Source organism: Salmo salar, chromosome 07, assembly GCF_965601325.2.
Source record: "Salmo salar chromosome 07, fSalSal1, whole genome shotgun sequence".
NCBI classification, from domain to species: Eukaryota; Metazoa; Chordata; class Actinopteri; order Salmoniformes; family Salmonidae; genus Salmo; species Salmo salar.
The window spans coordinates 35,480,651-35,552,739 of NC_138297.1; the positions used below are offsets into that span (position 1 = coordinate 35,480,651).

A 72,089-nucleotide genomic window follows, 5' to 3' on the forward strand; every position below is an offset into this window, starting at 1 on the left:
CCATCTGGTCCGTCAAGTCTACACCAATACAAAGGACTCATGTAAAAGTCAGGATGGAAATACACTTTTCATAAACCCTTAAAACATTGGAAAGAACTTAAAAAACAACTGTATTCTTTTGCGTGGGTTGTATTAACAACATAAATGATCACACACACAACAATATAACAATAATGAGCTTTAAAGAGCTCTGGTTCCTCCAGAAATGTCCTGTATCTCGGGCCTAAAAAGAGTCCAGCCCGGTAAACAAGTTCAGGGAACTCAAGTAACCTTAGTCACGCAATGTTTGTCCGTTCATACCAGTGTCGCGTAAACCCAGTGTCAATCATACAATCAAAATAACAAATATTTTACCACACAACTATAAAGCATTTCACATCTTAATAAGTCCTCAACTACAACTAACTACATAAATCATCACGGTATACATCACACCAAAATAAATGAAATACCGTATACAAAAAAGGGTGTAGTCAGTCGGTCAGTCAGACAAGCTAATCCGCTGACAGATCTCCAGCGGAGAAAGGCCACAAAGAATAATGGAGAGGTGTAGTCCACGGATGCAAGAGTGGATCCGATCCTGGGTAAACTTGCTATTAGGCTACAAAGCACACTTTTAAAGCAACACAACAAACGGAAGAGAGAAGCTTCGGAACTGAGGGTTGACCACATCCTCATTCACGTCTCTATCACAACCCCACTTTTACGCAGCTAATGCTGGCTATTTAATTGGGAATTAAAGGGAATGTGCCCTATTGGAAGGAGAAGCACTATTTAATTGAGAATTAAAGGGAAAGCGCCCTATTGGAAGGAGAAGCACTGAGACGGTTCAGAAACATTCAGGGCCATCACAGTACTCTCCTAACATAATCTAATGTTTTGCTTTCACTGTAAAGCCTTTTTGAAATCGGACAATGTGGTTACATCAAGGAAAAGTATATCTTTAAAATGGTGTAAAATAGTTGTATGTTTGAGAAAGTTGAATTATGACATTTTGTTGTTTTTGAATTTGCCGCCCTGATATTTCACTGGCTAGCGCTAGCGTCCCACGTAGCCCATAGAAGTTAAAAAGGTAAGATTTAAAGTGGGCTTATTTTTTTTAAATAGATCTTGCCTCTCCCTAAACAGCAGGAAGACTATGAACTGTCCTGCCAGTTCTTTACTATGGTGACACAATTTACCAGAATACAGCAGCCACTACTCTTAAACCTTTGAATGCCATCTACCATAGTGCCCTTCGCTTTATCACAGGTGACAGTTTTCATACTCATCACTGCATCCCTTATCAAAAAGTTGGCTGATCCTCATTAATATCTTATAGATAAAATCACTATTCCCTTTTTGTTTACAAATCTCTACTACACAAGCTTCAACTTACATAACTTCGTTGTTGAAGTATAAAAACATGAGTTACAAAACCCGTTCACAGGGTTATTTAAATCTTAAGGTTCTTCGGGTCTCCACCGAATGAGGTAAATCCACTTTTAGTTTTATTGTTAACACTGCTGGAACAATTTGCAGAACTCATAACAATTAGATGTTCTGGTGTCACTCGGGCAGTTTAGGGTGTTGATTGTGGATCTAGTTGCTGAGGAAATGTAAGTTTTTCATAAATGTTGTGTTTTGTATTGATTGCTATTTTCTTTTACATTGCATTGGTTGTTGTATTGTTGTGATCAGCGCACCCTTGAGAATGAGACCATGGTCTCAATGGGTTTTTCCTGAATAAATACAAATAATAAATAAAAAAAATCTTCCTTTACAGATTTCTCAAGCTCTGTTATGATGGGGAGCAGTGGTGAACATGAGTCATAGATTTTCAATGGGAAATTGAAGTCTGGGTCTGGGCTTTCCAGTGTTGCTTTGGCTGTATGTTTGTGGTCATTGTCCGGTTGGAACGTAAATCTTCGCCCCCAGTCTAAGGTCGTTTGCACTCTGAAGCAGGTTCTCATCAACTGTATTTGGCTCCATTCATTGTTCCCTCTGGCCTTACCAGTCTCCCAGTCCCTGCAGCTTTAAAGCATCCCCATAGCATGATACTGGCAAAACCATGCTTTATGGATGGTATTAGACCAGTGATGAACTGTGCCTGGTTTTCTCCTGACATAGCGTTTTGCATTCAAGCCTTTTTCTCAGGAGTTGCTTCCGTCTGGCCACTCTCCCATAAAGCCCAGATTGGTGAAGTGCTGTAGAGACTGTTGTCCTTCTGGCAGGTTCGCCCATCTCAGCCAAGGAACTCTGTAGTTCTGTCAGAGTGGCCATTTGGTTCTTGGTCACCTCCCTGACCAAGGTCCTTCTTGCCTGGTTGCTCAATTTGGTCAGACGGTCAGCTCTAGGTAGAGTATTGAGTAGGTGTGTCCCCAAAATAAGTTTGAACACACCTACTCGTTCAAGGGTTTTTCTTTATTTTTACTATTTTCTACATTGTAGAATAAACAATAAACAGTGTTAAACATATCAAAATATATTTGAGATATTTTAGATTTTAAAGTAGCCACCCTTCGCCTTGATGACAGCTTTATACACTCTTGGCATTCATGAGGTAGTCACCTGAAATGCATTTACATTAACAGGTGTGTCTTGTTAAAAGTTAATTTGTGGAATTTCTTTCCTTCTTAATGTGTTTTAGCCAATCGGCTGTGTTGTAACAATGTAGGGGTGGTATAGAGAAGATAGCCCTATTTGGTAAAATACCAAGTCCATATTATGACAAGAACAGCTCAAATAAGCAAAGAGCAAAGACAGTCAATACGGAACATTTCAAGAGCTTTGAAAGTTTCTTAAAGTGCAATCGCAAAAACCATCAAGCGCTATGATGAAACTGGCTCTCATGAGGACCGCCACAGTAAAGGAAAACCCAGAGTTAACCTTTGCTGCAGAGGATAAGTTCATTAGAGTTACCAGACTCAGAAATTTCAGGCCAAATAAATGCTTCACAAGTAACAGACACATGTCAACATCATCTGTCCAGAGGAGACTGGATGAATCAGGCCTTCTAAAGGACACTAATAAGAAGAGACTTGCTTGGGCCAAGAAACACAAGCAATGGACATTAGACTGGTGGAAATCTGTCCTGTGGTCTGATGAATCCAACTTTGAGATTTTTGGTTCCAATTGCTGTGTCTTTGTGAGATGCAGAGTAGGTGAGCGGATGATCTCCGCATGTGTAGTTCCCACCGTGAAGCATGGAGGAGGAGGTGTGACGGTGTGGGGATGCTTTGCTGGTGACACTGTCAGTGATATATTAGATTTCAAGGCACACTTAACCAGCATAGCTACCGCAGCATTCTGCTGCTATATGCCATCCCATCTGGTTTGCACTTAATGGGACTATCATGTGTTCTTCAACAGGACAATGACCCAGGCTGTGCTGCATCAGATGACCTGGCCTCCACAATCACCCGACCTCAACCCAATTGAGATGGTTTGGGATGAGTTGGACCACAGATTGAAGGAAAAGCAGCCAACGAGTGCTCAGCTCATGTGGGAACTCCTTCAAGACTGTTGGAAAAGCATTCCAGGTGAAGCAAGTTGAGAGAATGGCAAGCGTGTGCAAAGCTGTCATCAAGGCAATATAAAATATATTTTGATTTGTTAAACACTTTTTTGGTTACTACATGATTCCATATGTTTTATTTCATAGTTTTGATGTCTTCACTTTTATTCCACAATGTAGAAAATAGTTAAAATAAAGAAAAACCCTTGAATGAGTAGGTGTGTCCAAACTTTTGACTGGTACTGTATAGCTTACCGAATTGTGAAAGACAAGAATTGTACTTTTGAATTCCGTGAACTGAGTTTGGAAGAGGTGAAAAAAGAATTGTATATCAACAATGACAAGCCACCGGGGTCAGACAACTTGGATGGAAAATTACTCAGGATAATAATAGCGGACGATATTGCCACTCCTATTTGCCATATCTTCAATCTAAGCCTACTAGAATGTGTGTGCGCTCAGGCCTGGAGGGAAGCAAAAGTAATTCCACTACTCAAGAATAGTAAAGCCCCCTTTACTGACTCAAATAACTAACCAATCAGCCTGTTACCAACCCTTAGTAAACTTTTGGAAATGCTATTTTACTGTAAACAATTTGACAGACTTTCAGCAAGCTTATAGGGAAGGACATTCAACAAGCACGGCACTTACACAAATGACAGATGATTGGCTGAGAGAAATTGATGATAAAAAGATTGTAGGTGTAACGAAGATGTAGGGAGTCAGGTGGAGTTGGTGAGTTTAATAAGAACAAACAGAGTGGATATAGGAAGAAGCGTAGCTTCTGAACATAAAACAGAAACAATACTGACTGATAAGTGACAAAAATGGAGTGCTATATATAAATGAGGAGTAATCAGGGAGGTGATGAAGTCCAGGTGTGCCTAATGATGAGGCGCAGGTGTGCGTAATGAAGGTTTGCAGGACCGGTGGTTAGTAAACCAGCGATGTCCCTGGATTTACAGGGGAGGCAGAGGGGTGTCGTCGGGGACAGCATCAGCCAGGAAACTAGGAACCACCGACCTGAGGAGGGAAAAGTGAAGAGAGGGTGACATCCAGTAGTTAGTGGGTAGCTGGAATCGGTAAGTTACCTCATTGACCCTCCGGAGGACTTTGAATGGTCCCACAAATCAGGGGCTCAGCTTCCGGGAGGGCAGGCGCAGTGGGAGCCAGACACGATCACCAGGATGGAAAATGTTGCCTCACTGTGGTGGCGGTCCGCCTGCTCCTTCTGATGGCGGACATCGCGTTGGATCCTCACGTGAGCAGCGTCCCAACCTCATCTGCGTGCCGGAACCACTCAGGGCCATCAGGGGCTTCGATCTGGCTTGGGGTCCATGGTGTCAGGGCCAGCTGGTATCTCAGGACACACTGGAAGGGAGACAAGCCAGTGGAGGAGTGACGAGTTCTGGGCTTACTCCGCCCAGGGAAGACACTGGGCCCACTCCCTTTGCCGGTCCTGACAGCGACTGCTCAGGAACTTCCCCAGCTCCTGGCTTGTCCTCTCTACCTGCCCATTGGACTAAGGCTGGTACCCAGATTTGAGGCTGACCGATACCTGCAGCTTCTCCATGATGGCTTTCCATAGTCGCAACGTGAATTGGGGACCACAGTCGGAGATGATGTCCTCCGGAAGGCCATAGTGCTGGAAGACCTGCTGGAACAATGCCTCAGCAACTTGGAGAGCGGTAGGGAGACCAGAGAGAGGGATAAAATGGCAAGATTTTGAGAATCTGTCCACAACAACCATAACAGCGGTGAAACCATCAAACAGGGGACATTCAGTAACAAAATCTATAGACAGATGAGACCAAGGCCACTGAGGCACGAAGAAGGGAAGGAGTTTCCCTGCTGGAGCGTGCCGTGGAGACTTTGTTTGAGCACATACAGAGCGAGAATTTACGTAGCGGCGACATCCTGTGCCAAGGTGGGCCACCAGTACTTAACCTGTTTAGGATAGGGGGCAGTATTGACACGGCTGGATAAAAAACATACCCGATTTAATCTGGTTACCACTCCTACCCAGTAACTAGAATATGCATATACTTATTACATATGGATAGAAAACACCCTAAATTTTCTAAAACTGTTTGAATGGTGTCTGTGAGTATAACAGAACTCAAATGGCAGGTCAAAACCTGAGAGATTCCTTTACAGGAAGTGGCCTGTCTGACCATTTCTTGAACTTGTTTTCCATCTCTATCATTTACTAAGGATCTCTGCTCTAACGTGACACTTCCCACGTCGTCCATAGGCGCTCAGAGCCCGGGAAAAAACAGAATGTCGTCATTCCAGCCCCAGGCTGAAACACATTATCGCCTTTCTCAAGTGGCCGATCAAGGGACACTGGCTTATGCGCGTGACCCCGACCGCCCCCGCCTTTGGGATTTTTTCCTCTGTTTGCCGAAAAGGAGATTCCCTGTCGGAATATTATCGCTTTTCTACGAGAAAAATGTCGTAAAAATTGATTTTAAACAGCGGTTGACATGCTTCGAAGTACGGTAATGGAATACTTAGAATTTTATTGTCACGAATTGCGCCATGCGCGCGACACTTCTTTACTATTTCGGATAGTGTCTGGAACGCACGAACAAAACGCCGCTATTCGGATATAACGATGGATTATTTTGGACCAAACCAACATTTGTTATTGAAGTAGCAGTCCTGGGTGTGTATTCTGACGAAGACAACAAAAGGTAATCAAACTTTTATAATAGTAAATATGATTATGGTGAGTGCTAAACTTGCCGGGTGTCTAAATAGCGAGCCCGTGATGCCTGGGCTATGTACTTAGAATATTGCAAAATGTGCTTTCACCAAAAAGCTATTTTAAAATCGGACATATCGAGTGCATAGAGGAGGTCTGTATCTATAATTCTTAAAATAATTGTTATGCTTTTTGTGAACGTTTATCGTGAGTAATTTAGTAAAATGTTAGCGAATTCCCCGGAAGTTTGCGGGGGGTATGCTAGTTCTGAACGTCACATGCTAATGTAAAAAGCGGGTTTTTGATATAAATATGAACTTGATTGAACAAAACATGCATGTATTGTATAACATAATGTCCTAGGGTTGTCATCTGATGAAGATCATCAAAGGTGAGTGCTGCATTTAGCTGTCTTCTGGGTTTTGGTGACATTATATGCTGGCTTGAAAAATGGGTGTCTGATTATTTCTGGCTTGGTACTCTGCTGACATAATCTAATGTTTTGCTTTCGTTGTAAAGCCTTTTTGAAATCGGACAGTGTGGTTAGATTAACGAGAGTCTTGTCTTTAAATGGCTGTAAAATAGTCATATGTTTGAGATATTGAAGTAATAGGATTTTTAAGGTTTTGAAAATCGCGCCACAGGATAGCAGTGGCTGTTACGTAGGTGGGACGAATTCGTCCCGCCTAGCCTAGAGAGGTTAATTACATCTAGATGTTCCGCTAGCGGAACGCCTCACCAATATCCAATGGTAGAGGGTGGCGCGAATTACAAATACCTCAAAATGGCAAAAACTTAATAAATCCATGAAGAAGTTACTTCAAGGAATAGAAAAATAGACTAGAGACATGTCTATCCTTCTCGTGGTCCGAATCACACATATTAAGACATTGGCTAATCCATAAGGCATCACTCAGACATTGGGCTGAAGGCTGTCTTCATCCCCCTCCCGGATGCGAGTCCTCAGGTCCAGCTTGGTAAAAAAATAACAACAAAAAACAGGCACTGCAGAGCTGTTCAATGGAGGCTGGCACAAATGGGAGAGGGTAGCGGTATTGAGGGTCCCGTGTGGCTCAGTTGGTAGAGTATGGTGTTTGCAACGCCAGGGTTGTGGGTTCGATTCCCACGGGGGACAAGTACGGAGAAAAATGTATGAAAAAATGTATGCATTCACTACTGTAAGTCTCTCTGGATAAGAGTGTTTTTCCTAGCCACCGTGCTTCTACATCTGCGTTGCTTGCTGTTTGAGGTTTTAGGCTAGGTTTCTGTATGGCACTTTATGACATCTGCTGATGTAAAAAGGGCTTTATAAATAAATCATTGATTCTTGGAGAGCCTCCTGGATGTACTCCTCCATAGCCTTGGTTTCAGCCACCAACAGGGGGTAGAGTCTGTTAGCAGGTTGATGGCACAGTCCCAGAGATGATGAGGAGCGAGACAGGTGGCACAGGTCTTGGTCTTGGAGAAAACCTCCCAGAGATCCTGGTAAATCTCAGGGAAGTCGGCCTGGAGGACAACCACAGGACTTTCAACTGACATGGAAGCACAGGGTAAGGGAAAGCAGGTCTTCCAACATCCGGGTGCCCAGGCTGTGATCTCCATCCTCGACCAGGAGATGGTGGGGTCATGGTGTTGGAGCCACGGGAGGCCAACTTTGTGTACAGGTGCCTGGATGATGAGGAAGGGGAGGTTATTTTGGTGCAGGGTTCCCTCGGTGATGGTGAGTGGTGCTGTGAGATTGTCCCAGATCCCAGTGGTCGGTAGTCCAGTGCTTGAACCGGAAATGGAGAGGAGAGCAGGTATGATGTTATATCCATACATGTCATCCTGCTAACTCCTCGGAAAGGGACACCCATGTTCTGGAAAAGACCCAAGAGGTGTAACCATTGCAACAGTACATAGTAGGCCATAACACAGTTACAGGAATAACCAGTTGTGTCCAACCCCAGACAGTGCATGTCTAATGGTGTCTAATGACCCAGAGCACATATAGAGTGCACTAGTTTTGCTGGCTCCTTCTGAAATAAATAATTGCCACATATGTGCTGGAAAATTCACAACAGGACAAACTGGCATCGCTGATCTAGGCAGACTGCTGAATGGGCTGGGGTGCTGGCTCGCTGTGTTGACTCATGGTAGAAGACCCTCCGCTCTTTGGGAGTGACACCCTTTGAGGAAGATCTAGACATTGAAGATCACGGAGGACCTCATCCTTAACCGTCCCCAGTTGAGCCAGCTGGTCGTGGTGTTGGCGAAATAGGTCCAACTGTTCGCCGACCATCTTGGAGATGTCTCGGTTGGCTTCTGCTTCCATTCTCCGAGGCAGTATTCTGTAACGAACATGCAGGGAGTGAGGAAGCAGGTGCAGTCGGTGAGTTTAATAAGAACAAACAGAGCACATACATGCACAAGCGTAGCGTCTGAACATAAAACAGAAGCAATATTGCCTAATGAGTGACAACAACGGGCTGCTAGATAACCTCTCTGGTTCATATTTATATCAAAAAACAGCTTTTTACATTAGCATGTGACGTTCAGAACTAGCATACCCCCCGCAAACTTCTGGGGAATTTACTAACAATTTACTAAATTACTCACGATAAACGTTCACAAAAAGCATAACAATTATTTTAAGAATTATAGATACAGAACTCCTCTATGCACTCGATATGTCCGATTTTAAAATAGCTTTTTGGTGAAAGCACATTTTGCAATATTCTAAGTACATAGCCCAGCCATCACGGGCTAGCTATTTAGACACCCAGCAAGTTTAGCCTTCACCAAAATCAGATTTACTATTACAAAAGTTTGATTACCTTTGATGTTCTTCGTCAGAATGCACTCCCAGGACTTCTACTTCAATAACAAATGTTGGTTTGGTCCCAAATAATCCATCGTTATATCCAAACAGTGCCGTTTTGTTCGTGCGTTCAAGAAACTATCCGAAATGGTAAATCAGGGTTACGAGCATGGCGCATTTCGTGACAAAAAAATTCTAAATATTCCATTACCGTACTTCGAAGCATGTCAACCGCTGTTTAAAATCAATTTTTATGCAATTTATCTCGTAAAAAAGCGATAATATTCTGACCGGGAATCTGCGTTTCAGTAAATAGAGGAAAAAAAAGAAAGACGGGGGCGACCAGTGCACACGCCTAAGCCCACTGTCCCTTGATCGGCCACTTGACAAAGGCGATAATGTGTTTCAGCCTGGGGCTGGAATGACGACATTCAGCTTTTTCCCGGGCTCTGAGAGCCTATGGGAGCCGTGGGAAGTGTCACGTTACCGCAGAGATCCTTTGTTTTGGAAAGAGATGTCAAAGAAAGCCAATAAATGGTCAGACAGGCCACTTCCTGTAAAGGAATCTCTCAGGTTTTTGCCTGCCATATGAGTTCTGTTATACTCACAGACACCATTAAAACAGTTTTAGAAACTGTAGGGTGTTTTCTATCCATATCTAATAAGTATATGCATATTCTAGTTACTGGGTAGGAGTAGTAACCAGATTAAATCGGGTACGTTTTTTATCCGGCCGTGTAAATACTGCCCCCTAGCCCTAAGAGGTTTTAACTGTGTTCTCCGTTGGCCTGTAGAGGGGGTACACACACTTGACAGAGGATTAATGGCAAACACATACAACAGAAATGTATCATGAATTGGAAACATGCAAATATGATGGTGAGAATGTGGAGAATGTCACTTCATTTTGTGGAACGACGCAAATAGAGAATTAAAGAATCATGATGCCAATCAGATAATTGGCATCATGAGTAGACCTGGCATTCCCACAACAATTGGTGACTGTTATAGTGGTCCTGGTTGGGTAGCTCAGTGTGTTTGGCGAAAATCTGTTCTATTCCTTCCAGTTCTATAAAGTCCTGGTACTGTAGCTCCTCCCACTCAGGAAGTAGCCCGTACATCTGTATAACCTCACACCATGTAACCCACTGGAGAGGAGGAGCAAGTACCGATACCACACACACGAGAGAGAGAGAGAGAGAGAGAGAGAGAGTTAGGCCGCTCCCATCATGAGGTAACCCACACAGACAGTTTCTCAAACTATCACACACACCTTGTCTCTCTCCAGGCTACTCTCTCTCTCTTTCTCCATCTTGCTCTCCCCCATCTCTCTCTCGCTTACATACAGACACTGTTGTGTAAATCATGTCTCAGAGGCAGACCAAGCTAACTCAGAACCCTTTAGAGAAGATTTGGATTCCCTCCATGAGTAGCAAGATGTACCGACGTAGAGGGTGTAAGTACGCACATACACACAAATATGCACATGGAAACAACAGACACACATACCGGTCGGCCTCTGTGTGGTTCATTACCTGTACAGGACAGGTTGGTGCTCGTAACCAACAGAACTTTGGTATTGTTTCAAATTGTGTGTGTGTGTGTGTGTGTGTGTGTGTGTGTGTGTGTGTGTGTGTGTGTGTGTGTGTGTGTGTGTGTGTGTGTGTGTGTGTGTGTGTGTGTGGTGTGTGTGTGTGTGTGTGTGTGTGTGTGTGTGTGTGTGTGTGTGTGTGTGTGTGGTGTGTGTGTGTTGGGGCCACGGTATGACTTGCAGTATGGAACACTGTAACTCTCTGAGAGAGACCTAAGGGCCGTTCACCCCTAAGACCAAGGCCGTGTCTATGTTTGTCGTTGTGTGTGTACGTCTGTGCGTGTGTGTTACGTGGTCTATCCATTTGTCTAAAACTGATGTGTGTGTGTTCTGTGATCTTTTTATAACTCCAATACATGTGTATGTGTGTGTCATGTCAGTTTTTAATCCATCTGTGCGTGTATGTGTGTGTGTTTTTCAGCGTCCGTCCCCCAGTTCACTAACTCTCCTACCATGATTGTGATGGTGGGGCTGCCTGCTAGAGGGAAGACCTACATCTCCAAGAAGTTAACCAGATACCTCAACTGGATAGGAGTTCCCACTAAAGGTACCACACACACACAAAATTAACCAGATACCTCAACTGGATAGGAGTTCCAACAAAAGGTGCCACAACACAAGTTAACTAGATACACATCACAACCCAATACCACACAGCACAGCACGTTAACTTGTTGGGGATAGAAGCAATATTTTCACGGCCGGATAAAAAAACGTACCCGATTTAAACTGGTTACTACTCTTACCCAGAAACAAGAATATGCATATAATTAGTAGATTTAGATAGAAAACTCTCTGAAGTTTCTAAAACTGTTTGAATGGTGTCTGTGAGTATAACAGAACTCATATGGCAGTCAAAACCCTGAGACAAATCCTAACAGGAAGTGGAAATCTGATTTGTGGAATCACTTTCAACCCTTTGCCTATGAAACACACTGTGAGTTAGGATTCATTTAGCACTTCCTAAGGCTTCCACTAGATGTCAACAGTCTTTACAAAGTGGTTTGAGTCTTCTCCGGTAAAAACTGACCGAACGAGAGGCCTGGAAAGTTTGCCATAGAGGGAGGGCCATTACTACTATGACGCGCATGCCCGTGGGTACTCTCTCATTCCAAAACATTTAGTAAGACAATGCAATCGTCCGCCTTGAATATTATTGAAGTTCTGATTGAAAAAGGCCCTAAAGATTTATGTTATACAACGTTTGACATGTTTGAACGAACGTAAATACATTTTTTTTTGCACATTCGTGAGGACAAGTCTCGCGCGCTTCGTACATTATGAGTAGCCTTCGGAACACGCTAACAATAAGGAGCTATTGGGACATAAATGATCAACTTTTTCGAACAAAACTACATTTGTTGTGGACCTGGGATTCCTGGAAGTGCCTTCTGATGAAGATAATCAAAGGTAAGTGAATATTTACAATAGTATATTTGATTTTAGATGACTCCAAGATGGCGCTAACCTGTATCGCCTAGCCTATTTTTCTGAGCATAGCACCTCGTTTATTGCAAAGTGTGATTTCCCAGTAAAGTTATTTTTAAATCTGGCAATGCGGTTGCATTCACGAGATGTTAATCTACAATTCTTTGAATGACAATATTATATTTTACCAATGTTTTCGAATAGTAATTTTGTAAATTGTAGCGCTGATCCACCGGAAGCATTTGAGGGAAAATATTTTCTGAAAGTCACGCGCCGATGTAAAATGCTGTTTTTATATATAAATATGAACTTTATCGAACAAAAAATGCATGTATTGTGTAACATGATGTCCTAGGAGTGTCATCTGATGAAGATTGTCAAAGGTTAGTGCTGCATTTAGCTGTGTTTTGGGTATTTGTGATGCATGCTAGTTGCTTTGAAAATGGCAGTGTAATTATTTTTGGCAGGGTACTCTCCTAACATAATCTAATGTTTTGCTTTTGCTGTAAAGCCTTTTTGAAATCGGACAACGTGGTTCAATTCAGGAGAGGTGTATCTATGAAATGGTGTAAAATAGTCATATGTTTGAGAAATTGAAGTTATAGCATTTATGAAGTATTTATATTTCACGCGACGCGATTCCACTGGCTGTTGACTAGCGTGGGACGCAAACGTCCCACGTTGCCCAGACAGGTTAACCAGATACCTCAACATGTTAGGAGTTCCAATTAACCTGTTAGGGCTAGGGGGCAGTATTGACACGGCCGGATAAAAAACGTACCCGATTTAATCTGGTTACTACTCCTGCCCAGTAACTAGAATATGCATAGAATTATTGGCTTTGGATAGAAAACACCCTAAAGTTTCTAAAACTGTTTGAATGGTGTCTGTGAGTATAACAGAACTCCTATGGCAGGCCAAAACCTGAGAAGATTTCAAGCAGGAAGTGGCCTGTCTGAGAAGTAGTGTTTCATCTTGGCTCTTTTTATTGAAGACTCAGGATCTGTGCAATAACGTGACACTTCCTACGTCTTCCATAGGGTCTCAGAGCCCGGGAAAACGTTGAACGATATCGAGGCAGGCTCTGGCTGAAACACTTTATCGCTTTTGGCAAGTGGCCACTCAGAGTACTATGGGCTTAGGCGCGTGCCCGCTTCGACCGAATGCTTTGTTTTCCTTTGTCTGTTTATCTAAACGCAGATTCCCGGTCGGAATATTATCGCTATTTTATGAGAAAAATTGCATAAAAATTGATTTTAAACAGCGGTTGACATGCTTCGAAGTACGGTAATGGAATATTTAGAATTCTTTTGTCACGAATTGCGCCATGCTCGTCACCCTTATTTAGCCTTTAGGATAGTGTCTAGAACGCACGAACAAAATGCCGCTGTTTGGATATAACGATGGATTATTTTGGACCAAACCAACATTTGTTATTGAAGTAGAAGTCCTGGGAGTGCATTCTGACGAAGACAACAAAGGTAAGAACATTTTTCTTATAGTAAATCTGACTTTGATGAGTGCTAAACCTGCTGGGTGTCTAAATAGCTAGCCCTGTGATGCCGGGCTATCTACTGAGAATATTGCAAAATGTGCTTTCACCGAAAAGCTATTTTAAAATCGGACATATCGAGTGCATAGAGGAGTTCTGTATCTATAATTCTTAAAATAATTGTTATGCTTTTTGTGAACGTTTATCGTGAGTAATTTAGTAAATTCACCGGCAGTGTTCGGTGGGAATGCTAGTCACATGCTAGTCACATGCTAATGTAAAAAGCTGGTTTTTGATATAAATATGAACTTGATTGAACAAAACATGCATGTATTGTATAACATAATGTCCTAGGGTTGTCATCTGATGAAGATCATCAAAGGTTAGTGCTACATTTAGCTGTGGTTTGGGTTTATGTGACATTATATGCTAGCTTGAAAAATGGGTGTCTGATTTTTTCTGGCTGGGCACTCTGCTGACATAATCTAATGTTTTGCTTTCGTTGTAAAGCCTTTTTGAAATCAGACAGTGTGGTTAGATTAACGAGAGTCTTATCTTTAAAATGGTGTAAAATTGAAGTTTTGGGATTTTTGAGGAATTTGTAATTCGCGCCACGCCTATCATTGGATATTGGAGCAGGTGTTCCGCTAGCGGAACGGCTAGATGTAATTAACAGAAGACGCTGTGATTTTTGGGCCGGCTCTGAAATACATGATAGTTGGCTTCTAAACAAGTTGGACAAAATGGGTTTGGTGTCAGTATGTATCAGTTTGGTGTAAGTATGACATCTTATGGATGGATGGCTGACTTAATTGTCTGACTGTCATTTTCCAATAAGTTTAAATAGTGATTTACCATCACCAAATGGACAGGCTGAAATCAACACTGAAAGTGTTGGCAAATGGCATCACCGTAGTCTCTAGGTTGTGCTGAGTTCAACAAGGTGCCCCACTTGACCGTAACTCACTCGGTCTGACCGCAGCGACCGTGCAAAAAGTAGGCCCGGAATGAAGCCTGTCTATTAGTTATTTAGACATGCTTTTGACATATTATGGTCTCTGGGTCACACAGAGACACGCCATTTTTGACTGGGATCATCGGGGGGAGGTTGGGGTGGATAAGCCACGGAGTTATTCTAGCTGCGCTCGCCGGTTCATATAGTTTGACACATGCGAGTTTCTCCCTAAGGATAACATGGGTTTACAGGTTATGCTCTAACTCTGCTTCTGATAAGGGTGTTCTCGGGAGCAGTGATCAAAAGAAAACTAATTCTCTGAGTGGTTCACCCCAACCTGCAGTAGAATGGGCTTGGTCTAATATTCCAACTGACCGGAGCCAATTGGCCATCCATCGAGGGCTTGAATCTGCAGAGGGATGGGACACTTCACACAGGGGATTTGTAATTCTCTGGTCGAAGTCCTGATCAATGAAATTATCTGCGGCCCCGGAGTCCACAAAGGCTTGAATCTGGTGCTGACGGTTATGCCAGTGGAGGTTAGCAGGTAGTGACAGACAGTGACTGGGTAGCCGGGAGGTAACTGCACAGCTCGTCAGGGTCTCCCTTTGTCTTGGCGAGCACTGGTGTTTCCCGTCAGCTCTGGACATGTAGCATGGAGATGGCCAAGACCTCTGCTGTAGAGGCAGCAGCCTTCGCACATGCGCCTGTCATGCACCTGTGGGCTCAGACGTGTGTGTCCCAGCTGCATGGGCTCCTCAATGCTGGGTTCGGGGGGCTTGTGGTGCTCAGAAAACCGGGATACTAGGGTGGTGTCAAAAAGGCGCTGTCTCGCGTTCTTGGAGGTGGTTGTCGATCCTGATTGCCACCCTGGTGGAAGGCGGTGACCAGGGCCTCCATATTCCACCCACTCTCGGTGGCGAGGGTGCGGAACTCAATGGCGAAGTCAGCCACTGGTCTGGCCCCTTTGTGGAAGTTGAACAGTCGGCTGGTCACTTCTCGTCCGCCGACTGGGTGGTCGAAGACTCGTCGCAGCTTGGCAATGAAGGCTAATATGGTGCTGCAGGATGGTGGTTGCTGTTCCCACATTGCCGTTGCCCACGCCAGGGCCTTCCCCCGAGAGTAGAGAGATGTTGTAGGCGATCATGGCCCGGTCGGAGTGGGACGAGGAGGACTGTTGCTCGACACTAGAGAACACTAAGTGAGACACCCCTTGCATCCTCCCGGGTGGCCGTCAAACCGTTCGGGGGCTGGGATCTTTGGTTCCCGGTGCAGTTTCCCTGGAGGAACCACGGCGATGCCTGTAGCACTGAGCAATGAGACTTGGGACATTGGCTCCTCTTGGGTTGAGGTTGGACTGTGGTTGGAGAGAGTCAGTAAGTGCCTGGAGGGTCTCTGATATTTGGATTGTTCTTGCTGTCGCCCCAGCAGTGCTCCTTGGTGGTTTACAACCTTATCTGCTGGGTCCATGTTTGGGCAGAAGCTTTCTGTGATGTTGTAAGGTTGGACCAAGGTGCAGAGAAGTTCCAGATGAGGAATCAGTGGTTAACTTCTATGGGCTAGGTGGGACGTTAGCGTCCCACTCTATTCAACAGCCAGTGGAATCGCGTGGCGCGAAATACAAATACCTCAAAAATGCAATAATTTCAATATTTCAAACATATTACTATTTTACACCATTTGAAAGATAAGACTCTCGTTAATCTAACCACATTGTCTGATTTCAAAAAGGCTTTACAGCGAAAGCAAAACATTAGATTATGTTAGGAGAGTACATAGACACAAATAACCACAGCCATTTTTCAAGCAAGCATAAATGTCACAAAAACCCAAACCACAGCTAAATGCAGCACTAACCTTTGATGATCTTCATCAGATGACACTCCTAGGACAGTATGTTATACAATACATGCATGTTTTGTTCAATGAAGTTAATATTTATATCAAAAAACAGCTTTTTACATTAGCATGTGATGTTCAGAACTAGCATTTCCACCCAAAACTTCCGGTGAATTTACTAAATTACTCATCATAAACGTTGACAAAGTACATAACAATTATTTTAAGAATTATAGATACAGAACCCCTTTATGCAATCGCTGTGTCAGATTTTAAAATAGCTTTTCGGCGAAAGCACATTTTGCAATATTCTGAATACATAGCTCAGCCATCACGGCTAGCTAATTTGACACCCGCCAAGTTCGGGGCAACCTAAACTCAGAATTACTATTAGAAAAATTGGATTACCTTTGCTGTTCTTCGTCAGAATGCACTCCCAGGACTGCTACTTCCACAACAAATGTTGTTTTTGTTCCAAATAATCCATAGTTATATCCAAATACCCCCATTTTGTTTGTGCGTTCAGGTCACTATCCAAAGGGTAATGCGCGAGCGCATTTCGAGACAAAAAATGTCAAAATGTTCCATTACCGTACTTAGAAGCATGTCAAACGCTATTTAAAATATTTTTTTATGGCATTTTTCTCGTACAATAGCGATAATATTCCAACCGGACAATACTGTATTCATTCAAAGAGGAAAAGAAAAAATGGTGAGGTCTCGTGAAAGCGCATTTCCATTCCCTTTGTCCTCAGGCAGACCACTGACAAACTGAGTTACTATACTTTGCACAGAGACAGGAGACGCCCCAATCCGCTTTCTGGCGGCTTTAGAGAGCCAATGGAAGCCTTAAAAAGTGCAACATAACCCCACGGATACTGTAGTTTTGATAGACAAGCAAAAGGAGAACTACAAAATCGCAGACAGGCGACTTCCTACTTGGAATCATCTCAGGTTTTTGCCTGAGTTCTGTTATACTCACAGACACCATTCAAACAGTTTTAGAAACGTTAGAGTGTTTTCTATCCAAATCTACTAATTATATGCATATTCTCGTTTCTGGGCAAGAGTAGTAACCAGTTTAAATCGGGTATGTTTTTTATCCGGCCGTGAAAATACTGCCCCCTAGCCCAGACAGGTTAAGGATAAACATAATGCTTTACTGAAAAATGGTAGCCGTAGGACCAGGGTACACTTGAAAAAACAACAAACACTAAGTCTCAAACTCACTCAGGAAACAAACGCACACTGTAAACAACTAAAGCTTCAGCAAAGGACAACAGAAAACACCACTTAACAGGGAAATCATAATGAGTAAATTGGACACACCTGAGTGTCGTTAATGTCTCTAAGACTGTCTCTGCCGCCCTCCGGTCACAGGTGGAACCATGAAGTGTGTGTGTGTGTGTGTGTGTGTGTGTGTGTGTGTGTGTGTGTGTGTGTGTGTGTGTGTGTGTGTGTGTGTGTGTGTGTGTGTGTGTCCCACATCTGTTGGTAAGGATGTTAGGAACAATACAGGATGAATCACAATAATTGTTTGCTAAATACTTTGCATGAACTGTCAACATTATTATTAATTGTTAATAATGGAAATTAAGATACACAATATTGTTTAATACATATAGTTTTTAATAGCTATATATAAAGAAAATTGAGGTGAGAGCATTGGAAATGCTTTTAGCGGTAGGCATTTCCAATGCTCTCACCTCAATTTTCTTTATATATAGCTATTAAAAACTATATGTATTAAACAAGATTGTGTATCTTAATTCTGTTCTGCCCTGTTCTGCCCGAGAGGACAGGGGTGGCCTGCCGGTCACTGGGACGACAACCCAACTTGGGATGGGGAGGGGCTTTACTGGGTGGGATAGTGGAGAACGATTGGGGGGTTACCTAGTAGCAGTGCAAATATCATGGTACAGCTACAGCTACAGTACTCTTGGCATTCTCTCAACCAGCTTCAAGCTTCATGAGGTAGTCACCTGGAATGCATTTCAGTTAACAGGTGTGACTTGTTAAAAGTTCATTTGTGGAATTTCTTTCCTTCTGAATGTTTTTGAGCCAATCAGTTGTGTTGTGACAAGGTAGGGATGGTCTACAGAAGATTGTCCTATTTGGTAAAAGACCAAGTCCATATTATGGCAAGAACAGCTCAAATAAACAAAGAGGAACGACAGTCCTTAAAGACACGACACAAAAACCATCAAGCGCTATGATGAAACTGGGTCTCATGAGGTCTGCCACAGGAAAGGAAGACCCAGAGTTACCGCTGCTGCATAGGATCAGTTCATTAGAATAACTACACCTCAGATTGCAGCCCAAATAACAGAGTTCAAATAAATTCAAATAACAGACACATCTCAACATCAACTGTTCAAGGGAGACTGCATGAATCAGGCCTTCATGGTTGAATTGCTGCAAATAAAACACTACTAAAGGACACCAATAAGAAGAAGAGACTTGCTTGGGCCAAGAAACACAAGCAATAGACATTAGATTGGTGGAAATCTGTCCTTTGGTCTGATGATTCCAAATTTGAGATTTTTGGTTCCAACCACAGTGTCTTTATGAGACGCAGAGTAGGTTAATGGATGATCTCCGCATGTGTGGTTCCCACCGTGAAGCATGGAGGAGGAGGTGTGATGGTGCGGGGGTGCTTTTCTGGTGACACTGTCTGTGATTTTATTTAGAATTCAAGGCACGCTTAGCCAGCATGTCTACCACAGCATTCTGTAGTGATACGCCATCCATCTGGTTTGCACTTAGTGGGACTATCATTTGTTTTTTAACAGTTACAATGACCCAACGCACCTCCAGGCTGTGTAAGGGCTATTTGACCAAGAAGATGAGTGATGGAGTGCTGCATCAGATGACCTGGCCTCCACAATCACCCAACCTGGACCCACTTGAGATGGTTTGGGACGAGTTGAACCGCAGCGTGAAGGAAAAGCAGCCAACAAGTGCTCAGCGCATGTGGGAACTCCTTCAAGACTGTTGGAAAAGCATTCCTCGTGAAGCTGGTTGAGAGAATGCTAAGAGTGTGCAAAGCTGTCATCAAGGCAAAGGGTGGCTACTTTGAAGAATTTAAATATATCATATATTTTGATTTGTTGAACACTTTTTTGGTTACTACATGATTCTCTATGTTTAGAAAAACCCTTGAATGATTAGGTGTGTCCAAACTTTTGACTGGTACTCTATATAAACAAATTCAATAAATAAATAAAAACAGCTACCTCCACTGAAAAGAAATTCCAACTAATGGTACCACAACACAACACACCCCAATACCACACAACACAACACAATGTCACACAACACGATAACCAAATACCTCAATTGGATAGGAGTTCCAACTAAAGGTAACACAACACAACTCAACACAATACCACACAACACACCACAAGACAAAACAGCACAACATAGGATAACACAACATAACACAACACAAGAAGGTAACCAGATACATCAGCTAGATAGGAGTTCCAACTAAAGGTACCACAACACAACAAAATACAACACAAGACAACATAACGTATCACAACACCAGACAACACAACCGAACACTCCACAACACAATAAAACACAAGACAACCCTACACAACAAGTACAACACTACACAACAAACCACAACACAATACCACACAAGACAGCAAAAGATAACACAACACAATAAGTTAACCAGATACATCAGCTAGAGTTACAACTAAAGATAATAGAATACAAGACAACACACCACAGCAAAACAGAAGACAAGACAACACATCACAAAACAACACTAGACAATACAACTGAACACAACCGAAAACAATACAACACAAGACCACACCACAACACAACTGAATACAACACAATATCAGAAAACATTACAAGACCACACACCACAACTCAAGACAACACAACACACCACAGCAGCACAACACAGCACAGGACAACACACCACAATACAATACGTTGACCAGATACCTCAACTGGATAAGAGTTCCAACTAAAGGTACCACAACACATGACAAGACAACACAACACACCACCAGACTAGACAACACACCACAACACAATACAATACAACACAAGACAACACAACAAAACAGAAGACAACACAAACATTTAACCAGATACCTCAACTATATTGGAGTTCCAACTAAAGGTACAACAACACAATACAACACTACACAACACAAGACAAAACAACACAATACCACACAACAACAAAATACCACACAACACAATACAACACAAGACAGCACAACAGAAGTGCCAAGTCTAGGTCCAAAAGGCTTCTTAACAGCTTCTACCCCCAAGCCATAAGACTCCTGAACAGCTACTCAAATGGCTACCCAGACTATTTGCATTGCCCCCCCCCCCCCCCCCTCCCTTTTACTCTGCTACTACTCTCTGTTTATCATATATACATAGTCACTCTAACTCCACCACACTCTAACTCCACCACACAAGGTTAGTCGAGGTATTACCTCAATTACCTCGACTAACCTGTGCCCCCGCACATTGACTCTGTACCGGTACCCCCTGTATATAGCCTCGCTACTGTTATTTAACTGCTGCTCTCTTTATTTTTTACTTATCTATTTTTTACTTAACATTTATTTTTCTTCAAACTGCATTGTTGGTTAAGGACTTGTAAGTAACCATTTCACTTTAAGGTCCACACTTATTGTATTCGGAGCATTTGACAAATACGATTTGATTTGACAAGACCACACAACACAACACAGCACAGGACAACACAACACAAAACAACACAACACAGCAGACCACAATACAACACACCACTATACAACACAATACAACACAAGATGTTAACCAGATATCTCAACTGGATAAGAGTTCCAACTAAAGGTACCACAACACATCACAAAACAATACAAGACAAAACAATACAAGACAAGACAAAACAACACAAGACAAAACAACACAAGACAACACAATACCACACAACACAATACAACACCAGACAAGACAAGACAACACAACACAAGACAACACAAGACAAGACCACACACCACAAGACAAAACAACACAGCACAGCACATGACAACAGAACACAACACGTTAACTAAATGCCTCAACTGGATAGGAGTTCCATCTAAAGGTACCACAACACATCACAACAAACCACCACAGCAGCATACCAGCAGCACACCACCCTGCATCCCACTTGCCTCTGTCGCTAAGCAGGGTTGGCCGGTCCCTGGATGGAAGGAGCTACTCTTTCCTCTGGTCCCCAAAAAATATTCCAATGCCCCAGGGCAGTGATTGGGGACATTACTGTGTGTAGGGTGCAGTCTTTCAGATGGGATGTTAAATGGTGTCCTGACTCTCTGTGGTCCCTAAAGATCCCATGTCACATATCATAGGGGTGTTAACCCTGGTGTCCTGGCTAAAAACCCAATCTAGCCCTTATACCATCATAGCCACCTAATTATCCCCAGCTTCCAATTGGCTCATTCATCCCCCCACCTCTCCCCTGTAGGTATTCTCCAAGTCATTGCTGAAAATGAGAATGTGTCCTCAGTCAACCTACCTGATAAAATAATGGTACAAAAAAAACACAACACAAAATGTTCACGTGTGTGTGTGTGTGTGTGTGTGTGTGTGTGTGTGTGTGTGTGTGTGTGTGTGTGTGTGTGTGTGTGTGTGTGTGTGTGTGTGTGCGTGCGTACATGTGGTCCTGTCCTCTCCAGTCTTTAATGTAGGTCAGTACCGGCGGGATGCGACCCAGTCCTATAAGAGCTATGAGTTCTTTAGACCTGACAACCAAGAGGCCATGAAGATACGCAAGTATGAACCAATCACAAAGCCTGTTATCAGAGTATAAACTAATGAGAGCCTGTTATGAGTATGAACCGACCAGACAGCCTGTTAGAATATGAATTAGTCTGTCCTAAGAGTATGATGCAAGCTCACTGTGTGTGTTTGTGTCTGCGCGCATGCGTGCGTGTGTGTAGGGCCTGTGCCATTGCGGCTTTGAAGGATGTGTGTGCCTACTTCATGCAGGAACAAGGACAGGTGGCAGTGAGTAACCACCATGGAATCCTATGAAGCAATATGGGATCTTCATGAACCTACAATGGGGTCCAAAATGATTGACCCCCTTGATAAGGATGAGCAAAAATTACTTTATAAAATATATTATTAAAATACTGAGCTATATTGTATACACAACAAAATGGGGAAACTATATTGTTTTATGCTGATACAATCCCTCAGAGACAGAGATATGGTTTAACAAGTAATGTATATTTTATCAAAAAGGTAGGGGTTAAAATGATTGGAACCCCTGTTTTCAATACCTTTTAATACCTGACCTTGCGAGGATAACGGCACTGAGCCTTTTTCTAAAATGTTTTATGAGAATGGAGAACACATTAGGAGAGATCTTAGACCAACATTATTTGATTTTATACAGTAATTTTTGCTCATCTTTATCAAGGGTTTCAATAATTCCAAACTCCAATGTATATGAACCTATACGAATACATACTGTATGATCTAGTATAAAGCAATATTAATCTATATCAGGGATGGGCAACTTTGATGGGGGTGGGGGTCACAAAAACTCTGAACTCATCATGAGGGGCCACAGTGGCTAGCGGGTCTGCGTACCGACATCCATACCCACACATGCAGTGTGCACATTGCTTGTGTGGATCCCCAAAAGTCTAGGGTCCTAAGTGAAATTTTGTTGGGGGTCCCACCCCACCTTGCAAGCAAAACATTTCAACGGCCCCCTTCTTGACAGCGGAGATAAGATTTAGCAATTTTATAAAACATTTCATGCAATTCTACAAATTTTTACATTGGGCAGAGAGAAGAATTAGCAGTTTTACAACACATTTTCTGCAATTCCACACATTTTGCCCTAGGCTGGAAAGAAAATGTTTTCCGTTTTTAATTTTACGTTCAGTAATTCGACCATGATTACTTCAAGTTTAGATAGCTGGCTAGACTAATTTACCAATCCCAAAAAAATGTGCTGACTAATTGAGTGACTGTCAGTCATTGAGAAAAAATGCTGATGCACAACCAAATTTGGAAATTGCACCTATTCTAATGCTATTCTAAGTTGAGACCCCGACTGAAGAAAAATAAATTGTGATCGGGGGGATTATCCGCAGGCCTACAAAATGCCAGTTGCCCATCCCTGATATATATTAAGCACTATGATGTATATGAACCTACAATATACTGTACAAACCAATATGGTGTATATCAGGGGTGCCAAACTCATTCCATGGAGGGCTTAAAGGAAGGAGTTTAAGACCTGTGATCTATTTGAACCCGTTTGAATTTAGATGAACTAGTATGAAGCAGTATGATGTACATGCCCTCAGGTGTTTGATGCCACCAACACCACTATAGAACGTAGAGAAGTCATTCTCAGCTTCGCCAAGGAGAACGGATACAAGGTCAGATGGAGTGTGAAAGCTGTGTGTGTATTTAGCTGTGTGTGCATCGCTTTCTGTGAGGCTGTGTGTGTAGCTGTGTTTGTGTAGCTGTGAACATTTTTTATTTTATTTTTATTTAACTTTTGTTTAACGAGGGAGACACATTGAGACCTAGGTCTCTTTCACAAACATGCCCTGGGAACAACAGTCACATCAGCACACACACAATTATATACAAAATATACACAATATACATACAATATACACATTAGCCATTATAATAAAATAAAACAAACAGATTCACCACTATAAAAATCCTTAACCAATTTCCTAAATTGACTCAGAGACACCAAATCATTCAAACAAAGTGCCAACTGGAGACTATTCCACACATATGGTGCCTGATATGAAAAAGCAGATCTCCCGAACTCTGTGGTTACCAAGGAAGTCATCCTCATAAATCAAGTCTGTGACCTTCTATTATAACCTAAAATTCTAAATTTCAGCAAAGATGTTAAGTATGTTGGAAGCTTGTGGAGTACGTGCTTTATAAATAAAAATAGAGTAATAAAGTGATCTACGTGTCTTTTAAAGAGGTCCAGCAAACTTTTTGGTAAAGGATGCAGTGATGAGTATTAAAAATGTCAGATGTAATAAAATGAAGTGTGCTATGTTAAACAGAATCAACATATTATAGAGTACAACTCAGTTTTACTTCGGTAGATGGCATCACCATAGTCAAGAACAGGTAGAAAAATGTATTCAACAATTCGCTTCCTGCTAGCCAGAGAACAACAAGCTTTATTTCTACGTAAGAAACCCACTTTACATTTACAAGTTTAACAAGCTCATTTTTATGTTTCTTGAACGATAGATCATTGTGTATCCAAATACTAAGATATTTGTATGCAGGGACTTGTTCAATTACAGAACCATTCAAGGAGTGCATAGGAGATGTTGTACCCACTGTGAATATTGAAACCTACCCCAACCAGAAACCGTGGATAGATGGGAGCATTCACACAAAACTGAAAGTGTGAAACACCGCATGTAACCAGGGCAAGAAGACTGGGAATATGGATGAATACAAACAGTGTAGTAATTCCCTCGGCAAAGCAATCAAGCAGGCTAAGCATCGGTATAGGGACAAAGTTGAGTCCAAGTTCAATGGCTCAGACACCAGACTTATGTGGCAGGGTCTACAGACAATCACGGATTCTAAAAGAAAAACCAGCAAAGTCGCGGACACCGGCGTCTTGCATCCGGACAGGCTGAACACCTTTTTCGCTCGCTTTGAGGATAATACAGTGCCAACGACGTGGCCAGCTATCAAGGACTGTGGGCTCTTCTTCTCCGTGGCTGATGTGAGTAAGACGTTTAACCTGTTGGGTCTAGGGGGCAGCATTTGCACGTCTGGATAAAAAAAATGTACCCGATTTAATCTGGTTACTAATCCTACCCAGTAACTAGAATATGCATATACTTATTATATATGGATAGAAAACACTCTAAAGTTTCCAAAACTGTTTGAATGGTGTCTGTGAGTATAACAGAACTCATTTGGCAGGCAAAACCCTGAGACATTTTCTGACAGGAAGTGGATACCTGATGTGTTGTATTGACTTTAAACCTATCCCATTGAAAAACACAGGGGTTTAGGAATATTTTGGCACTTCCTATTGCTTCCACTAGATGTCACCAGCCTTTACAAAGTGTTTTGAGTCTTCTGGAGGGAGATCTGACCGAACAAGAGCCATGGAACGGTGATGTCCCATTAGACACCTGGCGCGCTAGTTCATGTTGGGTACCCTCGTTCCAATACGTTATAAAAGAGTATGCATTCGTCCACCTTGAATATTATTCATGTTCTGGTTAAAAAAGGCCCTAATGATTTATGCTATACAACGTTTGACATGTTTGAACGAACGGAAATATATTTTTTCCCCTCGTTCATGACGAGAAGTCCGGCTGGCTTACATCATGTGCTAACGAGACGGAGATTTTTGGACATAAATGATGAGCTTTTTTGAACAAAACTACATTCGTTATGGACCTGTGATACCTGGAAGTGACATCTGATGAAGAGAATCAAAGGTAATGGATTATTTACATAGTATTTTCGATTTTAGATCTCCCCAACATGACGTCTAGTCTGTATCGCAACGCGTATTTTTCTGGCCGCAGTGCTCAGATTATTGCAAAGTGTGATTTCCCAGTAAGGTTATTTTTAAATCTGGCAAGTTGATTGCGTTCAAGAGATGTAAATCTATAATTCTTTAAATGACAATATAATATTTTACCAATGTTTTCTAATTTTAATTATTTAATTTCTGACGCTGACTTGACTGCCGGTTATTGGAGGGAAACGATTTCCTCAACATCAATGCCATAGTAAAACGCTGTTTTTGTATATAAATATGAACTTGATAGAACTAAAAATGCATGCATTGTCTAACATAATGTCCTAGGAGTGTCATCTGATGGAGATTGTAAAAGGTTAGTGCATCATTTTAGCTGGTTTTATGGTTTTGGTGACCCTGTCTTTGACTTGACAAAACATTACACACAACTCTTGTAAATGTACTGTCCTAACATACTCTAAATTTATGCTTTCGCCGTAAAACCTTTTTGAAATCGTAAAACGTGGTTAGATTAAGGAGATGTTTATCTTTCAAATGGTGTAACATAGTTGTATTTTTGAAAAATTTGAATTTTGACATTTATTTGGATTCAAATTTGCCGCTCTTGAAATGCACCTGTTGTTGATGGAGTGCACCACGGGTGGCACGCTAGCGTCCCACCTAGCCCCAAGAGGTTAAGCGTGTTAAGCATCGCAAGGCTGCTGGCCCAGATGGTATCCCTAGCCGCGTCCTCAGAGCATGTGCAGACCAGATATATTCAATCTCTCCCTTTCCCAGTCTGTTGTTGCCACATGCTTCAAGATGGCCACCGTTGTCCCTGTACCCAAGAAAGCAAAGTTAATTGAACTAAATGACTATCGCCCCATAGCACTCACCTCTGTCATCATGAAGTGCTTTGAGAGACTACACAAGGATCATATCACCTCCACCTTACCTGCCACCCTAGACCCACTTCAATTTGCTTACTGCCCCAATAGATCCACAGACGATGCAATCGCCACCACACTGCACACTGCCCTGTCCCATCTGGACAAGAGGCCTACCTATGTAAGAATGCTGTTCATTGACTATAGCTCAGCATTCAACACCACTCCAAGCTCAACATCAAACTCGAGGCCCTGGGTCTGAACACCGCTCGGTGCAACTTTGTCCTGGACTTCCAGATGGGTCGCCCCCATAAGGGTGCACGCTCAGACCCCTCCTGTACTCCCTGTTTACCCATGACTGAGTGGCCAAGCATGCCTCCAACTCAATAATTAAGTTTGCAGACGACACAACAGTAGTACGCTTGATTACCAACAATGATGAGACAGCCTACAGGGAGGAGGTGAGGGCTCTGGGAGTGTGGTGCCAGGTAAATAACCTCTCACTCAACAAAACTAAGGAGATGATCATGGACTTCAGGAAATAGCAGGTACCGCAGTGGAAAAGGTGGAAAGCTTCAAGTTCCTCGGCGTACACGTCACTGACAAACTGAAATGGTCCACCCACACAGACAGTGGGGTGAAGAAGGTGCAACAGCGCCTCTTCAATCTCAGGAGGCTAAAGAAATTTGGCTTAACACTTAAAACCCTCACAAACTTTTACAGATGCACAATTGAGAGCATCCTGTCGGGCTGTGTCACCGCCTGGTACGGCAACTGCACCACCCACAACCGCAAAGCTCTCCAGAGGGTGGTGCGGCCTGCCCAACGCATTACCGGGGGAAAACTGCCTGCCCTTTCACCCCGCTATCATCCAGACGGCGAGGTCAGTACAGGTGCATCAAATCTGGGACAGAGAGATTGAAAAACAGCTTCTATCTCAAGTCCATCAGACTGCTAAACAGCCATCGCTAGCACATCAGAGGCCTGTAGACATAGCTTAGGAATCACTGGCCATTTTTAGAAATGAATCACTTGCCACTTTAACAATTTCCGTATCTTGCGTTCCTCATCTCATGTGTATAAACTGCACTCTACACTATTCTATGGTATCTTAGTCACTTTTAAATTGTGTTTACTTATTGCATCACCAATTTCGTATGTACAGTATAGAGTACAGTACTAGTCTACGGTATCTTAGTCACTGATAATTGTGTGTAAATATTGCATCACCCATCTAAATATGCATATACTGTACTCTATACTGTGCCACTGTATCTTAGTCCAATGCCGCTCTGACATATATGTATATATATTCTTAATCCATACCTTACTTAGATTTACATGCATTTTGGGTATATTTTGTGAAACTGTTAGATATTGTTAGATATTACTGCACTGTCAGAGCTGGAAGCACAAGCATTTCGCTACACCCGCAATAACATCTGCTAAACACGTGTATGTGACCAATACAATTTGATTTGATTTGAGTGAAGATGCAACCCAACGGATACTTTTACAAGACTTTGAAAACAGCATGTATTTAGTTTTGCCAGTATTAAGTACAAGCTTTACATTCGTAAAGGCTTCCTGAACAGCTGCAAAATCAGACTGTAACCTTGACACAGCTAAATCAGCAGTCTGAGCAATTGCATACGTAATAGTGTCATCCGCATACAAATAAATGGAGATCACAATTTTTAACAGATTGACCATTCGCATTATGTAAATCGTAAAAAGAACAGGTTCAAATACTGATCCCTGTGGAACACATTTATGTACTTCAAGAAAATATGACTTAACTCAAAATCTGACTTAACTCAACACAATAGTTATGTCTCTAAGATAGTCACGAAACCAAGAACAGAGCCAAGGCCTATCGATGACAGTTTCTTCAACATAATACCATGATCAACAGTATCCAAGGCCTTAGACAGGTCTATAAACAAAGCAGCACAACTCATTTTAGCATACAAAGCATTGACAAGGTCATTCACAACTAATGTGGTGGCTGTAATAGTGCTATGCCCTGGTCTAAATCCTGATTGGTTCACAATGAAAATACATTTCTCAGTCAAAAAATGGTTGCCAGGTGTACTGTGTTCCCTCTGACACATTGCTGACTTCCGGATTAAACTTCTTCGGGATCGGTGTCCCTTCCACGGGACCATTGAGCTAATGTAGGCTAATGCGATTAGCATGAGGTTGTAAGTAACAAGAAAATTTCTCAGGACATAAACATATCTGACATTGGCAGAAAGCTGAAATTCTTGTTAATCTAACTGCACTGTCCAATTTACAGTAGCTATTACAGTGAAAGAATACCATGCTATTGTTTGAAGAGAGTGTACAATTTTGAACATGAAAAGTTATTAAGCGGGCATTGTGTAAAGAACCAGTGCAGCTTGGCTGGGTCATGTTTCGGAGGACTCACGGCTCTCGACCTTCGCCTCTCCCGAGTCCGTACAGGAGTTGCAGCGATGGGACAAGTCTGTAACTACCAATTGGATACCACGCAATTGGGGAGAGAAAAAAACAAAAACAAACATGGAATTGCCTGAAAGAAAATACCAGACCAACAGTTTCAGTATCTTTCAGCAAATTACCTCCATTAATATCCAGACCACACTTAAAGTGAGTTGGCTTAGAAACTGAGACAAATATATAGCCCGCAGAAATAAAATTGTGATCAAATGCATTAATTATATACATTTTATCAGTAATGGTGCCAAAGACTAGATTAATTTGATGAGGAAGAGAAGAATAGTTACAACCCTTCAGAGATTTAACACTTTTCCCAAATTTGGCCGAATTCCCTGCATAATCAGATAGGAAAGCATAATCTGATTTATTTTATTACCTAACTAGTTTTACACACAGATTTCTCAATCTCCTAAACTATTGCTAATCAGGGTTTGAGTCTGTAAATCCAGTTTTGGCCCAAACAGCATTTATATTGCATATAACTTTGGCTAGCTCCAGTGTACACCAAGGGTTAGACCTATTTTTAACTCTGGTCTAATGTTCATTGCTCGGGTTTCTTGGCCCAAGCAAGTCTCTTCTTATTATTGGTGTCTTTTAGTAGTGGTTTCTTTGCAGCAATTTGACCATGAAGGCCTGATTTGATGTTGAGATGTGAGCTGGTAACTCTAATGAACTTATCCTCTGCAGCAACGGTAACTCTGGGTCTTCCTTTCCTGTGGCAGTCGTCATGAGAGCCAGTTTCATCATAGTGCTTGATGGTTTTTGCGACTGCACTTGAAGGAACTTTAAAATTTCATATAATTTTCCGGATTGCCTGGCCATGTTTTAAAGTAATGATGGACTATCGTTTCTCTTTGCTTATTTGAGGTGTTCTTGTCATAATATGGACTTGGTCTTTTACCAAATAGGGCTATCTTCTGTATTACCACCCTTACCTTGTCACAACACAACTGATTGGCTCAAATGCATTTAGAAGGAAAGAAATTACACAAATGAACTTTTAAAAAGGCACACCTGTTAATTGAAATGCATTCCAGGTGACTACCTCATGAAGCTGGTTGAGAGAATGCCAAGAGTGTGCAAATCTGTCATCAAGGCAAAGGTTGGCTACTTTGATGAATCTAAAATCTAAAATATATTTTTATTTGTTAACACTTTTTTGGTTACTACATGATTCCATGTGTGTTATTTCATAGTTTTGATGTCTTCACAGTTATTCTACAATGTAGAAAATAGTAAAAAAAAATAAAGAAAAACCCTTGAAAGAGTAGGTGTGTTCAAACTTTTGACTGGTACTGTACATTTACATTTACATTTTAGTCATTTAGCAGACGCTCTTATCCAGAGCGACTTACAGTAGTGAATGCATACATTTCATTTCATAAATTTTTTTTTTTCTGTGCTGGCCCCCCGTGGGAATCGAACCCACAACCCTGGCGTTGCAAACACCATGCTCTACCAACTGAGCTACAGGGAAGGCCGCATCAAATGTACATGATCTTAGGGGCAATGGCAAACACAATGTAAGTCATTTAACCTAATCAACAGCAGGTGCATTTTAAGAGCGGCAAATTTGAATCCAAATAAATGTCAAAATTCAAATTTTTCAAACATACAACTATTTTACACCCTTTGAAAGATAAACATCTCCTTAACCTGTTGGGTCTAGGGGGCAGCATTTGCACGTCTGGATAAAAAAAATGTACCCGATTTAATCTGGTTACTAATCCTACCCAGTAACTAGAATATGCATATAATTATTATATATGGATAGAAAACACTGTAAAGTTTCTAAAACTGTTTGAATGGTGTCTGTGAGTATAACAGAACTCATTTGGCAGGCAAAACCCTGAGACATTTTCTGACAGGAAGTGGATACCTGATGTGTTGTATTGACTTTAAACCTATCCCATTGAAAAACACAGGGGCTTAGGAATATTTTGGCACTTCCTATTGCTTCCACTAGATGTCACCAGCCTTTACAAAGTGTTTTGAGTCTTCTGGAGGGAGATCTGACCGAACAAGAGCCATGGAACGATGATGTCCCATTAGACACCTGGCGCGCGAGTTCATGTTGGGTACCCTCGTTCCAATACGTTATAAAAGAGTATGCATTCGTCCACCTTGAATATTATTCATGTTCTGGTTAAAAAAGGCCCTAATGATTTATGCTATACAACGTTTGACATGTTTGAACGAACGGAAATATATTTTTTCCCCTCGTTCATGACGAGAAGTCCGGCTGGCTTACATCATGTGCTAACGAGACGGAGATTTTTGGACATAAATGATGAGCTTTTTTGAACAAAACTACATTCGTTATGGACCTGTGATACCTGGAAGTGACATCTGATGAAGAGAATCAAAGGTAATGGATTATTTACATAGTATTTTCGATTTTAGATCTCCCCAACATGACGTCTAGTCAGTATCGCAACGCGTATTTTTCTGGGCGCAGTGCTCAGATTATTGCAAAGTGTGATTTCCCAGTAAGGTTATTTTTAAATCTGGCAAGTTGATTGCGTTCAAGAGATGTAAATCTATAATTCTTTAAATGACAATATAATATTTTACCAATGTTTTCTAATTTTAATTATTTAATTTGTGATGCTGACTTGACTGCCGGTTATTGGAGGGAAACGATTTCCTCAACATCAATGCCATAGTAAAACGCTGTTTTTGGATATAAATATGAACTTGATAGAACTAAAAATGCATGCATTGTCTAACATAATGTCCTAGGAGTGTCATCTGATGGAGATTGTAAAAGGTTAGTGCATCATTTTAGCTGGTTTTATGGTTTTGGTGACCCTGTCTTTGACTTGACAAAACATTACACACAACTCTTGTAAATGTACTGTCCTAACATACTCTAAATTTATGCTTTCGCCGTAAAACCTTTTTGAAATCGTAAAACGTGGTTAGATTAAGGAGATGTTTATCTTTCAAATGGTGTAAAATAGTTGTATTTTTGAAAAATTTGAATTTTGACATTTATTTGGATTCAAATTTGCCGCTCTTGAAATGCACCTGCTGTTGATGGAGTGCACCACGGGTGGCACGCTAGCGTCCCACCTAGCCCCAAGAGGTTAATCTAACCACGTTTTACGATTGCAAATACTGCCCCCTAGCCCTAACAGGTTAATTTATGTACCCATAATTGCACCGAATACATCTGTTTGTCCTACATGTATTGTAAGCAGTAATCATGAGCCTATAAACCAGAGTTACACTGTTAGCACTGAGGCAGTGTGCAATAAATCAAATCAAATCTATTTGTCACATACACATGGTTAGCAGGTGTTAATGCAAGTGTAGCGAAATGCTTGTGCTTCTAGTTCCGACCGTGCAATAATATCTAACAAGTAATCTACCAATTCCACAACAACTACCTTGTACACACAAGTGTAAAGGAATGAATACGAATATGTACATAAAAAAATATAAATGACTGATGGCCGAACGGCATAGGCAAGATGTAATAGATGGTATGGAGTACAGTATATACATATGAGATGAGTATTGTAGGGTATGAAAACATATAAAGCAGCATTGTTTAAGGTGGCTAGTGATACATTACATCAGGATGGCAAGATGCAGTAGATGGTATAGAGTACAGTATATACATATGAGATGAGTAATGTAGGTTATGAAAACATTATATAAAGTGTCATTGTTTAAAGTGGCTAGTGATACATCTGATTAAATCAAGATGGCAAGATGCAGTAGATGGTAAAGCGTACAATATATACATATGAGATGAATAATGTAGGTATTGTAAACATTATCTAATATAAATAATATAAAGTGGCAAGTGATAAATTGATTACATCAATTTTCCCATTATTAAAGTGGCTTGAGTTGAGTCAGTGTGTTGGCAGCCGCAACTCAATGTTAGTGATGGCTGTTTAACAGTCTGGTGGCCTTGAGATACAAGCTGTTTTTCAGTCTCTCGGTTCCAGCTTTGATGCACCTGTATTGACCTCGCCTTCTGGATGTTAGCGGGGTGAACAGGCAGTGGCTCGGGTGGTTGCTGTCCTTGATGATCTTTTTGGCCTTCCTGTGACATCGGGTGGTGTAGGTGTCCTGCAGGGCAGGTAGTTTGCACCCGGTGATGCGTTGTGCAAGCCTCACTACCCTCTGGAGTGCCTTCCGGTTATGGGCTGAGCTGCTGCCGTACCAGGTGGTGATACAGCCCGACAGGATGCTCTCGATTGTGCATCTGTAAAAGTTTGTGAGTGTTTTTGGTGACAAGCCAAATTTCTTCAGCCTCCTGAGGTTGAAGAGGCGCTGCTGTGCCTTCTTCACCACGCTGTCTGTGTGGGTGGACCATTTCAGTTTGTCCGTGATGTGTACGCCGAGGAACTTAAAACTCTCCACCCTCTCCACTACTGTCCCGTCAATGTAGATAGGGGGCTGCTCCCTCTGCTGTTTCCTGAAGTCCACGATCATCTCTTTTGTTTTGTTGACATTGAGTGCAAGGTTATTTTCCTGACACCACACTCCGAGGGCCCTCACCTCCTCCCTGTAGTCTGTCTCATCGTTGTTCGTAATCAAACCTACCACTGTAGTGTCGTCTGCAAACTTGATGATTGAGTTGGATGCGTGCATGGCCACGCAGTCGTGGGTGTACTGGGAGTACAGGAGAGGTCTGAGAACGCACCCTTGTGGGGACCCAGTGTTGAGGATCAGCGGGGTGGAGATGTTGTTACCTACCCTCATCACCTGGGGTCGGCCCGTCAGGAAGTCCAGGACCCAGTTGCACAGGGCGGGGTTGAGACCCAGGGTCTCAAGCTTAATGACGACTTTGGAGGGTAGTACGGTGTTAAATGCTGAGCTGTAATCGATGAACAGCATTCTTACATAGGTATTCCTCTTGTCCAGATGGGTTAGGGCAGTGTGCGGTGTGATGGCGATTGCGTCGTCTGTGGACCTATTGGGTCGGTAAGCAAATTGGAGTGGGTCTAGGGTGTCAGGTAGGGTGGAGGTGATATGGTCCTTGACTAGTCTCTCAAAGCACTTCATGACGGAAGTGAGTGCTACAGGGCGGTAGTCATTTAGCTCAGTTACCTTAGCTTTCTTGGGAACAGGAACAATGGTGGCCCTCTTGAAGCATGTGGGGACGGCAGACTGGGATAAGGATTGATTGAATATGTCTGTAAACACACCAGCCAGCTGGTCTGCGCATGCTCTGTGGACGCGGCCGGGGATGCCGTTTGGGCCTGCAGCCTTGCGAGGGTTAACACGTTTAAATGTTTTACTCACGTTGGCTGCAGTGAAGGAGAGCCCTAGGTTTTGGTAGCGGGCTGTATTGTCCTCAAAGCGAGCAAAATAGTTGTTTAGTCTGTCTGGGAGCAAGGCATCGTGATACGCGACGGGGCTGATTTTTCTTTTGTAGTCCGTGATTGACTGTAGACCCGGCCACATACCTATCGTGTCTGAACCGTTGAATTGCGACTCCACTTTGTCTCTGTACTGACGCTTAGCTTGTTTGATTGCCTTGCGGAGGGAATAGCTACACTGTTTGTATTTTGTCATGTTTCCGGTCACTTTGTCCTGACTAAAAGCAGTGGTTCGCGCGTTCAGTTTTGTGCGAATGCTGCCATCAATCCACGGTTTCTGGTTGGGGAATGTTTTAATAGACACTGTTGGTACAACATCACCGATGCACTTGTTGTTCCGCTAGCGGAACGCCTCGCCAATATCCAGTGATAGGGCGAGGCGAGAATTACTAACTCGTCAAAAATCCAAAAACTTCAATTTTTCAAACATATTACTATTTTACACTGTTTTAAAGACAAGACTCTCCTTTATCTAACCACATTGTCCGATTTCAAAAAGGCTTTACAACGAAAACAAAACATTAGATTATGTCAGGAGAGTACCCAGCGAGAAATAATCACACACCCATTTTTCAAGCTAGCATATAATGTCACCAAAACCAAAACCACAGCTAAATGCAGCACTAACCTTTGATGATCTTCATTAGATGACACTCCTAGGACATTATGTTATACAATACATGCATGTTTTGTTCAATCAAGTTCATATTTATATAAAAAAACAGCTTTTTACATTAGCATGTGACGTTCAGAACGAGCATACCCCCCGCAAACTTCCGGCGAATTCACTAACAATTTACTAAATTACTCACGATAAACGTTCACAAAAAGCATAACAATTATTTTAAGAATTATAGATACAGAACTCCTCTATGCACTCGATATGTCCGATTTTAAAATAGCTTTTTGGTGAAAACACATTTTGCAATATTCTAAGTACATAGCCCAGCCATCACGGGCTAGCTATTTAGACACCCGGCAAGTTTAGCACTCACCAATATCAGATTTACTATTACAAAAGTTTGATTACCTTTTGTTGTCTTCGTCAGAATGCACTCCCAGGACTGCTACTTCAATAACAAATGTTGGTTTGGTCCAAAATAATCCATCGTTATATCCGAATAGCGGCGTTTTGTTCGTGCGTTCCAGAAACTATCCGAAATGGTAAATCAGGGTCGCGCGCATGGCGCAATTCGTGACAAAAAAAATCTAAATATTCCATTACCGTACTTCGAAGCATGTCAACCGCTGTTTAAAAATCCATTTTTATGCCATTTTTTCGTAAAAAAGCGATAATATTCCGAAGGGGAATGTCCATTTAGCTAAACAGAGGAAAGAAAACAAAGCTTTCGTTCGATGCGGGCACGAGCCTGAGTCTCACAGTACTGTAACCAGCCACTACTCAAATGCGCTACTTTGTTTCAGCCAGAGCCTGCAAAGCCACGATTCAGCATTTTGCCGCCTTCTGAGAGCCTATGGCAGCCGTAGGAAGTGTCACGGGACAGCTAAGATCCTCACTCTTCAATAAACAGAGACAAGAAGAACGACACCTTGTCAGACAGGCCACTTCCTGCATGAAATCTTCTCAGGTTTTTGCCTGCCATATGAGTTCTGTTATACTCACAGACACCATTCAAACAGTTTTAGAAACTTTAGGGTATTTTCTATCCAAAGCCAATAATTATATGCATATTCTAGTTACTGGGCAGGAGTAGTAACCAGATTAAATCGGGTACGTTTTTATCCGCCGTGTCAATACTGCCCCCTAGCCCTAACAGGCTAACTATATGCATATTCTAGCTTCTGGGCCTGAGTAACAGGCAGTTTACTCTGGGCATGCTTTTCATCCAAACTTCCCAATGCTGCCCCCGATCCCTAAGAGTTAACTAACCTCCAACTGCTCTTCAATGCAAGTAAAACAAAATGCATGCTCTTCAACCGATTGCTGCCCACACCTGCCCGGCCGCCCAGCATCACTACTCTGGACTGTTCTGACTTAGAATATGTGGACAACTACAAATACCTAGGTGTCTGGTTAGACTGTAAACTCTCCTTCCAGACTCACATTAAGCATCTCCAATCCAAAATTAAATCTAGAATCAGCTTCCTTCACTCATGCTGCCAAACATACCCTCGTAAAACTGACTATCCTACCGATCCTTGACTTCGGTGATGTCATTTACAAAATAGCCTCCAACACTCTACTCAGCAAATTGGAGGCAGTCTATTGTTTTGTCACCAAAGCCCCATATACTACCCACCATTGCGACCTGTATGCTCTCATTGGCTGGCCCTCGCTTCATATCCATCGCCAAACCCACTGGCTTCAGGTCATCTATAAGTCTTTGCTAGGTAAAGCCCCACCTTATCACAGCTCACTGGTCACCATAGCAGCACCCAACCGTAGCACCCGCTCCAGCAGGTATATTTCACTGGTCACCCCCAAAGCCAATTCTTCCTTTGGCCGCCTTTCCTTCCAGTTCTCTGCTGCCAATGACTGGAACGAACTGCATAAATCACTGAAGCTGGAGACTCATATCTCCCTCACTAGCTGCACCAGCTGTCAGAGCAGCTCACAGATCACTGCACCTGTACATAGCCCACCTGTAATTAGCCCATCCAACTACCTCATCCCCATACTGTTATCTATTTTATTGATTTTGCTCCTTTGCACCCCAGTATCTCTACTTTCTACACTCATCTTCTGCACATCTATCACTCCATTGTTTAATTGCTATATTGTAATTATTTCGGCACTATGGCCTATTTATTGCCTTACCTCCGTTAACCTACCTCATTTGCACACACTATATATATACTTTTTCTATTGTATTATTGACTGTTTATTCCATGTGTAACTCTGTGTTGTTGTTTGTGTTACACTGCTTTGCTTTATCTTGGCCAGGTCACAGTTGTAAATGAGAACTTGTTCTCAACTAGCCTACCTGGTTAAATAAAGGTGAAATAAATAACAAAAAATAAAAATAAAAAATGGTAGTGGCAGCATCATGCTGTGGGGATGATTTTCAGCGGCAGGGACTGGGAGATTAGTCAGGATCAAGGCAAAGCTGAATGGAGCAAAGTACAGAGAGATCCTTGATGAAAACCTGCTCCAGAGTGCTCAGGATCTCAGACTGGGGCGAAGGTTCACCTTCCAACAGGACAACGACCCTAAGCACACAGCCAAAACAAAGCAGGGGTGGTTTCGGGACAAGTCTCTGATTGTTCTTGATTGGCCCAGCCAGAGCCTGGACTTGAACCCCATCGAACATCTCTGGAGATGTGAAAATAGTTGTGAAGCAGTATCTACAGAGAAAAATGGGAGAAACTCTCCAAATACAGGTGTGCCTTGCTTGTAGCGTCATACCCAAGAAAACTCATGGCTGTAATCGCTGCCAAAGGTGCTTCAACAAAGTACTGAGTAAAGGGTTTGAATAGTTATGTAAATGTCTATTTCAGGTTTTGTTTTTAAGGTATTTTCAAAAATGTATAGAAACCTGTTTTTGCTTTGTCATCATGGGTATTGTGTGTAGATTCATGTGGGGAAAAACAATTTAATACATTTTAGAATTAGGCTGAAACGTAACAAAATATGGAAAAAGTCAAGGGGTCTGAATACTTTCCGAATGTACTTTACAACACCTCTATGCTTATGAGCACATGCAGTACGATAGCTAGATATAAGCCTGTTAATAGTATTGTAGGGGCTAATTACAGAGGTCTCCCTCTTGTAGCTACTGACTAACTTAGCATATCTTGGAGCTTACAGTCACTTTTTCAGAGCTGCCACATGTTGTGAAAGGCTCCAGGAACCCAAATTATTTGGATGGATCCCATCCTCCTTATAAAACATGTTTTTTTTTCCAAAAGGTATTGAAATTGTCAACAAAAGCTGCAATATTCAAGTAGCCAGCTGTGAAGAGAAAGAATTCTGCTAATGCGTCCAGTGCCACGATTCAGAGAGGGAACAGGGCCAGATATGATGGACCTTTTATTAGTCTAGCAGAGAATCAATCAGCTCTTTAAAATCCAGATTCAACTGTTCAGAGCTGCCCTTCATAATGTCATTAAAACCCACATGGACTACAATAGAATTGATTTCCATGGCCTGGCGTAGAACATTCGTGAGCAACTTAGTAGTGTAATTTACTCAAGCTCCGGGATAGCACAGTGTTTTTGCACCAGGAACAGTGAAATGCTTTTTCAAGGAGCAGCCCAAAATCAGGTCTGTAGCTGTGTGTAAATCAATAGCTTTAGCTGTGTGGAAATGTGTGTCATTGTCCATCTCTCCAATCCATTTTGTTCTCCCTCTCTCCTTCCACAGGTCTTCTTCATAGAGTCGTTGTGTGATGACCCAGAGATCATTGCTGAGAATATCAAAGTATGTTTCTGTTTCTATTAAGTGTACTGATCTCGCCTGTGAGTGTGTGTGTCTGTGTGTACTGATCTCTCGTGTGTGTGTGTGTGTGTGTGTGTGTGTGTGTGTGTGTGTGTGTGTGTGTGTGTGTGTGTGTGTGTGTGTGTGTGTGTGTGTGTGTGTGTGTGTGTGTGTGTGTGTGTGTGTGTGTGTGTGTGTGTGTGTGTGTGTGTGTGAGCACAGCAAGTGAAGCTGAGCAGTCCAGACTACGCGGGTTGTGATAAAGAGGAGGCGGTCGCTGACTTCCTCAAGAGGATTGAGTGTTACAAAGTTACATACATATCCCTGAACGATGAGAAGGACAGGTAACACACACGCATACACACACACACAGGACTCTGACACCTCTCTCCCTCTCCTCTTTCTCTCCTCTCTCTCCTCCCCTCTAGGAGTTTGTCATATATTAAGATCTTCAACATAGGCAGCAGGAATCTAGTGGATTGGGTAAAGGGATCTAACATCTCTCTCCCTACTCCTCCCCTCCCCCATGTATTTTTCTCCCTCCCCTCCCCCTCCCATCCTCTCTCCCATCTTCTAGGAGTCTGTCATATATAAAGATCTTTAATGTTGGAAGCAGGTATCTGGTGAACCGTGTGCAGGACCACATCCAGAGTCGTATTGTTTATTACCTGATGAACATACATGTAGCGCCGCGGTTCATCTACCTGACCCGCCACGGAGAGAGTGAACTCAACCTTGTGGGACGCATTGGAGGAGACTCTGGCCTGTCCCCACGTGGTAACAAGGTAGGAGAATGGTCTGTCCCCAGAAGGAACCAAGGTAGGAGGGCTGGTCTGTAAGCAAGGTAGAGTCTGGGGTCGGTCCCTAGGAGGAAACCGGGTAGAAGCCTGCTGGTCTGTCCTCAGTATGAAACAAGGCCGGAGACTCTGGTCTACCCACGAGGAAACAAGGCCGGAGACTGGTCTATCCACAGCAGGAAGCAAGATAGGAGACTGGGGTTGGTCCCCTTGATGAAAAAGGTAGGGCAGTGGTCTGTCCCTAGGAGGAAAAAAGGTAGGATACAAGTAAGGGTCTTGTCTGTCGGCCCTGCATTGAAGATCAAAATTAGCTAAAGAAAATGGTGATAAATAAAAAAGTATACCAGTTTTATTTAACTTCCAAAAAATGAACAGCTGTGCCATATAGATTGCAATATAGTTTGGAAGACATTTTCGATGTACTGATTCCATGGCACATGGTTTATGAACTGAAACACAAAACAATGCTTGATTCAAAAAGTTTTTCAATTTAAATTATTATACAAAATTCTTGCAACCAATGGCATGTTATATATATGGGGGATACCACCATCCCAGCTCTGCAGATTTTGCTGCGAAGAGACAGAAACATTAGATAATTTGTTTTGGTACTGTCCATATGTGGCTTGTTTTTGGTCAAAGGCTCAGGAATTGCTGAAGAGTTGCAACATTTACTTGGAGCGAATTCTGCAAACATCACTGGATGATTTAAAAAGTCATAGTCAATGGATCAATAATATAATAAAACATTTTCTCTTTTATTTAGAATCAGTAGAATCTTTGAGACTAGAAAGGTTCAAAACTTTTGTGCAACAGCACAGTTGAAAAATATATAGCAAATAGACATAAAAAACTGGATGGTGTTCAGAGATAGATGGGAGGGGTTGAGTGGAGCTGAAGGATGAGACTAAAATAAAACAAACGATAACTATTGTAACATATATACTGTGTCCGTAAAATGTTTATAGTATGTATATGCTGGAAGTAGAAGCCTAACACGGAACCAACCCGGCTGCGCACGTGCGCCATCGTGCGAAATGGTGCATACATGTATTTTGTCCCCCCACACCAAAACGCGATTACGACACGCAGGTTAAAATATCGAAACAAACTCTGAACCAATTATATTAATTTGGGGACAGGTTGAAAAGCATTAAAGATTTATGGAAATTTAGCTAGCTAGCTTGCACTTGCTTGCTAATTTGTCCTATTTAGCTAGATTGCTGTTGCTAGCTGTAACGCCCTGGCCATTGAGAGGGGTTTTTGTTCTTTATTTTGGTTAGGCCAGGGTGTTACATTGGGTGGGCGTTCTATGTTCTTTTTCTATGTTTTTGTATTTCTTTGTTTTGGGCGGTGTGCTCCCAATCAGGCACAGCTGAAGTTCGTTGTTGTTGATCGGGAGTCACACATAAGGAGCATGTGTTTCCTTTGGGTTTTGTGGGGGATTGTTTCTGTTTAGTGTTTTGCACCTGACAGGACTGATTGGCTGTCGGTTTCCTTGTTTTGTTTTTGTATAGTGTTCTTGCTTAATTAAATTCAAAGATGAACACTAACTCCGCTGCGTATTGGTCCACATTCTCAGACGATGACTTCTCTGTTTCGTCTGATGAAGAAGACAGCCATTACAGAATTCCCCCACCAACAACGGACCAAGCAGCGGAGGAAGGAGCAGCGCCAGGAGGAGCAAGGATCCTGGACCAGGGAGAGAATGGACTGGACATGGGAGGACATCCTGGACGGCAAGGGATCCTACACTTGGGAAGAGATCCTGGTCGGAAGGGATCGCCTCCCATGGGAACAGGTAGAGGCACTCAGAAGAGTGGAGGCAGCAGGAAAGAAGGACCAATGGTATGAGGGAACACGGCTGGCAAGGAAGCCCGAGAGGCAGCCCCCAATTTTTTTTTTTGGGGGGGGGGGCACACGGGTGTGGCAGAGTCAGGTTGGAGACCTGAGCCAGCTCCCCGTGCTTACAGGAGGCAGTGCAGTACTGGTCAGACACCGTGTTATGCGGTAAAGCGCACGGTGTCCCCAGTACGCGTGGAGAGCCCGGTGCGTTACATCCCAGCTCCTAACATCTGCCAGGGGAGGTTGGGCATCGAGCCAGGACGGGTTGTGCAGGCCGTGCGCTCTAGACCTCCAGTGCGTCTTCAGGACCCGGTCTATCCTGTGCCTGCGCCCAGGACTAGGCCTCCAGTGGGTCTCCCCATCTTGGTTAAGCCTGTGCCTCCTCCTCGGACCAGGCCTCCAGTGGGTCTCCCCATCCTGGTCTGTCCTGTGCCTGCTCCACAGACCAGGCCTCCAGTGGGTCTCCCATCCTGGTCTCTCCTGTGCCGCTTCCACGGACCAGGCCTCCAGTGGGTCTCCCCATCCTGGTCCGTCCTGTGCCACCTCCCAGGACTAGGCCTCCAGTGGGTCTCGCCAGTCCAGAGCCGCCAGAGCTGCCTGCCAGTCCAGAGCTGCCAGAGCCGCCCGCCAGTCAGGAGCTGCCAGAGCCGCCCGCCAGTCAGGAGCTGCCAGAGCCGCCCGCCAGTCAGGAGCTGCCAGAGCCGCCCGCCAGTCAGGAGCTGCCAGAGCCGCCCGCCAGTCAGGAGCTGCCAGAGCCGCCCGCCAGTCAGGAGCTGCCAGAGCCGCCCGCCAGTCAGGAGCTGCCAGAGCCGCCCGCCAGTCAGGAGCTGCCAGAGCCGCCCGCCAGTCAGGAGCTGCCAGAGCCGCCCGCCAGTCAGGAGATGCCAGAGCCGCCCGCCTGTCCGGAGCTGCCAGAACGGCCCGCCTGTCCGGAGCTGCCAGAGCGCCCCGCCTGTCCGGAGCTGCCAGAGCGGCCCGCCTGTCCGGAGCTGCCAGAGCGGCCCGCCTGTCCGGCTCTGCCAGAGCGGCCCGCCTGTCCGGATCTGCCAGAGCGGCCCGCCTGTCCGGATCTGCCAGAGCGGCCTGCCAGCCGGGCACAGCCAGGGTCGTCCGCCAGTCGGGCGCAGCCATCGCCGCCCGCCAGCCGGGCGCAGCAAGGGACACCCGCCAGCCGGGCGCAGCCAGGGTCGTCCGCCAGCCGGGCGCAACAAGGGTCGCCCGCTAGCCGGGCGAAGTCAGGGTCACCCACCAGACCTTCGGCGCGGCCAGGTGCGCCACCTAAGAGGGCGACGCCAAGGGTGGAACAGAGGCCACGTCCCGCACCTGAGCCGCCGCTGTAAGAAGGCCCACCCGGACCCTCCCCTTCAGTGTCAGGTTTTGCGGCCGGAGTCCGCACCTTGGGCGGGGGGGTTACTGTAACGCCCTGGCCATAGAGAGGGGTTTTTGTTCTTTATTTTGGTTAGGCCAGGGTGTTACATTGGGTGGGCGTTCTATGTTATTTTTCTATGATTTTGTATTTCTTTGTTTTGGGCCGTGTGTGGCTCCCAATCAGGCACAGCTGAAGTTCGTTGTTGTTGATTGGGAGTCACACATAAGGAGCATGTGTTTCCTTTGGGTTTTGTAGGGGATTGTTTCTGTTTAGTGTTTTTCACCTGACAGGACTGTTTGGCTGTCGGTTTCCTTGTTTTGTTTTTGTATAGTGTTCTTGCTTAATGAAATTCAAAGATGAACACTAACTCCGCTGCGTATTGGTCCACGTTCTCAGACGATGACTTCTCTGTTTCGTCTGACGAAGAAGACAGCCGTTACACTAGCTAATTTGTCCTGGGATATAAACATGAGTTCTTATTTTACCTGAAATGCACAAGGTCCTCTAATCCACCAATTAATATACACATAAAACAGTCAACCAAATTGTTTCTAGTCATCTCTCATCCTTCCAGGCTTTTTCTTCTCTTGACTTTATATTGTGATTGGCAACTTTCATAAATGAGGTGCATTACCGCCACTGACCTCATTCATCTTCAGTCACCCACGTGGGTAAAACCAATGAGGAGATGGCACATGGCTACCTGCTTCTATAAAACAATGAGGAGATGGGAGAGGCAGGACTTGCAGCGCGATCTGCGTCAGAAATAGAACTGACTTCTATTTTAGCCCTTGGCAACGCCGACGCTCGTTGGGGCGCACGAGCAGTGTGGGTGCTATAATTGAATAATATAGATTTCTAAAAGTATTTTGCAAAGCTCACGCACGCAACGCAAGTGGTGTAGTCAGCCTGTAAGTGTTGTTGTCCATTAGTTTACTCCAATTAGGGGAGGGATGTTGGGGTTAAGGGAAAATAATTAAGGAAAATATATATATTTTTAATTGATATAGTTTCCCCAAAAATATGGAGAATTGGAAATGATGCAAACAATTACATTGATGGAAGTGACAATCTATCTGCAATATTAAAGCTGATCTACCCCCTAAGAAAAAATATTTTAAAAAGTAGGATACTGGTCTGTCCCTAGGAGGAAACAAGGTAAGAGATTGGGGTCTGTCCCCAGGAGGAAACAAGGTAGGGTGTGTGTTTGTGTGTGTGTGTGTGTGTGTGTGTGTGTGTGTGTGTGTGTGTGTGTGTAGTTTGCCAGTGCTCTAGGAGGGTACATGCGTAGCCAGTGTCTCAAAGTCTAAGTGTGTGTGTGTGTGTGTGTGTGTGTGTGTGGTGTGTAGATTGTAAGTGGGGTTTCCCAACATGTGCTTATTTTTGTCCTGTTTCACACATGTACAAATGTGTAAACTATAAAAGTGTGTGGTGTGAAATGGAAATTTGTTTTTTGAATATCCCACTCACCCTGAGACACCCTTAGAGATTGGGGTCACAGCCAGGGATCAGCAATTGCTGGCGACTGGAGCAATTAGAGCTAAGTGCCTTGCTCAAGGGCAGATCGACAGATTTTTCATCTAGACAGATTTTTCACCTTTTAGGGTTAAAACAAAAATGTCTGGGCTGGCCAGTGTATCAGAGATCTAAAGTGTGTGTTCGTGCGTGCGTGTGTGTGTAGTTTGCCAGTGCTCTAGGAGGGTACATACGTAGCCAGTGTATCAGAGATTTGAAGGTGTGGACCAGCCACATGAAGAGAACCATCCAGACAGCTGAGGGTCTGGGAGTCCCCTACGAACAGTGGAAGGCCCTCAACGAGATAGACGCAGTAAGTGTGTGTGTGTGTGTGTGTGTGTGTGTACTGCCCACCAAGCAAAAGAGCATTAACTGCTCATAGAGTAAAACAGAAAAATTACTTAAAAGTTGTTTTATTGTCCAGCAAAATGAATTGTAGGGAGATCATTGGAGATGTGGTTATCAGTTGTCTTACTATGAGGTTATTTTTATTCATATTAACCCTGACCTCTAACATGACCTTTGACCCTAGACGGCAGTTACTGCCTTCTGGCTTGGTACACTCACTGGAAAATGTTTGCATGGTGATTTTTTTGACACAAACTTGTGTTGATATATGTCTGTCAGTGTCATAGAGTTTGATACTTGTATCAGCAAAGAACAATAAATAATACCAAGGTAAACCGTAGACACTGCAGTCCAAAGCTCAGTGAAAGCAAGGTAAAAGGCAGTAACTGATGTGAGTGGTGGCAGTTAATGTCTTTTTCCTTGGTTTCACAAACTTTTTGCCGTTACTGCAAACACGACCCCCCATTTTCTCCACAACACAATGGAGGCAGGACATTTTTCCACATGATAAAACATGTATTTAATGTATAAAAAATGTTAACTCATTTTTGACCACAGTTACTGCTCTTCTTGGTAGGGCAGAATAACCCTCTCCTCTGTCTTATCTGTCAGGTTGTGTGTGTATGTGTGTATATGTATGTGTGAGAGAGAGACCCTCTCCTCTGTCCTGTGTGTCAGGGTGTGTGTAACCTCTTTGTCGTGTGTGTGTGTGTGTGTGTGTGCCTCTTCTTTCCTGTTTGTCTGGAGGGGGTGGGGTGTAAGTGTAACCTCTCTGTCCTGCATGTCAGGGTGTGTGTGAGGAGATGACCTATGAGGAGATCCAAGACCACTACCCAGAAGAGTTTGCATTGAGAGACCAAAACAAGTACCGTTACCGCTACCCCAAGGGAGAGGTGAGGAGTGAGAGTATAATGTTTGTATACTATGTGTATGCTGTGTGTGTGTACAATGTGTATATAATGTGTATACTGTGTATAGTAATGTGTATACCATGTTTGGACATCTTGGCGTACCTGTTAAGGTGTTGGCTTGACAGTCGCTGGATCCAGGTTCGACTCCGTCGGGACTACCTCCCGAATTCGCTACAATACACTTCCATTGTTGGTTTCGTTGATACTGACTCTAATTGACAACATTTTAGCTATAACTCCTGAGTCAATTGAAAAGGATCAGCTTGAGCAAAGTAAGGTGTAGAATCACTGATCTACAAATAATATCCCCAGCAAAACATTGATTGACTGATTGAAGACAGCTTATGTCAATTAAAGAACATTTCCTAAGATATTCTACCTGCAGCAACACCAGTAGATAATGCTGGAAATAAAAGCAAAGTGCCCTAATTATGAAAGCGTTCCACAGGGATGCTTGCCCTGTGCGTCCCACAGCTGTGTAAAGTTGGCTGGATGTCCTTTAGGTGGTGGACCATTCTTGATACACACAGGAATCTGGTGACCGTGCAAAACCCAGCAACATTGCAGTTCTTGACACAAACCGGTGGCACCTACCACCATGCCCCGTTCAAAGACACGTTTTTTGTCTTTTCTATTCACCCTTTGAATGGCACACATACACATTCCATGTCTCAATTGCCTCAAGCTTAAAAATCCTTAATTATTAACCTGTTTCCTCCCCTTAATTGAGTGGATTTAACAAATAAGGGATCAAAGTTTTCACCTGGATTCACCTGGTCAGTCTATGTCATGGAAAGAGCAGGTATTCTTAATGATTTGTAGACTCAGTGTATATAATGTGTGTAAAATGTGTTTTTCAGTCCTATTTGTATTTATTATGGATCCCCAATAGCTGTTGCCAAGGCAGTGAAATGGGCTACTTTCTCATGTGAATTAATGAGGAGCACACCTCAATTGAAACTGTTGTTAGAAAATCATTTTAAATTGACAAGTTGAAACATAGCCTATTAGCGTGCCTTGGTTTGAGGCCAGCGCGCGTTAACTGTTCTATTGAGTCACAATCACATTTTGGAACTGTGAGTGCATTCTAACATCATGCACATAAAAAACTCATGCTGGGGCGACAGTTAGAGATATTTGGAACTCAAGCATGAAAAGGTTAAACACCCTCTGTGTTCTGTAAGACAGGTAACTCTTTATCCACAATATAGCTGGGGGTGCATAGCCATAAAACCTGTGTTTTTCCAGCAGCAGACTATGATTGATAATGTCAAAAGCCGCACTGAAATCTAACAAAACAGCCCCCACAGTCTTGTTATCATCAATTTCTCTCAGCCAATCATCAGTCATTTGTGTAAGCGCTGTGCTTGTTGAATGTCCTTCCCTATAGGCGTGCTAAAAGTCTGTTGTCAATTTGTTTATTGTAATATAGCATTGTATGGTCAAACACGACCAAGGGTTGGAAACAGGCTGATTAGTCGGCTATTTGAGCCAATAAAGGGGGTTTAACTATTCTTACGTAGGGGAATGACTTTTGCTTCCCTCCAACCCTGAGGGCGCACAGTTTCTAATCGGCTTAAATTGAAGATATGGCAAATAGGAGTGGCAATATTATCCTCAGTAATTTTCCAACCAAGTTGTAGGAACCCGGTGGCTTGTCATTGTTGATAGACAACAATCCTTTTTTCACCTCTTCCACACTCACTTTACGGAATTCAAAATTATAATGCTTGTCTTTCATAATTTGTTCGGATATACTTGGCTGTGTAGTGTCAGTGTTTGAGGACTTGGTGCAGTGCTTGGAAGCAGTGACCATAGGGTTACATTTACATTTTAGTCATTTAGCAGATGCTCTTATCCAGAGCAACTTACAGTAGTGAATGCATACATTTCATTTCATGCATTTTTTGTACTGGCCCCCCATGGGAATCAAACCCACAACCCTGGCGTTGCACACACCATGCTGGCGTTGCAAACACCATGCTCTACCAACTGAGCCACAGGGAAGGCTAGGGTGTATTGTGTGTAGATATAATGTCTGTATAATCAGACCACTTACAGCTAGCCGTATTCTAAAATATTTTTTGTGCAGATTTATAACAAATAAAACAGAAATACCTTATTTACATAAATATTCAGACCCTTTGCTATGTGAAATTGAGCTCAAGTGCATCCTTTTTCCATCCTTGATGTTTCTACAACTTGATTGGAGTCTACCTGTGGTAAATTCAATTGATTGGACATGATTTGGAAAGGCACACACCTGTCTATATAAGGTCCCACAGTTGATAGCGCATGTCAGCGCAAAAACCAAGCCATGAGGTCGAAGGAATTGTCCGTAGAGCTCCGAGACAGGATTGTGTCGAGGCACAGATCTGAGGAAGGGTACCAAAACATGTTTGCAGCATTGGAGGTCCCCAAGAACACAGTGGCCTCCATCATTCTTAAATGTAAGACGTTTGAAACCACCAAGACTTTTACTAGAGCTGGCCGCCCAGCCAAACTGAGCAATCGGGGGAGAAGGGCCTTGGTCAGGGTGACCAGGAACCTAACGGTCAGTCTGACAGAGCTCTAGAGTTCCTCTGTGGAGATGGGAAAACTTTAGAGAAGGACAACAATCTCTGTAGCGCTCCACAAATCAGGCCTTTATAATAGAGTGGCTTGATGGAAGCCACTCCTCAGTAAAAGGTACACGAGAGCCCACTTTGAGTTTGCCTAAAGGCACCTAAAGACTCTTAGACCATGAGAAACAAAATTCTCTGGTCTGATGAAACCAAGATTGAACTATTTTGCCTGAATGCCAAGCATCACGTCTGGAGAAAACCTGTCATCATCCCTACAGTGACGCATCGTGGTGGCAGTATCATGCTGTGGGAATGTTTTTCAGCAGCAGGGACTGGGAGACTAGTCAGGATTGAGGGAAAGATGAAAGGAGCAAAGTACAGAGAGATCCTTGATGAGAACCTGCTCAGAGCACTCAGGACCTCAGACTGGGGCGAAGGTTCACCTTACAACAGGACAACGACACTAAGCACACAGCAAAGACAATGCAGGAGTGGTTTCGGAACAAGTCTTTGAATGTCCTTGATTGGCCCAGCCAGAGCCCGGACTTGAACCCAATCAAACATCTCGGGAGAGACCTGAAAATAGCTGTGCAGCAACGCTCTTCATCCAACCTGACAGAGCTTGAGAGGATCTGCGGGGAAAAATGGGAGAAATTCCCCAAAAACAGGTGTGCCAAGCTTGTAGCGTCATTGTCACGTCTACTCCCGCTCCCCCTCTCCGGTGTTTTTTACTGACCACCGGTCCTGGCTAGCATTATTACGTGCACCTGGCATCAATCATTACGCGCACCTGCTCCTCATGATGAGGCGCACCTGTACTCCATTTCCTCACTCATTACCTCCCCTATATCTGGCACTCACTTAGGTTTATTTCTCAGGCAGTATTGATGTTGTTTCATATCCGTACGCTATTCTTGTTTCTTGCATTGTTCCATGTTTTGTTTATTTTTAAACTCACCACCTCCACTTGCTTCCCGACTCCCAGCGTCTACGTTACAGAATACTGCCTCAACAAATGGAAGCAGCAGGAAATCAGGACATCTAATCTGATGGTCGATGAACAGGGATACCTACTTTGTCAACACCATGACCAGCTGGCGCAACTGGGGAAGGCTGAGAGATTCTTCGCAGTCTTCAATGTCTCAAACATATTCGAGAGGCTGGCGGAGGATACTCTACCACCAGTCAATCTAGCAAGCCAGCACACCAGTCCATTCAGCAATCCACCCAGGTCAGCAATGACCATTTGTCCCTCCCGGATAAATATGATGGAAACCCATCTAAATGCTGTGGCCTTCCCTGTAGCTCAGTTGGTAGAGCATGGTGTTTGCAACACCAGGGTTGTGGGTTCGATTCCCACGGGGGGCCAGCACAGAAAAGAAAAAAAATGTATGAAATGTATGCATTCACTACTGTAAGTCGCTCTGGATAAGAGCGTCTGCTAAATGACTAAAATGTAAAATGTAAAACGTACTCCAGTGGTTCCTCTATTTTGCACACCAGATGGGAGTCCCCACCACTGAGAGGTCTAAGGTTGCATTGGTTATTTCTCTGCTAGCTGGATGGGCATTGGAGTGGGTTACGACCATCTGAGAGAGAGGAGAGGAGGAGCTGGATTCATATGAGGGCATTCATGGCTCTGTTAAGGGTATCTTCGATCATCCACCAGAGGGCAGAGAGGGGGGTGAGTGCCTATTCCAACTATGGCAGGATGACCAGACCGCTGCCAAGTACGTGCTCCCCTTCCGCACTGTAACAGCATCTAGCGGATGGAATGAGTCGGTGCTCCATACTTTATTCAGAAGAGCACTGTGCAAGAAAGTCCAGACGGAACTGGCATGTCGTGACGACAACCTCTCCTTGGACGCATACATTGCGATGGCCATACGTCTGGATAACCTACTTCGGGAGCGTCGGTATCCTCATCGCTTCTCTCCCTCCCTCAGTAACCACACTGTTTCAGAGCCTGAACCCATAGAGATATAGGTCACACGCCTCCCCGCTACTGAACGACATAGACGGAAACAGCTGGTGCTCTGTCCCTATTGTGGTCAAGGATGGCACCAGCTTCAGCAGTGTCCGGTATGTCCCATCTCTGGTTTCACGAGAGCAGAGGGACTGTCACGTGATCTTCTACCTCCTGGGGTAGGTGTCAGTATCCCATCTTCATAATTTTCTGCCAAACCCTTTTTAGTATTGATCACACTAGCTGGCTGTCCCTCATGTACTGTTTCTACAGCGCTACTGGATTCTGGTGCTGAGGGGAACTTGACCAGACCCTTTCCTCCTCTTTGAACATCACCTCATACACTCTCTCCTCTCCGTTTTTGGTTCAAGCCCTGGATAATCGACCACTAGGATCTGGAACCATTACAGACATCACCACACCACTAACCCTCACCGTGGAGTCCACTAATCAGTAAAACATTCCTTTCTTCATAATTAGTACTCCAGCTCACAAGATTATCCTCGGCACCTGATGGCTCCAACGCCATAACCCCACCATCTCATGGTCGAGGATGAAAATCACGGACTGGGCACCCGATTGCCGAAGGACCTGCCTTGCCTCTCGAGTCGTAGCCCATGTGGTCTGGGACGTAGATGCGGACATTCGCAAGCCTCTGGAGAGGGAGCCCACACCCACTACCTGTCCTTCTGAGCACATCTACATTCCCACGGGGATAAGGGATAAGATGTTGGGCGCACACATACCTCACCACTGGACACTCAGGTATCACTCGCACTATTCACTCCATCTCTGAGAAATACTCAAGCCGATACCACGACGGCCCTCAAAGAACATCACTGGACTTTAAGCAAGCTGGAAACCACATATCCTGAGGCCACATTTATTGTAGCTGGGGATTTTAAATTAACCTCTATGGGCTAGGTGGGACGCTAGCGTGCCACCCGTGGTGCACTCCATCAACAGCAGGTGCATTTCAAGAGCGGCAAATTTGAATCCAAATAAATGTCAAAATTCACATTTTTCAAACATACAACTATTTTACACCCTTTGAAAGATAAACATCTCCTTAATCTAACCACGTTTTACGATTTCAAAAAGGTTTTACGGCGAAAGCATAAATTTAGAGTATGTTAGGACAGTACATTTACAAGAGTTGTGTGTAATGTTTTGTCAATTCAAAGACCGGGTCACCAAAACCATAAAACCAGCTAAAATGATGCACTAACCTTTTACAATCTCCATCAGATGACACTCCTAGGACATTATGTTAGACAATGCATGCATTTTTAGTTCTATCAAGTTCATATTTATATCCAAAAACAGCGTTTTACTATGGCATTGATGTTGAGGAAATCGTTTCCCTCCAATAACCGGCAGTCAAGTCAGCGTCACAAATTAAATAATTAAAATTAGAAAACATTGGTAAAATATTATATTGTCATTTAAAGAATTATAGATTTACATCTCTTGAACGCAATCAACTTGCCAGATTTAAAAATAACCTTACTGGGAAATCACACTTTGCAATAATCTGAGCACTGCGCCCAGAAAAATACGCGTTGCGATACAGACTAGACGTCATGTTGGGGAGATCTAAAATCGAAAATACTATGTAAATAATCCATTACCTTTGATTCTCTTCATCAGATGTCACTTCCAGGTATCACAGGTCCATAACGAATGTAGTTTTGTTCAAAAAAGCTCATCATTTATGTCCAAAAATCTCCGTCTTGTTAGCACATGATCTAAGCCAGCCGGACTTCTCGTCATGAACGAGGGGAAAAAATATATTTACGTTCGTTCAAACATGTCAAACGTTGTATAGCATAAATCATTAGGGCCTTTTTTAACCAGAACATGAATAATATTCAAGGTGGACGAATGCATACTCTTTTATAACGTATTGGAACGAGGGTACCCAACATGAACTCGCGCGCCAGGTGTCTAATGGGACATCATCGTTCCATGGCTCTTGTTCGGTCAGATCTCCCTCCAGAAGACTCAAAACACTTTGTAAAGGCTGGTGACATCTAGTGGAAGCAATAGGAAGTGCCAAAATATTCCTCAGCCCCTGTGTTTTTCAATGGGATAGGTTTAAAGGTAATACAACACATCAGGTATCCACTTCCTGTCAGAAAATGTCTCAGGGTTTTGCCTGCCAAATGAGTTCTGTTATACTCACAGACACCATTCAAACAGTTTTAGAAACTTTAGAGTGTTTTCTATCCATATATAATAAGTATATGCATATTGTAGTTACTGGGTAGGATTAGTAACCAGATTAAATCGGGTAAAAAAAAAATATCCAGACGTGCAAATGCTGCCCCCTAGCCCTAACAGGTTAACAAAGCAAATTTGACTGTAGTACTCGTGTTGCTAAAACCCTCGACCACTGCTACTCCAACTTCCGGGATGCTTGCAAGGCCCTCCCCAGCCCTCCCTTCGGCAAATCTGATCATGACTGCATTTTGCTCCTCCCTCCCTATTGACAGAAACTCAAACAGGAAGTACCCGTACTAAGGACTATTCAACGCTGGTCTGACCAATCAGAATACATGCTTCAAGATTGTTTTGATCACGCGGACTGCGATATGTTCTGGGTAGCCTCCAAGAATAACATTGACAAATACACTGATATGGTGACTGAGTTTATCAAGAAAACCTACCCTAACCAGAAACTGTGGATAGTTGGCAGCATTCGCAAAAAAACGAAAAGTGTGAACCATCGCATTTAACCATTTTAGGTGACTGGGAATATGGCCGAATCGCAAACAGTGTAGTTATTCCCACCATAAGGCAAAATGGAGTCGCAATTCAACGGCTCAGACACGAGACGTATGTGGCAGGGTCTACAGACAATCACGAACTACAAAGGGAAAACCAGCCACGTCGCGGACACCGACATCTTGCTTCCGGATAAGCTAAACACCTTCTTCGCCCCCTTTGAGGACAACACAGTGCCACGACGTGGCCTGCTACCAAAGACAGTGGGCTCTCCTTCTCCATGGCCGATGTGAGTAACACATTTAAGCGTGTTAACCCTCGCAAGGCTGCCGGCCCAGATGGCATCTTAAGCCGCGTCTTCAGAGCATGCTCAGACCAGCTGGCTGGAGTGTTTATGGACATATTCAATCTCTCCCTATCCCAGTCTCTCCCTATCCCCACATGCTTCAAGATGCCCACCATTGTTCCTGTACCCAAGAAAGCAAATGTGACTGAACTAAATGAACATCTGTTACCATGAAGTGCTTTGAGAGACTAGTCAAGGATTATATCACCTCTACCTTACCTGACATCCTAGACCCACAATTTGCTTTCTGCCCCAATAGATCCACAGACGATGCAATCTAGTGCAATTTAGTGCTCACTGCACACTGCCCTATCCCATCTGGACAAGACAATTATACCTATGTAAGAATGCTGTTCATTGACTATAGCTCAGCATTCAACACCATAGTACCCTCCAAGCTCATCATTAAGCTCGAGGCCCTGGGTCTGAACCCCACCCTATGCAACTGGGTCCTGGACTTCCTGACGGGCCGCCCCCAGGTGATGAAGGTAGGAAACAACACCTCCACTTGCTGATCCTCAACACTGGGGCCCCACAAGGACACCCTTTCTGTTCTCCCTGTTCACCCATAACTGCGTGGCCACTCACGCCTCCAACTCAATCATCAAGTTTTCAGACGACACAACAGTAGTATGCCTAATTACCAACAATGACGAGGCAGCCTACAGGGAGGAGGTGAGGGCCCTGGGAGTGTGGTGCCAGGAAAAAAACCTCTCACCCAATGTCAACAAAACAAAGGAGCTGATCGTGGACTTCAGGAAACAGCAGAAGGAGCACCCCCCCTATCCACATCAACAGGACCACAGTGAAGAAGGTAGAAAGCTTCAAGTTCTTCAGCGTACACATCACTGACAAACTGAAATGGTCCACCCATAAAGACAGTGTGGTGAAGAAGGCACAACAGTGTCTCTTTTGGCTTGGCACCTAAAACCCTCACAAACTTTTACAGATGCACAATTGAGAGCATCCTGTCGGGCTGTATCACCGCCTGGTATGGCAACTGCACCGCCCGCAACCACAAGGCTCTCCAGAGGGTGGTGTGATCTGCCCGACGTATCACCGGGGTGCAAACTGCCTGCCCTCCTGGACACCTACAGCACCCGATGTCACAGGAAGGCCAAAAAGATCATCAAGGACAACAACCACCTGAGCCACTGCCTGTTCACATCGCTATCATCCAGAAGGCGAGGTCAGTACAGGTGTATCAAAGCTGGGACCGAGAGACTGAAAAACAGCTTCTATCTCAAGGCCATCAGACTGATAAATAGCCATCACTAGCACATTAGAGGCTGCTGCCCTATAGACTTCAAATCACTGGCCACTTTTAATAATGTTGAAATATTTTGCATATTTTGCATTACTCATCTCATACATACATACATACATACATACATACATACATACATACATACATATATATATATATATATATATATATATATATCCTATGTGCAAGGAGGAGCAGGAAGAGCACTGCCAGAGCCCTGCAAAATCACCTCCAGCAGGCCACAAATGTGCATGTGTCTGCTCAAACGGTCAGAAACAGACTCCATGAGGGTGGTATGAGGGCCCGACGTCCACAGGTGGGGGTTGTGCTTACAGCCCAACACCGTGCAGGACGTTTGGCATTTGCCAGAGAACACCAAGATTGGCAAATTCACCACTGGCACCCTGTGCTCTTCACAGATGAAAGCAGGTTCACACTGAGCACATGTGACAGACGTGACAGAGTCTGGAGACGCCGTGGAGAACGTTCTGCTGCCTGCAACATCTTCCAGCATGACCGGTTTGGCGTTGGGTCAGTCATGGTGTGGGGTGGCATTTCTTTGGGGGGCCGCACAGCCCTCCATGTGCTCGCCAGAGGTAGCCTGACTGCCATTAGGTACCGAGATGAGATCCTCAGACCCCTTGTGAGACCATATGCTGGTGCGGTTGGCCCTGGGTTCCTCCTAATGCAAGACAATGCTAGACCGCATGTGGCTGTAGTGTGTCAGCAGTTCTTGCAAGAGGAAGGCATTGGTGCTATGGACTGGCCCGCCTGTTCCCCAGACCTGAATCCAATTGAGCACATCTGGGACATCATGTCTCGCTCCATCCACCAACGCCACGTTGCACCACAGGAGACCATCCGCCACCTCATCAGGAGCATGCCCAGGCATTGTAGGGAGGTCATATAGGCACGTGGAGGCCACACACACTACTGAGCTTCATTTTGACTTGTTTTAAGGACCTTACATCAAAGTTGGATCAGCCTGTAGTGTGGTTTTCCACTTTAATTTTGAGCGTGACTCCAAATCCAGACCTCCATGGGTTGATAAATTGGATTTCCATTGATTATTTTTGTGTGATTTTGTTGTCAGCACATTCAACTATGTAAAGAAAAAAGTAGTTAATAAGATTATTTCTTTCATTCAGATCTAGGATGTGTTGTTGAAGTGTTCCCTTTATTTTTTGGAGCAGTATATATACTGTATTCTATCCTATTCTACTGTATCTTAGTCTATGCCGCTCTGATATTGCTCGTCCAAATATTTTCCTTTATTCCTTTATTTTAGATTTGTGTGTATTGTTGTGAAATTGTTAGATTATACTGCACTGTTAGAGCTACAAACACAAGCATTTTGCTACACCTGCAATAACATCTGCTAAACACGTGTATGTGACAAATAACTTTTGATTTGATTTTAACTTTGTGGCAACAGTTTTGGAATTGCCCTTTCCTGTTTCAGCATGACAATGCCCACGTGCACAATGCAATCGCCCAACATCAGTGCCCGACCTCACTAATGTTCTTGTGGCTGAATGGAAGCAAGTCACTACAGCAATGTTCCAACATCTAGTGAAAAGCCTTCCCAGAAGAGTGGAGGCTGTTATAGCAGCAAATGGTGGACCAACTCCATATTAATGCCCATGATTTTGGGATGAGATGACAAGCAGGTGTCCACATACTTTTGGCCATGTAGTGTATAATGTATGTATAATGTGTGTATAATGTGTGTGTGTGTGTCAGTCGTATGAGGACCTGGTGCAACGTCTGGAGCCGGTGATCATGGAACTAGAGAGACAGGAGAATGTTTTGGTGGTGTGCCATCAGGCTGTCATGCGCTGTCTGCTAGCTTACTTCCTTGATAAGAGTGCAGGTAAGACGGTCTAACCACAATCCCACAGCCTCAGACACTACACTACTATCATACAGCTTGGGAACCTTTGGAACTCTGTCAGTGTTGAAATGATCCATCTGTCAGTCAGAGGAAATGTTTGAGTTCTGTATCCCCATCTCTCTCTCTCCTCTTTCTCCACTCCCCTCTTAACTTTCTCCACTCTTCTCCCATCTCGCTCTCCCTCCAGCGGAGTTGCCATATCTGAAGTGTCCTCTCCACACAGTGCTGAAACTCACCCCAGTTGCTTACGGTCAGTCTCTTTCTCTCTCTTTCTCTCCCTATGAATATTTAAGTAGAAATATTTAACAATGATAATGTTAATTGATATGCTAAATCTGCTGTAGCCCTGGGGTCTGTATTCTTTTTCTCAGGTTGTAAGGTTGAGTCCATCTTCCTCAACATTGAAGCAGTCAACACACACAGAGACAAACCAGTGGTGAGCCAACACACGCGCACACTACATATAAAGTTCCCATTTCCAAATCAAACCCTCCTACCACCTCATATGTACTAAAAGCGTCAAGCAGCAACCTACTCCTGGCTTAACAGCCTTGAACTGTCAGAATATCTCATTTGTGGATCACTCTTAAGCCCCTCTGGTTGTCAGGAGAGCCAATGCAGTGACGTCCCCACTCCAAGCCCCACATTGAACAAAATCCTGCAGGACCTCACCAAACTTAGTTTGCAGGTACACACACATACACACACAAACACACACACATCGTCACACCTTCTCTTGCTCTCCGTCTGTCTTCAGAATGTTGACGTGGACAGAGAACCAGAGGAGGCACTACTGACTGTCCCAGACCACATATAGAGGAGGAGAGGGAGGAGAGGAGAGGATGAGAGAGGGTCGACTGATGGTCCCAGACGACATCTGGAGGAGGAGAGGAGAGCTACGATATTGCGACACAATACGGGGAGAACCAATGAAGAGACACCGTTGCTGTAGAGACTGAAGGGAAGCAATAAGAGAGACTGCTGGGAAATGGAGTTCAAAGGACCAGACTACATGAACCCTACATCTATAATCCTCTGTAAACAATGTAACATCTCTCTCAGTGGAACCCTGTTAATGACAGTAGAATGACGTGAATTCAATAATTTGTCTGTCTGTGTGTTAGGATCATGTAGTCTGTCTGTGTGTTAGGATAATGTGTCTGTGTATTAGGATCATGTGTCTGCCTATATGTTAGGATCATGTTGTCCAGGATTTCACAAACTCGGTCCTCAGGACCCCAAGGGGTGCAAATTTGGGTTTTTGCCCTAAACAGCTGATTCAAATAATCAGCTAATCATCAAGCTTTGATCATTTGAATCAGTGTTAGGGCAAAAAATAAAATGTGCACCCCTTGGGGTCCTGAGGACCAAGTTTGGGAAATGCTGATGTAGTCTATCAGGATCATCTAGTCTGTCTATGTGTTAGGATCATGTAGTCTGTCTGTGTGTTAGGATCATCTAGTATAACCATCATCATCATACACTGGTGTAATTCTGCGCTCTGGACTGGTCCATATTTCCATGCGTGTCCGTGTGTCCGTGTGTGTTGTTTGCAAGTGGTGTGTCATGTAAAATGTGTGACTGATTGTGGCTGGGATTCATTCTGAGGTGCGTTGTAGAGCGCTTGACATTTAAAAGGTAATTTCTGATTACCTTTAATTTAGAAATCTGCAGTGTTTACCATCAATGTGATTTCCGCGGGATGTGCAAAATTGCCTTTAAAAGGGTGCATTGTGGACAGCGCTCCCCTTACGGAAAAAACACATGAACTCACATCAAATCAAATTTATTGGTCACATACACATATTTAGCAGATTTTATTGTGGGTGTAGCGAAGTGCTTGTGTTGTCAGCTCAAACAGTGCAGTAATATCAAACAATTCACAAGAACACAGACAAATCTAAAAGAATGGAATTGAGAAATATATAAATATTAGGAAGAGCAATGTTGGAGTCCGGAGTGTGTGTGTACTGTATATACAGTACCAGTCAAAAGTTTGGACATACCTACTCATTCAAGAGTTTCTTTATTTTTACTATTTTCTACATTGTAGAATAACAGTGGAGACATCAAAACTATGAAATGACACATATAGTAACCAAAAAAGTGTTAAACTGTCACGTCCTGGCCAGTATAAGGGTTAATTGTTATTGTAGTTTGGTCAGGACGTGGCAGAGGGTATTTGTTTTATGTGGTTCAGGGTGGTGTGTTAGTTAGGAGGGCGTTTGATTTATTATTTCCGGGTTTTGAGTTATGGTCTATGTTTATGTATTTCTATGTGTAGTCGAGTGAGCGTGTTTCTATGTTGAGTCAATTGGGGTGGACTTCCAATTGAAGGCAGCTGTTTGGTGTTGCCTTTGATTGGAAGTCCTATATTAGTTGGGTGTGTTTGTCTTGTATTTGTGGGAGATTGTTCTTGGATTGCTGTGTTGCCGTCAAGACTGTTATTTCGTCGTTCATTGCTTTGTTATTTTTGTATACGTGTTTGTTTGTTTTTTTTCCCTTCTTTTCCCGTAAATAAAGAAGATGAGTATACACATACCTGCTGCGTTTTGGTCCTCCATAACCGACGAAAACCGTGACAGAATCTCCCACCAACTAAGGACCAAGCAGCAGAAGAAAAGAGATTTTGAGTTGGACTGGCGGGAGAAATGGACCTGGGAGGAAGTTCTGGACGGGGCTGGACCTTGGCACCAGGCTGTGGAGTACCGTCGCCCACGGGAGGAAATTGAGGCAGCCAAGGCAGAGAGGTGGAGGTACGAGGCCTTGGAAGCGCTGAGGGAGAAGCACGAGAGGCACCCCCAATAATTTTTTGGGGGGGGCACACGGGCAGTTTGGCAAGGCCTAGGAAGAGCTGGAAACCAGCTACCCGTGGTTATATGGAGGAGCGTATGAGGTGGAGAGCGCCATAGTGCGCTCCTCAGCGAAACATCTCACCCATACGCACGCACAGTCCGGTGCGCGTTATTCCAGCCCCTCGCAGGTGCCGTGCTAGAGCGGGCATCCAGCCTGGTAGGAGGATGCCTGCGCAGCGCATCTGGTCACCGGTACGCCTCCGAGGACCAGGCTACCCAACTCCCGCTCTACGCACGGCTACCATCAGGCCCCTGCACAACTCAGTCCGCCCTGTACAAGCACCCCGCTCGTGCAGGGCTACTAGTTCCATCCAGCCAGGACGGGTTGTGCAGGAGGTAAGATCAAGACCGCCTGTGCGCCTCCATAGCTCTGGGTTTCCAGCTCCTGTCTCTCGTGCGGACCCAGAAGTGCGTCAGGCCAGTCCGACTCGTCCTGTTCCCGCTCCCCGCACTAGCCTGGAGGTGCGTGTTCCCAATCTGGTACGCCCAGTACCAGCACCACTCACCAGGCTTCAAGTGCGTAAACCCAGCCTCGCCAGTCAACAGTCACCAGAGCTGCCCGCCAGTCAAGAGTCGCCAGAGCTGCCCGCCAGTCAAGAGTCGCCAGAGCTGCCCGCCAGTCAAGAGTCGCCAGAGCTGCCCGCCAGTCAAGAGTCGCCAGAGCTGCCCGCCAGTCAAGAGTCGCCAGAGCTGCCCGCCAGTCAAGAGTCGCCAGAGCTGCCCGCCAGTCAAGAGTCGCCAGAGCTGCCCGCCAGTCAAGAGTCGCCAGAGCTGCCCGCCAGTCAAGAGTCGCCAGAGCTGCCCGCCAGTCAAGAGTCGCCAGAGCTGCCCGCCAGTCAAGAGTCGCCAGAGCTGCCCGCCAGTGAGGAATCGCCAGAGCCGCCCGTCAGTGAAGAGCTGCCAGAGCCACCCACTAGCCCCGAGCTGCCAGATCCGGCCAGACTGCCCCGAGGTGCCAGAGCCGGCCAGACTGCCCCGAGGTGCCAGAGCCGGCCAGACTGCCCCGAGGTGCCAGAGCCGGCCAGACTGCCCCGAGCTGCCAGAGCCGGCCAGACTGCCCCGAGCTGCCAGAGCCGGCCAGACTGCCCCGAGCTGCCAGAGCCGCCAGACTGTCCCGAGCTGCCAGACTGCCCCGAGCTGCCAGAGTGGCCTGACTGCCTGGAACGGCCAGAACCGGAGCCACCTCCTGATATAGGTGGGTTGGGGAGGGGGGGAGTAGCACAGTGCCGTCGTTGACGGCAGCCACCCTCCCTTCCCTCCCTTTTAGTAGAGGGGAATTTTTGTTTTATTGTTTTGGGTTGTGTTTTTTGGGGGTTTTGTTTTTTAAGGTGCTTCCGGGGTTAGCACCTTTAAGGGGGGGGTACTGTCACGTCCTGGCCAGTATAAGGGTTAATTGTTATTGTAGTTTGGTCAGGACATGGCAGAGGGTATTTGTTTTATGTGGTTCAGGGTGGTGCGTTAGTTAGGAGGGCGTTTGATTTATTATTTCCGGGTTTTGAGTTATGGTCTATGTTTATGTATTTCTATGTGTAGTCTAGTGAGCGTGTTTCTATGTTGAGTTAATTGGGGTGGACTTCCAATTGAAGGCAGCTGTTTGGTGTTGCCTTTGATTGGAAGTCCTATATTAGTTGGGTGTGTTTGTCTTGTATTTGTGGGAGATTGTTCTTGGATTGCTGTGTTGCCGTCAAGACTGTTATTTCGTCGTTCATTGCGTTGTTATTTTTGTATACGTGTTTGTTTGGTTTTTTTTCCCTTCTTTTCCCGTAAATAAAGAAGATGAGTATACACATACCTGCTGCGTTTTGGTCCTCCATAACCGACGAAAACCGTGACATAAACAAATCAAATTACACAACCGGTCTGTCACACCCTGATCTGTTTCACTTGTCTTTGTGCTTGTCTCCACCCACCTCCAGGTGTCGCCTACCTTCCCCATTATCCCCAGTGTCTGTTCCTCGTTCCTGTTTTTACCATTCTGCCTGCCCTGACCGTGACTCTGATCTGGATTACTGACATCTGCCTACCCTTGACCTGTCGTTTTGCCTGCCCCCTGTTCTATTAACCTCTATGGGCTAGGTGGGACGCTAGCGTGCCACCCGTGGTGCACTCCATCAACAGCAGGTGCATTTAAAGAGCGGCAAATTTGAATCCAAATAAATGTCAAAATTCAAATTTTTCGAACATACAACTATTTTACACCCTTTGAAAGATAAACATCTCCTTAATCTAACCACGTTTTACGATTTCAAAAAGGTTTTACGGCGAAAGCATACATTTAGAGTATGTTAGGACAGTACATTTACAAGAGTTGTGTGTAATGTTTTGTCAATTCAAAGACAGGGTCACCAAAACCATAAAACCAGCTAAAATGATGCACTAACCTTTTACAATCTCCATCAGATGACACTCCTAGGACATTATGTTAGACAATGCATGCATTTTTAGTTCTATCAAGTTCATATTTATATCCAAAAACAGCGTTTTACTATGGTATTGATGTTGAGGAAATCGTTTCCCTCCAATAACCGGCAGTCAAGTCAGCGTCACAAATTAGAAAACATTGGTAAAATATTATATTGTCATTTAAAGAATTATAGATTTACATCTCTTGAATGCAATCAACTTGCCAGATTTAAAAATAACCTTACTGGGAAATCACACTTTGCAATAATCTGAGCACTGCGCCCAGAAAAATACGCGTTGCGATACAGACTAGACGTCATGTTGGGGAGATCTAAAATCGAAAATACTATGTAAATAATCCATTACCTTTGATTCTCTTCATCAGATGTCACTTCCAGGTATCACAGGTCCATAACGAATGTAGTTTTGTTCAAAAAAGCTCATAATTTATGTCCAAAAATCTCCGTCTTGTTAGCACATGATCTAAGCCAGCCGGACTTCTCGTCATGAACGAGGGGAAAAAATATATTTACGTTCGTTCAAACATGTCAAACGTTGTATAGCATAAATCATTAGGGCCTTTTTTAACCAGAACATGAATAATATTCAAGGTGGACGAATGCATACTCTTTTATAACGTATTGGAACGAGGGTACCCAACATGAACTCGCGCGCCAGGTGTCTAATGGGCCATCATCGTTCCATGGCTCTTGTTCGGTCAGATCTCCCTCCAGAAGACTCAAAACACTTTGTAAAGGCTGGTGACATCTAGTGGAAGCAATAGGAAGTGCCAAAATATTCCTCAGCCCCTGTGTTTTTCAATGGGATAGGTTTAAAGGTAATACAACACATCAGGTATCCACTTCCTGTCAGAAAATGTCTCAGGGTTTTGCCTGCCAAATGAGTTCTGTTATACTCACAGACACCATTCAAACAGTTTTAGAAAATTTAGGGTGTTTTCTATCCATATGTAATAAGTATATGCATATTCTAGTTACTGGGTAGGAGTGGTAACCAGATTAAATCGGGTATGTTTTTTTATCCAGCCGTGTCAATACTGCCCCCTAGCCCTAACAGGTTAATAAACTATTGTTACTTCGACACTATCTGCATCTGGGTCTTCCCTAAAACGTGTTACGGTCAAAAGTTTTAGAACACCTACTCATTCAAGGGTTTTTCTTTATTTTGACTATTTTCTACATTATATAATAATGGTCTCCACACTCACCCGACCTCAACCCAATTGAAATGGCTCGTGATGAGTTGGACCACAGAGTGAAGGAAAAAGAGCCAACAAGTGCTCAGCATATGTGGGAACTCCAAGACTGTTGGAAAAGCATTCCAGGTGAAGCTGGTTGAGAGAATGCCAAGAGTGTGCAAAGTTGTCATCAAGGCTACTTTGAAGAATCTAAAATATTAAATATATTTTGATTTGTTTATTTTTTTGGTTACTAGATGATTCAATATGTGTTATTTCATAGTTGTGATGTCTTCACAATTATTATACAATGTAGAAGATAAACCCATTAATGAGTAGGTGTGTCCAAACTTTTGACTTGTACCAGTCAAAAGTTTGGACACGCTTAAAATGTCAATTATGCCTTTCAAAGTAAAATATTCTGAATTGTATTTGACACCTGGGTTTTCACATGTGCAAATGTTGTCACGTGCAGTGTCATGTTGAAATTTTGCATCCCAAGTTCTCACATTTATTTCACATTTACTCACGTACCCACATGTAGTTTGATGTTATTACACGTTATCACATTAACTTCACATAAATCATGTGTTCACATGTGAAATTCATGTGTTTTTTCACTCACCTTGGATTGAATCCTTATCTGAGTATTTTATTTTTAAAAACTGAAATGCCTCTGACTGACTTTTCTGGACCTTTCTTCCCGACATTTAACCTCAATGGGCTAGGTGGGACGCTTGCGTCCCACCTACTCAACAGCCAGTGTAATCCCGTGGCGCTTTATTCAAATTCCTCAAAAATGCAAAAACTTCAATTTTTCAAACATATGACTATTTTACACCATTTTAAAGATAAGACTCTCGTTAATCTAACCACACTGTCCGATTTCAAAAAGGCTTTACAACGAAAGCAAAACATTAGATTATGTCAGCAGAGTACCCAGCCAGAAATAATCAGACACCCATTTTTCAAGCTAGCATATAATGTCACATAAACCCAAACCACAGCTAAATGTAGCACTAACCTTTGATGATCTTCATCAGATGACAACCCTAGGACATTATGTTATACAATACATGCATGTTTTGTTCAATCAAGTTCATATTTATATCAAAAACCAGCTTTTTACATTACCATGTGACTAGCATGTGACTAGCATTCCCACCGAACACTGCCGGTGAATTTACTAAATTACTCATGATAAACGTTCACAAAAAGCATAACAATTATTTTAAGAATTATAGATACAGAACTCCTCTATGCACTCGATATGTCCGATTTTAAAATAGCTTTTCGGTGAAAGCACATTTTGCAATATTCTCAGTAGATAGCCCGGCATCACTGGGCTAGCTATTTAGACACCAAGCAAGTTTAGCACTCATCAAAGTCAGATTTACTATAAGAAAAATGTTATTACCTTTGCTGTTTTCGTCAGAATGCACTCCCAGGACTTCTACTTCAATAACAAATGTTGGTTTGGTTCAAAATAATCCATAGTTATATCCAAACAGCGGCGTTTTGTTCGTGCGTTCAAGACACTATCCGAAAGGGTAAATAAGGGTGACGAGCATGGCGCAATTCGTGACAAAAAAATTCTAAATATTCCATTACCGTACTTCGAAAGCATGTCAACCGCTGTTTAAAATCTATTTTTATGCCATTTTTCTCATAAAAAAGCGATAATATTCCGACCAGGAATCTGCGTTTAGGTAAACAGACGAAAGAAAATAAAGCATTCGGTCGACTCGGGCACGCGCCTAAGCCCATAGTACTCTGATCGGCCACTTGCCAAAAGCGATAATGTGTTTCAGCCAGAGCCTGCTTCGATATCGTTCAGCTTTTTCCCGTGCTCTGAGAGCCTATGGGAGCCGTAGGAAGTGTCATGTTATTGCAAAGATCCTCAGTCTTCAATAAAAAGAGCCAAGATGAAACACAATTTGTCAGACAGGCCACTTCCTGCATGGAATCTTCTCAGGTTTTGGCCTGCCATATGAGTTCTGTTATAGTCACAGACACTATTCAAACAGTTTTAGAAACTTTAGGGTGTTTTCTATCCAAAGCCAATAATTGTATGCATATTCTAGTTACTGGGCAGGAGTAGTAACCAGATTAAATCGGGTACGTTTTTTATCCGGCTGTGTCAATACTGCCCCCTAGCCCTAACAGGTTAAAGGTCTCTAAGCTTCTGCGTATGAGCAGGATTCAATGGTAAAACTTTAAGAATTATCATTCACGATGGACAATGAGAAATTTGAAGGGCCAGTGACAACAAAACTGTGTTTGTAAAGAAGAGGTAAAGAAACACATGCACAGAACGTGATACAGATCTTTCCAGGGGTCCAAGGGGAGTGGGAAGGGGGCAGAAGGGGGGGATACCAAAGGATCCGCAGCATCTGCCAAAATAAAAACGCACATCACCTTATTTTAAATGGTTTTCAAAATGAAGACATAATAAATTAACCTTTCCTGCCTGTGGTAATTAACTTACTAAACAAACATACACACATCACGTTCAAGAACACAAATAAACAGATTCCTTCATTAAAATAGAAGATAGAGGGCCGGAACTCCAATTTGAGCAGCAGCAGCTGAAAAATGAGCTCTTACAAATATTGAAATTTACATGGTTTTTAGAGTGAAGTACATCGGAAAAAAGCAAAAGAAAACTGCAAGACTGAAGAGGAGAAAAAACAAGCAACAAACAAAGAAGATAGGCTTTTGAAAAATAACTATTTTTCATAAAATTGTAGTTATCTTAGCTAGCTGAATTGTTTACCAGTTGCTAAGCAGTTGCTAGGGACTCTTTTGGAAGAAGCTAGCTAGCTAACGAAGAACAACAAAGAATATCTAGTTAACCTGTTAGGGCTAGGGGGCAGTATTGACACGGCAGGATAAAAAAACATACCCGATTTAATCTGGTTACCACTCCTACCCAGTAACTAGAATATGCATATACTTATTACATATGGATAGAAAACACCCTAAATTTTCTAAAACTGTTTGAATGGTGTCTGTGAGTATAACAGAACTCATTTGGCAGGCAAAACCCTGAGACATTTTCTGACAGGAAGTGGATACCTGATGTGTTGTATTACCTTTAAACCTATCCCATTGAAAAACACAGGGGCTGAGGAATATTTTGGCACTTCCTATTGCTTCCACTAGATGTCACCAGCCTTTACAAAGTGTTTTGAGTCTTCTGGAGGGAGATCTGACCGAACAAGAGCCATGGAACGATGATGTCCCATTAGACACCTGGCGCGCGAGTTCATGTTGGGTACCCTCGTTCCAATACGTTATAAAAGAGTATGCATTCGTCCACCTTGAATATTATTCATGTTCTGGTTAAAAAAGGCCCTAATGATTTATGCTATACAACGTTTGACATGTTTGAACGAACGTAAATATATTTTTTCCCCTCGTTCATGACGAGAAGTCCGGCTGGCTTAGATCATGTGCTAACAAGACGGAGATTTTTGGACATAAATGATGAGCTTTTTTGAACAAAACTACATTCGTTATGGACCTGTGATACCTGGAAGTGACATCTGATGAAGAGAATCAAAGGTAATGGATTATTTACATAGTATTTTCGATTTTAGATCTCCCCAACATGACGTCTAGTCTGTATCGCAACGCATATTTTTCTGGGCGCAGTGCTCAGATTATTGCAAAGTGTGATTTCCCAGTAAGGTTATTTTTAAATCTGGCAAGTTGATTGCGTTCAAGAGATGTAAATCTATAATTCTTTAAATGACAATATAATATTTTACCAATGTTTTCTAATTTTAATTATTTAATTTGTGACGCTGACTTGACTGCCGGTTATTGGAGGGAAACGATTTCCTCAACATCAATGCCATAGTAAAACGCTGTTTTTGGATATAAATATGAACTTGATAGAACTAAAAATGCATGCATTGTCTAACATAATGTCCTAGGAGTGTCATCTGATGGAGATTGTAAAAGGTTAGTGCATCATTTTAGCTGGTTTTATGGTTTTGGTGACCTTGTCTTTGAATTGACAAAACATTACACACAACTCTTGTAAATGTACTGTCCTAACATACTCTAAATTTATGCTTTCGCTGTAAAACCTTTTTGAAATCGTAAAACGTGGTTAGATTAAGGAGATGTTTATCTTTCAAAGGGTGTAAAATAGTTGTATGTTTGAAAAATTTGAATTTTGACATTTATTTGGATTCAAATTTGCCGCTCTTGAAATGCACCTGCTGTTGATGGAGTGCACCACGGGTGGCACGCTAGCGTCCCACCTAGCCCATAGAGGCTAACAGAAGAAAAGAAAGAGAAAATCAGGACAGAAGAAAAAGGATATCAAAGTGAAACAGTTCTCTAAAGACACAAGAGACAATAATACAAGAAACAACACTTCTGTAGCTTGTCAACTATGTGTCTGTCTATCCCTGTTCTCTCCCCTCTGCACAGGCCATACAAACGCTTCACACCGCGTGGCCGCTGCCACTCTAACCTGGTGGTCCCAGCGCGCACGACCCACGTGGAGTTCCAGGTCTCCGGCAGCCTCTGGAACTGCCGGTCTGCAGCCAACAAGGCTGAGTTCATCTCAGCCTATGCTACCCTCCAGTCCCTAGACTTCCTGGCGCTGACGGAAACATGGATTACCACAGATAACACTGCTACTCCTACTGCTCTCTCTTTGTCTGCCCACGTGTTCTCGCATACCCCTAGAGCATCGAGCCAGCGGGGTGGTGGCACTGGAATCCTCATCTCTCCCAAGTGGACATTCTCTCTTTCTCCCCTGACCCATCTGTCTATCTCCTCATTTGAATTCCATGCTGTCACAGTTACCAGCCCTTTCAAGCTTAACCTGTTGGGGCTAGGGGGCAGTATTTTCAAAGCTGGATAAAAAAACGTACCCGATTTAATCTGGTTACTAATCCTACCCAGTAACTAGAATATGCATATACTTATTATATATGGATAGAAAACACCCTAAAGTTTCTAAAACTGTTTGAATGGTGTCTGTGAGTATAACAGAACTCATTTGGCAGGCAAAACCCTGAGACATTTTCTGACAGGAAGTGGATACCTGATGTGTTGAATTACCTTTAAGCCTATGCCATTGAAACACACAGGGGTTGATTAATGTTTTGGCACTTCCTATTGCTTCCACTAGATGTCACCAGCCTTTACAAAGTGTTTTGAGTCTTCTGGAGGGAGATCTGACCGAACAAGAGCCATGGAACGATGATGGCCCATTAGACACCTGGCGCGCGAGTTCATGTTGGGTACCCTCGTTCCAATACGTTATAAAAGAGTATGCATTCGTCCACCTTGAATATTATTCATGTTCTGGTTAAAAAAGGCCCTAATGATTTATGCTATGCAACGTTTGACATGTTTGAACGAACGGAAATATATTTTTTCCCCTCGTTCATGAAGTGAAGTCCGGCGGGCTTAGATCATGTGCTAACAAGACGGAGATTTTTGGACATAAATTATGAGCTTTTTTGAACAAAACTACATTCGTTATGGACCTGTGATACCTGGAAGTAACATCTGATGAAGAGAATCAAAGGTAATGGATTATTTACATAGTATTTTCGATTTTAGATCTCCCCAACATGGCGGCTAGTCTGTATCGCAACGCGTATTTTTCTGGGCGCAGTGCTCAGATTATTGCAAAGTGTGATTTCCCAGTAAGGTTATTTTTAAATCTGGCAAGTTGATTGCGTTCAAGAGATGTAAATCTATAATTCTTTAAATGACAATATAATATTTTACCAATGTTTTCTAATTTTTATTATTTAATTTGTGGTGCTGACTTGACTGCCGGTTATTGGAGGGAAACGATTTCCTCAACATCAATGCCATAGTAAAACGCTGTTTTTGGATATAAATATGAACTTGATAGAACTAAAAATGCATGCATTGTCTAACATAATGTCCTAGGAGTGTCATCTGATGGAGATTGTAAAAGGTTAGTGCATCATTTTAGCTGGTTTTATGGTTTTGGTGACCCTGTCTTTGAATTGACAAAACATTACACACAGCTATTGTCAATGTACTCTCAAATCAAATCAAATCAAATTTATTTTTATATAGCCCTTCGTACATCAGCTGATATTCTCAAAGTGCTGTACAGAAACCCAGCCTAAAACCCCAAACAGCAAGCAAAGCATGTGAAAGATGCACGGTGGCTAGGAAAAACTCCCTAGGAAAAACTCCCTAGAAAGGCCAAAAACCTAGGAAGAAACCTAGAGAGGAACCAGGCTATGAGGGGTGGCCAGTCCTCTTCTGGCTGTGCAGGGTGGATATTATAACAGAACATGGTCAAAATGTTAAAATGTTAAAATGTTCATAAATGACCAGCATGGTCAAATAATAATAATCATAGTAGTTGTCGAGGGTGCAACAAGCACGTCCGGTGAACAGGTCAGGGTTCCATAGCCGCAGGCAGAACAGTTGAAACTGGAGCAGCAGCACGGCCAGGTGGACTGGGGACAGCAAGGAGTCATCATACCAGGTAGTCCTGAGGCATGGTCCTAGGGCTCAGGTCCTCCGAGAGAAAGACAGAAAGAGAGAAAGAGAGAATTAGAGAATCTCCTAACATAATCTAACTTTTCGCTTTCGCCGTAAAACCTTTTTGAAATCGGACAACGTGGTTAGATTAAGGAGATGTTTATCTTTCAAAGGGTGTAAGATAGTTGTATGTTTGAAAAATTTGAATTTTGACATTTATTTGGTTTCAAATTTGCCGCTCTTGAAATGCACCTGCTGTTGATGGAGTGCACCACGGGGGGGACGCTAGCGTCCCACCTAGCCCATAGAGGTTAACATCCTTATCATTTATCGCCCTCCAGGTTCCCTTGGAGAGTTCATCAATGAGCTTGACGCCTTGATAAGTTCCTTTCCTGAAGATGGCTCACCTCTCACAGTTCTGGGTGACTTTAACCTCCCCACGTCTACCTTTGACTCATTCCTCTCTGCCTCCTTCTTTCCACTCCTCTCCTCTTTTGACCTCACCCTCTCACCTTCCCCCCCTACTCACAAGGCAGGCAATACGCTTGACCTCATCTTTACTAGACACTGTTCTTCCACTAATCTCATTGCAACTCCCCTCCAAATCTCCGACCACTACCTTGTATCCTTTTCCCTCTTGCTCTCATCCAACACTTCTCACTCTGCCCCTACTCGGATGGTATTGCGCCGTCCCAACCTTCACTCTCTCTCTCCCGCTACTCTCTCCTCTTCCATCCTATCATCTCTTCCCTCTGCTCAAACCTTCTCCAACCTATCTCCTGATTCTGCCTCCTCAACCCTCCTCTCCTCCCTTTCTGCATCCTTTGATTTTCTCTGTCCTCTATCCTCCAGGCCGGCTCGGTCCTCCCCTCCTGCTCCGTGGCTCGACGACTCACTACGAGCTCACAGAACAGGGCTCCGGGCAGCCGAGCGGAAATGGAGGAAAACTCGCCTCCCTGCGGACCTGGCATCCTTTCACTCCCTCCTCTCTACATTCTCCTCTTCTGTCTCTGCTGCTAAAGCCACTTTCTACCACTCTAAATTCCAAGCATCTGCCTCTAACCCTAGGAAGCTCTTTGCTACCTTCTCCTCCCTCCTGAATCCTCTTCCCCCTCCCCCCCCCCTCTCCTCCCTCTCTGCGGATGACTTCGTCAACCATTTTGAAAAGAAGGTTGACGATATCCGATCCTCGTTTGCTAAGTCAAACGACACCGCTGGTCCTGTTCACACTGCCCTACCCTGTGCTTTGACCTCTTTCTCCCCTCTCTCTCCAGATGAAATCTCGCGTCTTGTGACGGCCGGCCGCCCAACAACCAGCCCACTTGACCCTATCCCCTCCTCTCTTCTCCAGACCATTTCCGGAGACCTTCTCCCCTACCTCACCTCGCTCATCAACTCATCCTTGACCGCTGGCTACGTCCCTTCCGTCTTCAAGAGAGCGAGAGTTGCACCCCTTCTGAAAAAACCTACACTCGATCCCTCCGATGTCAACAACTACAGACCAGTATCCCTTCTTTCTTTTCTCTCCAAAACTCTTGAACGTGCCGTCCTTGGCCAGCTCTCCTGCAATCTCTCTCAGAATGACCTTCTTGATCCTAATCAGTCAGGTTTCAAGACTGGGCATTCAATTGAGACTGCTCTTCTCTGTGTCACGGAGGCTACGTGATTGCCTGCGGAGCTGTGAAGGGAACGGCACCTCCATACCTTCAGGCTCTGATCAGGCCCTACACCCAAACAAGGGCACTGCGTTCATCCACCTCTGGCCTGCTGCCCCCCCTACCTCTGAGGAAGCACAGTTCCCGCTCAGCCCAGTCAAAACTGTTCGCTGCTCTGGCACCCCAATGGTGGAACAAGCTCCCTCACGACGCCAGGACAGCGGAGTCAATCACCACCTTCCGGAGACACCTGAAACCCCACCTCTTTAAGGAATACCTAGGATAGGATAAAGTAATCCTTCTAACCCCCCCCCCCCCTTTAAAAGATTTAGATGCACTATTGTAAAGTGGTTGTTCCACTGGATATCATAAGGTGAATGCACCAATTTGTAAGTCGCTCTGGATAAGAGCGTCTGCTAAATGACTTAAATGTAAATGTAAATGTAAAAGACATTTATTCAGACAGAGTGGTCCGAACATTCTGAGATCACAAAGCTGTATGTAACAAAATGTAATCTTATAGTTCTACTAGCGCAATTAGTTAATCATTACCAGCGCCCATGCGCATACACACACACCGCTGGGGCCGAGTTCCCTGGACCTCTATACCAGGCGGTGCCAGGGTTACCCCAAACCCAGAAATGTTTCAAATAGTTCAGCATTTTAATTCACAGGCAATAAAGATAAAACACCATGTAAAAAAACTAGGTTTAATTTTAGATTCTGAACTAAATTTGAAATCACACATTAGGAATGTGACTAATATGGCTTTTTTCCACCTGAGGAACATTGCCAATGTCACGCCCTGACTTGAGAGAGACGTTTTATTTCTCCATTTTGTTAGGTCAGGGTGTGGGGTGGGCATTCTGTGTTATATTTCTATGTTGTTTTTTTCCTTTGATTGGCCTAGTATGGTTTCCAATCAGAGGCAGCTGTCTATCATTGTCTCTGATTGGGAATCATACTTAGGCAGCCCTTTTACCCTCCTTCAGTGTGGGATCTTGTT

At 43.6% G+C, this 72,089-nt stretch overlaps 1 protein-coding gene across 1 annotated transcript; it reads left to right on the forward strand.

Moving 5' to 3' along the window:
• The first annotated feature begins 10,241 nt into the window (after window positions 1–10,241).
• LOC106609077 (6-phosphofructo-2-kinase/fructose-2,6-bisphosphatase) lies at window positions 10,242–59,012 on the forward strand. The gene is made up of 14 exons (XM_014207468.3): window positions 10,242–10,459; window positions 11,016–11,141; window positions 22,011–22,107; window positions 22,275–22,341; window positions 23,661–23,735; window positions 38,869–38,925; window positions 39,145–39,266; window positions 39,500–39,707; window positions 44,615–44,761; window positions 45,585–45,689; window positions 56,321–56,450; window positions 56,659–56,721; window positions 56,843–56,907; window positions 57,229–59,012. Exons 1-14 carry the CDS (start codon window positions 10,369–10,371, stop codon window positions 57,286–57,288), a joined length of 1,413 nt encoding a protein of 470 aa, XP_014062943.1. The 5' UTR covers window positions 10,242–10,368; the 3' UTR covers window positions 57,289–59,012.
• The last annotated feature ends 13,077 nt before the right edge of the window (window positions 59,013–72,089 follow it).

What these genes read in the sequence shown, in the direction of transcription:
- LOC106609077 (XM_014207468.3), top strand. Translation starts at nt 10,369, where the DNA reads ATGTCTCAGAGGCAGACCAAGCTAACTCAGAACCCTTTAGAGAAGATT. An exon ending in TCATTGCTGAGAATATCAAA is followed by an intron (nt 38,926 to 39,144) that starts GTATGTTTCTGT and finishes GTGTGAGCACAG; the next exon opens with CAAGTGAAGCTGAGCAGTCC. An exon ending in CACACAGAGACAAACCAGTG is followed by an intron (nt 56,908 to 57,228) that starts GTGAGCCAACAC and finishes GTCTGTCTTCAG; the next exon opens with AATGTTGACGTGGACAGAGA.